The following is a 72,089-nucleotide window of genomic DNA, read 5'->3' on the forward strand; positions in this document are numbered from 1 at the left end:
AACTGAAAGGCAGGCTTGGTGGCATCCCTGCAAATAGACAGGGAGGCAGGCAAACGGGTAGCGGACAGGGAGGAAGGCATCCAGGCAGTTAGACATGCAGACGGGAAGGCAGACAGGTAGGCAGGCAAGCAAGAAGATAGACAGACAGGCAGGAAAGGGAGAGTGGAGGCAAGAAACAAGGGTATGAGGGAGGTGTGACCTTGAGGTGCTGTGATTCCTTTCTCCAATGCTTGTTCACTGCACACGTTGTTGGTGGTGCTAGTAGTTGTGATGCTTGTGGTAGTGGTATTTGTGGTAGCATTGGTGGTGACTTTGGTAGTGGTCATGGTGGTGATAGTGGTATTTGTAGTGCTAGCAATGGTATTTCTGGTGGTGGTGATGGTGGTGATAGTGGTGGTGGTGGTGGCGGTTGTGGTAGTGGTTGTGGTTGTGGTAGTGATGATGGTGGTAGTGGTGATGGTGGTGTTCCCCTCCCTCCTTCTCACTCACCCATTTCCACTCCAAATTCTTCTCCCCTCCACCCTTCCTCCCCACTTCCCTCTCCCTCTCCCCTTTTCTCCTCCACCCTTCCTCCTTACTTCCCTCTCCCTCTCCCCTGCTAACCTTCCTCCTTTTCCTTGATCCCCCTCCTCCCCTTCTTGCCCCCTCTTCCCTTCTTCCTTCCCTCAATCTTTCCTCTTCCCTCCCTCCTTCTCTCTCCCCTAACCCCCTCCACCCCTCTCCCTCCTTCCCTTCCCTTCTTCCCTCCCTCCCTCACTCTCCCCTATTCCCCATCTCCGTCCCTCCCTCCCTCCCTCTCCCCTATTCCCCATCTCCGTCCCTCCCTTACTCTCCCCTATTCCCCATCTCCGTCCCTCCCTCCTCCCATCCTTCCTCCCTGCCTCTCCCTCTCCTCATCTGTCATATCCCTGCCTTTACCTTCTGCCCTTTCGTATCCCTGGTGGTAGTGGTGGCGGTGAATGTAGTGGTGGTGTCGGTGGTAGTGGTAGTAGTGATGGTAGTAGTAGTGATGGTAGTGGTGGTAGTAGTGTTGGTTGTGGTGATAGTAGTGGTGATGGTAGTGGTGGTAGTGGTAGTGATGGTAGTGGTGGTAGTAATAGTGGTGGCAGTGGTAGTAGTAGTAGTGATGATGGTGGAAGTGGACGTGTCTGGAACAGGAATGACAGGTGAGTCAGTAGCGGTAATGACAGTGCTGGTTGAGGTGGATGGTACGGGAATGGTATGTAAGTCAGTGGTAGTAATGGTAGTGCTAGTGGATGTGTCTGGTAATAGAATGGTACCTGTACGTGTCGATGGTAGTAGTAAGAGTATTAGTGGACGGGAATGGTACGGGTCTCGGTGGTAGTGATGACGGGGACAGGATATAATGCTGTGTTGCCAATTCAGCGAGTTTTTGAGCTAGATTTAACCTACAATAGTGGTAGTTTTTAACCGCTTAAGTACAAGACAACAAGCAATATCTCGTGATTTCACTAAAGTTTTCGCCTTATTCCAGGAATGTTATCTATCTTTATTGCCATTTTTTGGCATTTCATGCGTTAAGCAATACTCTAGCCAAGTTAAGCGATATTAGCGAACTTGGCTGAGGCAAGAGAATGATCATGTTTACTGAGTCATTGTAGATGTGGCTGCCTTTGTGATTGCTGGTGAGATCTCCTTGGTCACGAACACATCACGTGAGTTGTTTTTTGCGCAGAGAATGAACAGTAGCATATGGTGGATCAGTTGTTGATAAACATAATATTTGTTTGTGCGTGTGTGTGTGTGTGTGTGTGTGTGTGTGTGTGAGAGAGAGAGAGAGAGAGAGAGAGAGGGAGGGCCGGGGATGACGGAGATGTGGATGAGCAAGATATATAAAACTTCTCAGTCCCTCTTGCTTTGCAGTTTTTGCATTTTTGCACTTTATCAGTTGACAGTAAAGAGATTATTGGAAGGTATGTGTGTGGTGTGAAAGAAAGGGTATGACTTAAGGGAAAGAAGACGGAAAAGGAGGAAGACGGGAAGGGCGTGGCCATACCGTATATACTAAGAGGCATGGGAGGTTTCGTAGCACCTCTTCCTTAGCGATTTAATCTGCATAATGCCCCCAAATATTCTCATATTCTAGTTATACCATTTTTAAAATGAAGGAATGATGGGGAGCGTAAGGGAGAGGATGGCGTGGAGGACGCTGACAGATGTTACCAAATACAACGCCTCAAACATCTTTAAACTTGCCCTCAAAAAGTGTAGAATGTCGTTAAACAAAAACATCTTCAAAAATCACCATATAAAAGTAAAAAAAAATCCAGATTTTCTCAAAATTGTTTACAGATCTCTTTAACAGAACAAGACTTCTTGACACTAAACATTAAAAAGCGATCGGAATTGGAGGTAAATATCTCGAAGTTGAAGAAAAAAGTTTCTTTGGCAATAACAGTGATTGTAATGAGCGAATCGTAAGCAATATAATATGCATACTTTTTTCGCATTATCAAATTTAGGGATAAAACATCGTGACGAGATTTATTGTTACACAAGAAAGCGAGCTTGTTTGTTTAGGGCAGGGGTGACTAACTTTTTGCATGATGTGATCTATTTCATCCACAGTTACCCTTACGTTCTACTCCACTCATTTGTATCCATAATACCCACATCCAATAATTTTATCCTGTATTTGTAAACATAGAAGCATATACTCATTTAGGTTTAGCTTATTACTGACAAGAACGTATTGAGCAATTTCCTGACCAGGAGCAAGCCAGCACCAACCCCGTGAGGACGGACGCGAATGTTTCCTGTCAGGTCGTGGGTGCACCACATATTCGTATAGGGAGGCGCCGCACAAAGTTTGTACATACGTATGGTTCTGATGTTTTTGCATTGACAGTGTATTCCTAGATTATCCCATTAAGATTATTAATAGTATTTTAAAATATTACCCCAATAATTATGCTTTAAAATATTGATCTGATTATGGCACCTTATGTATGATAAATCATTAAAGAAGTTTAACTTACCGAGGCTGCTGAGTCATGCGACAGACTTCAAAAGGGTTGCGATTGACTGGTTGGCCACCCCTGGCTTAGGGTATGTGTTGTGGCTATTGATCATACGTCTGGATACTCTGCCGTGATTAGTGCTGTATGATAGTTATGAGTAAGGAGAGAGAGAGAGAGCAAACTGAAAGGCAGGCTTGGTGGCATCCCTGCAAATAGACAGGGAGGCAGGCAAACGGGTAGCGGACAGGGAGGAAGGCATCCAGGCAGTTAGACATGCAGACGGGAAGGCAGACAGGTAGGCAGGCAAGCAAGAAGATAGAGAGACAGGCAGGAAAGGGAGAGTGGAGGCAAGAAACAAGGGTATGAGGGAGGTGTGACCTTGAGGTGCTGTGATTCCTTTCTCCAATGCTTGTTCACTGCACACGTTGTTGGTGGTGCTAGTAGTTGTGATGCTTGTGGTAGTGGTATTTGTGGTAGCATTGGTGGTGACTTTGGTAGTGGTCATGGTGGTGATAGTGGTATTTGTAGTGCTAGCAATGGTATTTCTGGTGGTGGTGATGGTGGTGATAGTGGTGGTGGTGGTGGCGGTTGTGGTAGTGGTTGTGGTTGTGGTAGTGATGATGGTGGTAGTGGTGATGGTGGTGTTCCCCTCCCTCCTTCTCACTCACCCATTTCCACTCCAAATTCTTCTCCCCTCCACCCTTCCTCCCCACTTCCCTCTCCCTCTCCCCTTTTCTCCTCCACCCTTCCTCCTTACTTCCCTCTCCCTCTCCCCTGCTAACCTTCCTCCTTTTCCTTGATCCCCCTCCTCCCCTTCTTGCCCCCTCTTCCCTTCTTCCTTCCCTCAATCTTTCCTCTTCCCTCCCTCCTTCTCTCTCCCCTAACCCCCTCCACCCCTCTCCCTCCTTCCCTTCCCTTCTTCCCTCCCTCCCTCACTCTCCCCTATTCCCCATCTCCGTCCCTCCCTCCCTCCCTCTCCCCTATTCCCCATCTCCGTCCCTCCCTTACTCTCCCCTATTCCCCATCTCCGTCCCTCCCTCCTCCCATCCTTCCTCCCTGCCTCTCCCTCTCCTCATCTGTCATATCCCTGCCTTTACCTTCTGCCCTTTCGTATCCCTGGTGGTAGTGGTGGCGGTGAATGTAGTGGTGGTGTCGGTGGTAGTGGTAGTAGTGATGGTAGTAGTAGTGATGGTAGTGGTGGTAGTAGTGTTGGTTGTGGTGATAGTAGTGGTGATGGTAGTGGTGGTAGTGGTAGTGATGGTAGTGGTGGTAGTAATAGTGGTGGCAGTGGTAGTAGTAGTAGTGATGATGGTGGAAGTGGACGTGTCTGGAACAGGAATGACAGGTGAGTCAGTAGCGGTAATGACAGTGCTGGTTGAGGTGGATGGTACGGGAATGGTATGTAAGTCAGTGGTAGTAATGGTAGTGCTAGTGGATGTGTCTGGTAATAGAATGGTACCTGTACGTGTCGATGGTAGTAGTAAGAGTATTAGTGGACGGGAATGGTACGGGTCTCGGTGGTAGTGATGACGGGGACAGGATATAATGCTGTGTTGCCAATTCAGCGAGTTTTGAGCTAGATTTAACCTACAATAGTGGTAGTTTTTAACCGCTTAAGTACAAGACAACAAGCAATATCTCGTGATTTCACTAAAGTTTTCGCCTTATTCCAGGAATGTTATCTATCTTTATTGCCATTTTTTGGCATTTCATGCGTTAAGCAATACTCTAGCCAAGTTAAGCGATATTAGCGAACTTGGCTGAGGCAAGAGAATGATCATGTTTACTGAGTCATTGTAGATGTGGCTGCCTTTGTGATTGCTGGTGAGATCTCCTTGGTCACGAACACATCACGTGAGTTGTTTTTTGCGCAGAGAATGAACAGTAGCATATGGTGGATCAGTTGTTGATAAACATAATATTTGTTTGTGCGTGTGTGTGTGTGTGTGTGTGTGTGTGTGTGTGTGAGAGAGAGAGAGAGAGAGAGAGAGAGAGAGAGAGAGAGGGAGGGCCGGGGATGACGGAGATGTGGATGAGCAAGATATATAAAACTTCTCAGTCCCTCTTGCTTTGCAGTTTTTGCATTTTTGCACTTTATCAGTTGACAGTAAAGAGATTATTGGAAGGTATGTGTGTGGTGTGAAAGAAAGGGTATGACTTAAGGGAAAGAAGACGGAAAAGGAGGAAGACGGGAAGGGCGTGGGCATGTTGTATATACTAGGAGGCATGGGAGGTTTTGTAACACCTCATCCTTAGCGATTTATTTTGCATATTGCTCCTAAATATTCTCATACATTCTGGTTATACCTATTTTTAAATGAGGGAACGATGGGGAGCGTAAGGGAGAGGATAACGTGGAGGACTCTGATGTTACCAATTGCAGCGCCTGAAACATCTTTAAACTTGCTCTCAAAAAGTCTAGAATGTCTATAAACAGAAAAGCCTATAAAATTCACTGTATAAGTACAAAAATTCCAGATATTCTCAAAATTGTTTACAGATCTCTTTAACAGAACCAGACTTCTTGACGCTAAATATTTAAAAACGCTCGTAAATGGAGGTAAATATCTCGATATTGAAGTAAAGCGCTTCACAAGGAATAACAGTGATTGTAATGAGCGAATCGTAAGCAGTATATGCATACTTTTTTCGCATTATCAAATTAAGGGATAAAACATCGTCATGAGATTTATTGTTTCACGGAGAAAGCGTGCTTGTTGTTTGTTTAGGGCAGCGGTGGGTGACTTTTAGCATGATGTAATCGACTTCCACAGTTACCCTTACGTTCTACTCCACTCATTTGTAACCATAATACGTATTCCGTATTCTTAAACATGTAAAAGCATATATTCATTTAGGTTTACCATATTACTGACGAGAACTTGTTGATAATTTCCTGACCAGGAGCTAGGCAGCACCAACCTCATAAGGATGGACGCGAATGCTTCCTGTCAGGTTCCGGTTCCGCCACATAATCGTATAGGGGAGGCGCTGCATAAAGTTTATATATACGTATGGTTCTGATGTTTTCATAATGATGGTATTCGTCGATTATCCCATTAAAATTATTAATAGTATTTTAAAATATTACCCGAATAATCATGACTGAAAATTTGATATGATTATGGCACCTTATGTATGGTAAATCATTAAAGAAGTTTAAATTACCGAGGCTGCTGAGTCATGCGATCGCTTTCAAAAGGGTTGCGATGGGCTGGTTGGCCACCGCTGGTTTAGGGTATGAGTTGTGGCTGTTGATCATACGTCTGGATACGCTGCAGTGAGGAACGCAGTCGATTTTTTTTTTTTTTTTCGGTGCTATATCTTGCGATTTTAATAACCACTAATGAAACAGTCCTAATACACACACACACACACACACACACATATATATATATATATATATATATATATATATATATATATATATATATATATATAAACCTGACTAGGGAGATGTTGCTTCGTTCACCCAGTTTGACGGATTATTACTACTTTCAGTAATAATTTAACGGATTTCTGTAATTTCCATTTGGCAACACTGCTGTACCCGTTATTTTATTACTTAAGTCTAAATGAAATAGATACTTTGACGATACTTATGGGTAAGGAGGAGAAGTGGAATTAGAGAGAGAGAGAGAGAGAGAGAGAGAGAGAGAGAGAGAGAGCGTAACTGAACAAACAGAAAGGCAGGAAGGTGGCATCCCTGCAGACAGACAGGGAGGCAGACAATGGGAGCAGATAGGGGAGAAGGCATCCAGACAGTTAGGCAGGCCTGCAGACGGGAAGGCAGACAGAAAGGCATGCAAGCAAGGAGAAAGACTGTTAGGCAGTCAGGAAAGGGAGAGTGGAGGGAGGGAACAAGGGAGTGAGGGAGGTGTGACCTTGAGCCGCTGTAATTCCTTTCTGTTGTGCTTGTTTACTGCACACGGTGGTGGGGATGCTAGTGCTGGTGGTGGTGGTGGTATTGGTGGTAGCGTGGGTAGTATTGGTTGTGACATTGGTAGTGGTCATGGTGGTGGTATTGGTATTGATAGTGCTATTTGTAGTAGAAATGATATTTTTGGTGGTGGTGATAGTGGTGGTGATAGTGGTGGTGGTGGTAGTGGTGTTGGTGGCGATGACACAGTAGGGTACTGATGAATGTTTCAAGAATGCAAGGAGGCATAAATATACAAGTGAGGTAATAGGCCTCAGAGGGTATGGGTCTGGGTGTATGGTATGGTAGTGGGGGTGTGGGTTTATGGTATGGTGGTGGAGGTGGGGGTGTATGGTATGGTGGTGGAGGTGGGGGTGTATGGTATGGTGGTGGGGATGGGGGTGTATGGTTTGGTGGTGGGGGTGTGGGTGTATGGTACGGTGGTGGGGATGGGGTGTATGGTATAGTGGTGGGGTTGTGGGTGTATGGTATGGTGGTGGGGGTGGGGGTGTATGGTATGGTGGTGGGGGTGGGGGTGTGGGTGTATCTTATGGTGGTGGGGGTGTGGGTGTATGGCATGGTGGTGGGGCGTGGGTGAGAAGTATGATGATGTAGGTGTGGGCTATGGTGGGGTGAGTGAATTTGTGGGTGTGAGGTTTGATGGGATGGGTGAGGGTGTGGGTATAGGGTTTGCTGGGATGGATGACTGTGGGTTATGGTGGTGCGGGTGTGAGTTATGGTGGGTGTGGATGTAAGCGTGAGATGGTGAGCTTGGTGTGGGGTATGGTGTTTTAAGTGTAGGGTATGGTGGTGTGGGTGTAGGTGAATGATATTGTTTTGGGAGTGTGGGTGTTGGTAGTGGTGTGGGAATACTTCAGAGGTATGATGGTGTGGGTGTGAGGTTTGACGGTGTGGGAGTGAGTGTGGGCGAGAGGTATGGTGGTATGGGTGAGGGGTACGGTGGTGTGGGTGTTAGTGGGGAGTATGATGCTGTAGATTTAGTGTGGGGTATGGTGGTGTGGATGTTAGTGGAGGTTATGGTAGTATGGATGTCAGTGTGGGGTATGGTGGGGTGGCTGAATGTGTGGGTGTGAGGTTTGGTGAGGCGGGTGAAGGTGAGGGTGTAGGGTTTGTTGGGATGGGTGACTGGTTTATGGTGGGTGTGGATGTGGGCATGATATATCGTGAGGTTGGTGTGGGATATGGTGGGATAGGTGGAGGGTATGGTGGTGTGAGTGTAGGTGAGTGATATTGTGATGGGAGTGTGGGTGTTGGGTATAGTGGTGTGCGATTACTTGAGACGTATGATGGTGTGGGTGTGAGGTTTGGTGGTGTGGGAGTAAGTATGGGTGAAGCGTATGATGGTGTAGGTGTGAGGTTTTGTGGTCTGGGAGTGAGTATGGGTTAGGGGTATCGTGATATGAGTGAGGGGTACGGTTGTGTGGGTGCTAGTGGGGGGTATTGTGGTGTGGATGTTAGTGGGGGGTATGGTGGTGTGGATGTTAGTGGGCGTTATGGTGGTATGGATGTTAGTGGGGGTATAGTGGTCTGGATGTAGGGCATGGTGGTGTGGGTGTACTTGTGGGGTATGATGGTGTGTGGGGGGGGTTTGGGTATGGGTGAGCAGTATGGTGGTGATTGTTTGACTTTAGGTGTCGGGTATGATGTGAGTTTGGGTATGTAATATGGTGGTTTTGGTGTAATGTATAGTGAACGGTGTGGGTGTGGGGTATGGTGGACTAGGTATGGGTATAGGGTATGATGATGTGGGTGTGGGGTTTAGGGAATGGCAATAGCGTAGATTCTCTCCAGTCCCTCAGGAAAACCCCTTGACACCAACTGTGGTTCAATATGTTCACGAGGGTATACTGTAGCTGAGGAGAAAGGTGGTGCCAGAACTCACTGGCCACCATGTCTGGGCCCACAGCCTGGCCAAAAGGCAGGGTGGCCAGTGCCCTGGTCAGCCCAAAGGCTTGGAATGGGCAACCCAGATCAGAGGCAAATGGTGTCGAGATATTCCACTCAATCTCCTCTCCATAGGTAAATGAAAAGGAGAAAGCAGGTGGGCGGCTAAACTGAGTTTGATAATGCACTCAGCCTTTGACAAGTCGTCCAGTAAGCTGATACTGTCGTGACGGAGCGGGAACGAGTACGTGGTAGGGCGGCCAGCCATCGTCTTCATATACCACCAAATCCGGGTAGTGGAACTGGAGAAGAGAGGCTTGCACAGAATGAGTTCCAGGCGTTTCTCTTCTCTGAAAAGATGGTCGGGGTGCATGCAGTGTCCAGGTGGCGATATTAGGATTATCCTTACCAGGATCCACAGGAAAGCTGATTAACAATAATAGGATACAGGCCGAAAGTGTTATGCCTAGTAAGAACAAGCATAATGAAATATACCATCTTGAAATTAAAAATAAACAATGTTGCCGCAATGATCTGAAAAACGAACTACACAACAAAACAAGATTACTCAACATTGATGGCTCGCAAAATGATGATGATGATGATGACGATGAAATTATTATTATTGTTACGCTACGAATTTATATACCTTAGACCTAAATACTCTCTGCATCTAAACACCCCCAGATGGATTTTTGTAACATACTTGCAGAAAGTTATCATACTGTACGTTCCAAAAGCGGTGATGTCAGGCAGAATTGAATCCCTCTCCTCCCTCTTCCATTATTCCCTACCTCCCTCCCTCTCTCCCTCTTCCTCCTCCCACGTTCCCCTCCCTCCTTCCCACTCACCCATCCCCATTCCAAATCCTTCTCTCTTCCACCATTCCTCCTTATTTCACTCTCCCTCACCCTTTTTCTCCTCCACCCTTCTTCCTTACTTCCCCCTCCCTCCCCCCTCCACCCTACTTACCTCTCCCTCTCCCCTACTGACTTTCCTCCTTTTCCTTGTACCCCCTCCTCCCTCTCTTTCCCCTCTTCTTCCTTCCCACAATCTTTCCTCTTCCCCTCTTCCCTCCCTCCCTCTCCCCAATCCCCCTCTCCTCCTTCTCCTTCCTCTTTGCTTCATCCCTCCCTCTCATTCCTCTTCCCTCCCTCCCTCCCTCTCCCTATCCCGCTCCTCCGTCTCTTCCTCCTCTTTTTCCCCATCTTCCCTGTCTGTCTGTCTGTCTGTCTGTCTCTCTCTCTCTCTCTCTCTCTCTCTCTCTCTCTCTCTCTCTCTCTCGTTATATCTCTGCTTTTCTCCCCCTTCATTCCCTCTCGCTTCTTCCCTTCCCTATCCCTGGTTGTAGTGGTGGCGGTGATCGTACAGGTAGTAGTGGTAGTAGTAGTGATGGTAGTCGTTTTAGTGGTGGTAGTGGTGCTAGTTGTGGTGATGGTAGTGGTTGTGGCGATAGTGGCAATGGTAGTAGCGCTGGTAGTGGTCGTAATGGTAGTGGAGGTGGTGGTAGTAGTAGTAGTAGTAGTAGTGATGGTAGTGTTGGTGGTAGTAGTAGTAGTAATAGTAGTAGTGCTGGTGGTAGAAGTAGTAGTAGTGATGGCAGTGGTGGTAGTAGTAGTTGTGGTAGTGGTGGTGATGATGGTAGTATTGATGGTAGTGATGATGGTGGTAGTGGACGTGTCTGGAACAGGAATGACAGGTGAGTCAGTAGCAGTAATGACAGTGCTGGTGGAGGTGGATGGTACGGGAATGGTATGTGAGACAGTGGTAGTAATGGTAGTGCTAGTGGACGTGGCTGGTATTAGAATGGTACCTGTAGGTGTCGATGGTAGTAGTAAGAGTATTAGTGGACGGGAATGGTTCGGGTCTCAGTGGTAGTGATGACGGGGACAGGATATAATGCTGTGTTGCCAATTCAGCGAGTTTTGTGCTAGATTTAACCTATAATAGCGGTAGTTTTTGACCGCTTAACTACAAGACATCAAACAATATTTCGTGATTTCACTAAAGTTTTCGCCTTATTCCAGGAATGTTATCTATTTTTATTGCCATTTTCTGGCATATCATGCGTTCAGCAATACTCTATCTGTGTCTTTGCATGTTAAGGGATATTAGCGAATTTGGCTGGGGCAAGAGAATGATCATGTGTTACGAGTGGAGTCAGTGACTCAGTGTTGAAGCGGCTGCCTTTGTGATAGTAGGTCTGATCTCCTTGGCCACGAATACCTATCACGTGAGTTGTTTGTTGCCGAAGAGAAGGAACAACAGGATATGGTGGATCAGTTGTTGATGAACAGAGTGTTAATATTTGAGAGAGAGAGAGAGAGGCGGGGGTGACGGAGGTGGATGAGTAAGATGTAATACAAAACTTGTCAGCCCTTCTTACTTTGCAGTTTATGCATTTTTACACCTTAACACTTGACAGTAGAGAGATTGTTATGTGTGTGGTGTTATGTGTGTGGTGTTAAAGATAGGTATAACTTGAGGGAAAGAAGATGGAAAGGGAGGAAGACGGGAAGGGCGTGGCCATACCGTATATACTAATAGGCATGGGAGGTTTCGTAGCACCTCTTCCTTAGCGATTTAATCTGCATAATGCTCCTAAGTTTTCTCATATATATTCTAGTTACATCATTTTTTAAAATGACAATGATATGGAGCGTAAGGGAGAGGATGGCGTGGAGGACGCTGACAGATGTTACCAAATACAACGCCTCAAACATCTTTAAACTTGCTCTCAAAAAGTGTAGAATGTCGATAAACAAAAAAAATCTTTAAAAATCACCATATAAAAGTAAAAAAAAATCCAGATATTCTCAAAATTGTTTACAGATGTCTTTAACAGAACAAGACTTCTTGACACTAAACATTAAAAAACGGTTGGAATTGGAGGTAAATATCTCGACGTTGAAGAAAAATGTTTCTCTGGCAATAACAGTGATGGTAATGAGCGAATCGTAAGCAATATAATATGCATACTTTTTTCGCATTATCAAATTTAGGGATAAAACATCGTGACGAGATTTATTGCTACACAAGAAAGCGAGCTTGTTTGTTTAGGGCAGGGGTGACTAACTTTTTGCATGATGTGATCTATTTCTTCCACAGTTACCCTTGTGATCTACACTCATTTGTAACCATAATACCCACATCCAATAATTTTATCCCGTATTTGTAAACATATAGAAGCATATACTCATTTAGGTTTAGCTTATTACTGACGAGAACGTATTCAGCAATTTCCTGACCAGGAGCAGGCCAGCTCCAACCCCGTGACGACGGACGCGAATGTTTCCTGTCAGGTTGCGGTTGCACCACATATTCGTATAGGGGAGGCGCCGCACAAAGTTTGTACATACGTATGGTCCTGATGTTTTTGCATTGACAGTGTATTCCTAGATTATCCATTATTATTAGTAATAGCTTATAATATTACCCCAATAATTATGCTTTAAAACATTTCTGTATGGCACCTTATGTATGATAAATTGTTAAGTTTAACTTACCGAGGCTGCTGAGTCATGCGATAGACTTCAAAAGGGTTGCGATCGACTCGTTGGTCACCCCTGGCTTAGGGTATGAGTTGTGGCTATTCATCATATGTCTGGATATTCTGCTGTGATTAGTGCTGTATGATAGTTATGAGTAAGAAAGTGGAGAGAGAGAGAGAAACAGAAAGGCAGGCTTGGTGGCATCCCTGCAAACAGACAGGGAGGCAGGCAAACAGGGAGCAGACAGAGAGGAAGGCATCCAGGCAGTTAGTTAGCATGCAGACGGGAAGGCAGACAGGAAGGCAGGCAAGCAAGAAGATAGACAGGCAGGCAGGAAAGGGAGAGTGGAGGCAAGGAACAAGGGAGTGAGGGAGGTGTGACCTTGAGGCGCTGTGATTCCTTTCTCCAATGCTTGTTCACTGCACGCGGTGTTGGTGGTGCTAGTGGTTGTGGTGATTGTGGTAGTGGTATTGGTGGTAGCATTGGTGGTATTGGTGGTGATTTTGGTAGTGGTCATGGTGGTGATAGTGGTATTGGTAGTGCTACCAATGGTATTTCTGGTGGTGTTGATGGTGGTGATAGTTGTGGTGGTGGTGGTAGTGGTGGCGGTGATGGTAGTGGTGGTGGTGGTGGTAGTGGTGCTAGTGGTAGTGGTGATGGTTGTGGTAGTGGTGGTGGCTGTGGTAGTGGTGGTGGCTGTGGAAGTGGTGATGATGGTGGTAGTGGTGTTGGTGATGACACAGTAGGGTACTGATGAATGTTTCAAGAATGCAAGGAGGCATAAATATACAAGTGAGGTAATTGGCCTCAGATGGAATGAGTGTGGGTGTATGGTGTGATGGTGGGGGTTGGGGTGTATGGTATGGTGGTGGGGGTGTGGGTGTATGGTATGGTGGTGGGGGTGTGGGTAAGAGGTATGATGCTGTGGGTGTGGGCTGTGGTGGTGTGGGTGTGGGGTATGGTGGGGTGGGTGAATATGTGGGTGTGAGGTTTGATGGGGTGAGTGAGGGTGTGGAATGGATGACTGTGGGTTATGGTGGGTGTGTATGTGGACGTGAGATATGGTGAGGTTGGTGTGGGTTATGGTGGGGTAGGTGTAGGGTATGGTGGTGTGGGTGTAGGTGAATGATACCGTGATAGGAGTGTTTGTGTTGTGTGTAGTGGTGTGGGTGTAATTGAGGGGTATGATGGTGTGGGTGTGAGGTTTGGTGGTGTGGGAGTGAGTGTGGGTGAGGGGTATTGTGGTATGGGTGAGGGGTACGGTGGTGTGGGTGTTAGTGGGGGGTATGGTGCTGTAGATTTAGTGTGGGGTATGGCGGTGTGGACGTTAGTAGGGGTTATGGTGGAATGATTGTTAGTGTGGGGTATGGTGGTATGGGTGTTGGATATCGTGAGGTGAATGAATGTGAGGTTTGGTGGGGCGGGTGAAGGTGTGGGTGTAGGTTGTTTTTGGATGAGTGACTATGGGTTATGGTGGGTGTGGAAGTGGGCGTGAGATATGGTGAGGTTGGTGTGGAGTATGGTGGGATAGGTGGAGGGTATGGTGCTGTGGGTGTACGTGAATGATATTGTGATTTTAGTGTGGGTGTTGGGTATAGTGGTGTGAGATTACTTGAGACATTATGGTGTGGGTGTGAGGTTTGGTGGTGTGGGAGTAAGTATGGGTGAAGCGTATGATGGTGTGGGTGTGAGGTTTTGTGGTCTGGGAGTGAGTATGGGTTAGGGGTATCGTGGTATGGGTGAGGGGTACGGTGGTGTGGGTGTCAGTGGGGGGTATGGTGGTGTGGATGTTAGTGGGGGGTATGGTGGTGTGGATGTTAATGGGCGTTATGGTGGTATGGATGTTAGTGGGGGGTGTAGTGGTGTGGATGTGGGGCATGGTGGTGTGGATGAGCAGTATGGTGGTGATTGTTTGGGTTTGGGTGTTGGGTATGATGTGAGTATGGGTATGCAGTATGGTGGTTTGGGTGTGGGGTATAGTGAGTTCGGTGTGGGTGTGGGGTATGGTGGAGTGGGTATGGGTATAGGGTATGATGATGTGGGTGTGGGGTTTTGGGAATGGCAATAGCGTAGATTCTTTCCAGTCCCTCAGGAAAACCCCTTGACACCAACTGTGGTTCAAGATGTTCACGAGGGTATACAGTAGCTGAGGAGGAAGGTAATGCAAGAACTCACTGGCCACCATGTTTTGGCCCATAGCCTGGCCAGAAGGCAGGGTGGCTAGTGCCCTGGTCAGCCCAAAGTCTTGGAATGGGCAACCCAGATCAGAGCCAAATGGTGTCGAGATACTCCACTCAATCTCTTCTCCATAGGTAAATGAAAATGAGAAAGCAGGTGGGCGGCTAAACTGAGTTTGATAATGCAAAAAACTCAGCCTTTGACAAGTCGTCCAATAAGCTGATACTGTCGTGACGGAGGGGGAAGGAGTATGTGGTAGGGTGGCCAGTCATCGTCTTCATATACCGCCAAATCCGGGTAGTGGAACTGGAGAAGAGAGACTTGCACAGAATGAGTTCCAGGCGTTCCTCTTCCCTGAAAAGATGGTCGGGGTGCATGCAGTGTCCAGGTGGCGATATTAGGATTATCCTTACCAGGATCCACAGGAAAGCTGATTAACAAAATAAAGGATACGGGCCTGAAGTGTTATGCCTAGTAAGAACAAGCGTAATGAAATATAACATCTTTAAATTAAGAATAGACAATGTTGCCACATTGATCTGAAAAACGAACTACACAACAAAACAAAATTACTTAACATTGATGGCAAGCAAAATGATGATGATTGCGATTAAATTATTATTATTCTTACGCTACGATTTTATATAGCTTAGACCTAAATACTCTCTGCATCTAAACACCCCCAGATGGATTTTTGTAACATACTTGCAGAAAGTTATCATACGTACCAAAAGCGGTGTTGTCGGGCAGAATTGAATCCCTCTCCTCCCTCTTCCATTATTCCTACCTCCCTCCCTCTCTCCCTCCTCCCACGTTCCCCTCCCTCCTTCCCACTCACCCATCCCCATTCCAAATCCTTCTCCCTTCCACCATTCCTCCCCATTTCACTCTCCCTCTCCCCTTTTCTCCTCCACCCTTCCTCCTTACTTCCCTCTCCCTCTCCCCTCCACCCTACTTCCCTCTCCCTCTCCCCTACTTACCTTCCTCCTTTTCCTTGTAGGCTACCCCCTCTTCCCTCTCTTTCCCCTCTTCTTCCTTCCCACAATCTTTCTTCTTTCCCTTTTCCCTCCCTCCCTCCCTCTCCCCAATCCCCCTCTTCTCCTTTCCTTCCTTCCTCTTCGCTTCTTCCCTCCCTCTCTCATTCTTCTTCCCCCCCCTCCCTCCCTCTCCCTATCCCTCTCCTCCGTCTCTCCTCTCTTTCCCCATCTTCCCTGTCTCTGTCTGTCTGTCTCTTGTCATATCCCTGCTTCTTCCCTTCCTCACTCCCTCTACCTTCTTCCCTTCCCTATCCCTGGTGGTAGTGGTGGCGGTGATCGTACAGGTAGTAGTGGTAGTAGTAGTGATGGTAGTCGTTTTAGTGGTAGTAGTGGTGCTAGTTGTAGTGATGGTAGTGGTGATACTGGCAATGGTAGTAGTGCTGGTAGTGGTTGTGGTGGTAGTAGTAGTAGTAGTAATAGTGATGGTAGTGGTGGTAGTAGTAGTAATGGTAGTGATGGTGGTAGTGGACGTGTCTGGAACAGGAATGACAGGTGAGTCAGTAGCAGTAATGACAGTGCTGGTTGAGGTGGATGGTACGGGAATGGTATGTGAGTCAGTGGTAGTAATGGTAGTGCTAGTGGACGTGTCTGGTATTAGAATGGTACCTGTACGTGTCGATGGTAGTAGTAAGAGTATTAGTGGACGGGAATGGTACGGGTCTCAGTGGTACTGATGACGGGGACAAGATATAATGCTGTGTTGCCAATTCAGCGAGTTTTGAGCTAGATTTAACCTACACTAGCGGTAATTTTTGACCGCTTAACTACAAGACATCAAGCAATATTTCGTGATTTCACTAAAGTTTTCGCCTTATTCCAGGAATGTTATCTATTGTTATTGCAATTTTCTGGCATTTCATGCGTTAAGCAATACTCTAGCCAAGTTAAGCGATATTAGCGAACTTGGCTGAGGCAAGAGAATGATCATGTTTACTGAGTCAGTGTAGGTGTGGCTGCCTTTGTGATTGCTGGTGAGATCTCCTTGGTCACGAACACATCACGTGAGTTGTTTCTTGCGCAGAGAATGAACAGTAGTATATGGTGGATCGGTTGTTGATAAACATAATATTTGTTTGTGAGAGAGAGAGAGAGAGAGAGAGAGAGAGAGAGAGAGAGAGAGAGGGCCGGGGATGACGGAGAGGTGGATGAGTTAGATGTAATACCAAACTTCTCAGCCCCTCTTGCTTTGCAGTTTATGCATTTTTACACCTTAACAGTTGACAGTAGATTGTTGGAAGTTATGTGTGTGGTGTGAAAGAAAGGGTATAACTTCAGGGAGAGAAAACTGAAAGGGAGGAAGACGGGAAGGATGTGGCCAAACTGTGTAAGAGGCATTGGAGGTTTCGTAGCACCTCTTCCTTAGCGACTTATTTTGCATATTGCCCCTAAATATTCTCATACATTCTGGTTATATCGTTTTTTAAACGAGGGAACGATGGGGAGCGTAAGGAAGAGGATGGCGTGGAGGACGCTGACAGATGTTACCAAATACAACGCCTCAAACATCTTTAAACTTGCCCTCAAAAAGCTTAGAATGTCGATAAACAGAGTAATCTATAAAATTCACCATATAAAAGTACAAAAATTCCAGATGTTCTCAAAATTGTTTACAGATCTCTTTAGCAGAACCAGACTTCTTGACGCTAAACATTTAAAAACGCTCGTAAATGGCTGTATCTCGAGGTTGAATAAAAGCGCCTCGGAGGCAATAACAGTGATTGTAATGAGCGAATCGTAAGCAATGCAATGTATATGCATACTTTTTTCGCATTATCAGATTTAGGGATGAAACTGTGACGAGATTTATTGTTACACAAGAAAGCGTTGTTGTTGTTTGTTTAGGGCAGGGCTGGCCAACTTTTTTGCATGATGTGATCTACTTCTTCCACAGTTACCCTTGCGATCTGCTCCACTCATTTGTACCCATGATACCCACATCCAATAATTTTATCCCGTTCTCTTAAACATATAAAAGCATATACTCATTTAGGTTTAGCTTACTAATGACGAGAACTTGAGTAATTTCCTGACAAGGAGCAGGCCAGCACCAACCCCGTGTGAACGAACGCGAATGTTTCCTGTCAGGTTCCGGTTCCGACACATAATCGTATAGTGGAGGCGCCAAGGCAGAGGCGCCGCACAAAGTTTATACATACGTATGGTTCTGATGTTTTCATAATGACATTCTGTTCCTAGATTATCCCATTATTAATAATTATTTATAATGATACCCCAATAACTATGCTTTAAAATTTAATATGATTTCTATATGGCACCTTTTGTATGATAAATCATTAAGTTTAACTTGCCAAGGCTACTGAATCATGCGATATACTTCAAGGGTTGCGATCGACTGGTTGGCCACCCATTGCTTAGGGAGTTGTGGCTATTGATCATACGTCTGGATACGCTGCAGTGAGGAGCGCTGTCTTGAATTTTTGTTTATCAAGCAATTTTAGTTAAAATTAATGATACAATTCTAAAATTACAGTATATATATATTTATACACACACACACACACACACACACACACACACACATATATATATATATATATATATATATATATATATATATATATATATGTATTTCCTGACTAGCGAGGTTTTCCTTAGTCCACCCAGTTTGGCAGATTTTACCACTTTCGGTGTCAATTTAGCGGATTTCTATAATTTCCATTTGGCAACACTGCTGTACCCGTTATTTTTATTGCTTAAATCTACATGAAATAGATAGATAGTTAAAGGTAAGGAGGTGGAATGGAATTAGAGAGAGAGAGAGAGAGAGAGAGGAAACGAACAAACAGAAAGGCAGGAGGGTGGCATCCCTGCAGGCAGACAGGGAGGCAGACAAACGGAGCAGACAGGGAGGAAGGCATCTAGGCAGTTAGGTAGGCATGCAGACGGGAAGACAGGCAAGGAGATAGACAGGCAGGCAGGAGAGTGGAGGGAGGGAACAAGGGAGTGAGGGAGGTGTTACCTTGAGGCTCTGATGCGTTTCTCCAGTGCTTATTCACTGCACACGGTGGTGGTGGTGGTGGTCGTGGTAGTGGTATTGATGGTAGCATTGGTGGTATTGGTGGTTACATTAGTGGTCATGGTGGTAATAGTATTGGTGGTGTAGTGGTATTGGTGGGGGTAGTGGTATTAGTGGTAGCATTGGTAGTTTTGGTTGTGGTGATGGTGGTGATAGTGGTGGTGATAGTTGTATTGGTGGTAGCAGTGGTATTTGTGGTGGTAGTGATGGTGGTGGTAGTGCTGGTGGTGGTGGTGAGTGGTGGTGGTGACAAATATACGAGTGAGGTGTATTTTTGGTGGTGATGATCGTGGTGATAGTGGTGGTGGTGGTGGTAGTGGTATTGGTGGTGGCAGTGGTATTTATGGTGGTGGTGGTGATAACAGTGATAATGGTAGTGGTGGTGGTGACAAATATACGAGTGAGGTGTGATTGTAAATGGCCTCAGAGTGTATGAGTGTGGGTGTTGGGTATAGTAGTGTGGGTGTGGTATCGTGATGAGGGTGAGAATGAGGGGTATGGTAGTGTGGGTGAGGGTGTACAGTAGTATCTTGGTGGGGGTAAGAGTTAGAGGTATGGTGGTGTGTGTGTGGGTGTGGTATTGTGATGAGAGTGAGAGGTATGGTGGTGTGGGTGTAGGTTATGGTGGGTGTGGGCATGAGATATGGTGAGGTTGGGGTGGGGTATTGTGGTGTGGGTGAGGGGTATGGTGGTGTGGGTGAGGGGTATGGTGGTGTGGGTGAGGGGTAGTAGTGGTGATGGTGTGAGTGAGAGATTTGGGATGGTGCGTGTGGGTAAATGATATCGCGATGGGGGTGTGGGTGTCGGGTATGGTGGTGTGGCAGTGGTTGAAGGGTATGGTGGTATGGGTATGGGTGTTTGGTATTGTGGTGGAGGTGCGGGTGTGTGTGTGTGTTTTTTTTATTTATGTAAGGAAGAAGGAACCAAAGGCAACAAGCCCGCAAAACTGTTCCTTCCAAGAGAAAAACAAAATACAAGGGAGAGCCAAATTCAAGATCCGATTTTTTCAAGATGCCTAGACACACTGCGTTTGAAAAACTGGAGATCATAGGAAGCAGGAAATACAGACAGAGGAGACAGTTCCAAAGTTGACCTGTTGCATAAATGAAGGACTGGGAGTAACGGTTAACTCTTGCATTAGAGAGTTGGACAGAAAAGGGATGAGAGTTTGCTGCTAGACGGGTGCTACGCGCCCGTCGTAGAGGTGGAGGAATGCTTGCAGACAGTTCAGAGGAGCAGTGACCATTGAAGTAGGGATAGAAGAGAAATAAAGATGCAACAATGCGGCAAAGAGACAGAGGTTGAAGGAAGTCAGTAAGAGGAGGAGAGTTAATGAGACGAAAAGCCTTTGACTCCACCCTATTGAGAAGAGCTGTTTGTGTGGAGCCTCCTCATACATGAGAGTTGTACTCCACGCAGGGGCAGATAAAACCTCTGTATAGAGTCAACAGTTGTGCAGGGGTAAAGAAGGAACGGAGTCGGCTTAGCACGCCCAATCTCTTGGAAGCAGATTTTACAAGAGATGTAATATGATCTTTCCAAGATAAGCCCCAAGTTTGGTGGTATGGAGGTGGGTGTGGGTCAGGGCTACGATGGTGTGGACATTAGTGGGGGGTATGGTGGTGTGGATGTTAGTAGGGGTATGGTGGTATGGATGTAGGTGTGGGTATGAGTGAAGGGTATGGTGGTGATTGGGTTCGGGTATTAGGTATGGTGTGGGGTGTGGATATGGAGTATGGTGGTGTTGGTTTGGGGTATAGTGGGGTGGGTGTAGGTGTGGGGTATGGTGGACTGGGTATGGATATTGTGTATGAAGATGTGGGTGTGGGGTATCCTGGTGTGGGTATCGGGTATGGTTGTATGGATGTAGGGTATGGGGGTGGTATGGATGTGGGTGTAGGGTATAGTGGGGTGGGTGTGGGGTATGGTGGTGTGGGTGTGGGAGGGTATGGTGGGATGTGTGTACAGTAGGTATGGGGTATGGTGGGGTGGGTGTGGGGTATGGGGTGGGTGTGGATTGTAGGGTATGGTGATGTGGGTGTGTGGTATGGTGGTATGAATGTGGGCGTGGTGTATTGTGGTGCTGGTTTGGGGTATTTGGAGTTGATGTGGGTGTGAGGTGTGGTGGTGTGGGTGAGGGATATGGTGGTATGGGTGTGGCATATGGTGGTTTTGACGTGGGTATGATGGTGTAGTAGGGTATGATGTGATGAGTGTGGGATAAGGTGGTGTGGATGTGGGTGTGGGGTATGGTGGTGTGGCTGTAGTATATTTTGGGGTGGGTGTGGGGAATGGTTGTTTGGTTGTGGGTGTGGGATATGGTGGGGTGGGTGTGGGGGATGGTGGGGTGTGTGTGGGTGAGAGGTATTGTGGTGTTTGTGTAGGTGAAGGGTAAGGTAATGTGGGTGTGTTTGTGGGGTATGGTGGTATGGTTATGGGTGTGGGGGATGGCGTTATGGGTGTGGGTGTTGGGTATGCTGGGGTGGGTGTGGGTTTGGGGTATGATGGGGTGGGTGTGGGTGTTGTGCATAGTGGGGTGGTTGTAGGTGTGGGGTGTGGTGGTTTGGGTGTGAGGTTTGATGAGATCAATGTTGATGTGGGGTATCATGATGATGGTGTGGGTGTGACATGATGGTATGGGTGAGGGTGTGGGGTATGGTGGTGTGGGTGTAGATGTGCAGTATTGTGGCGTGGCTGCGCGGCATGATGGTGTGGGGCTGGGTGTGAAGTAGGCTATGGTGGTTTGGGCAAGGGAAATGGTTGGGTGGATGTGAGTGTGGGGCATGGTGGGGTGGGTGTGGGTGAGTTATGATGGTGTTGCTGTGTGGTATGGTGGTGTTGGTCTGGGTGTGATGTATGGTGGTGTGGGTGTCGGTGTTATTTATGGGTTCTAGGTGTGGGGTATGGTGGTGTGGGTGTCGGTGTTATTTATGGGTTCTAGGTGTGGGGTATGGTGGTGTGGGTGTCGGTGTTTTTTATGGGTTCTAGGTGTGGGGTATGGTGGTGTGGGTGTGCGTGAGGAGTATACTGGTGTTGGTGTAAGGCATGGCGTTTTTTTTTTTTAATGCAAGATAGAAGGAACCGAAGGTTAGGGGCCCGCAAACTGTTCCTTCCAAGAAAAAATACAAAAACAATACAAAAGAGAGCCAAATTCAACATCCGTTCGTTTCAGGATGCCTGGACACACTGCGTTTGAAAGACTGGAGTTCATAGGAAGTAGGAAATACAGACAGAGGGAGACAGTTCCAGAGTTGACCTGTTGCATAAATGAAGGACTGGGAGTAACGGTTAACTCTTGCATTAGAGTCTAAGAGTTGGACAGAAAAGGGATGAGAGTTTGTTGCTAGACGGGTGCTACGTGCCCGTCGTAGAGGTGGAGGGATGCAAGCAGACAGTTCAGAGAAGCAGTGACCATTGAAGTAGCGATAGAAAAGAGATAAAGATGCAACAGTGTGGCAGAGACAGAGGTTGAAGGGAGCCGGTAAGAGAAGGAGAGTTGATGAGACGAAAGGACTTTGACTCTTCCCTGTTGAGAAGAGCTGCGTGTGGGGAGCCTCCTCACACATAAGAGTTGTACTCTACACAGGAGTGAATAGAACCCGTGTATAAAGTCAACAATTGTGCAGGGGCAAAGAAGGTATGGAGTCGGCTTAGCACACCTAATCTCCTGGAAACAGATTTTACAAGAGATGCAATATCTTTCCAAGATAAGTTCTCAGTGAATGAAACCCCAAGCATGCTCAAGGATGATGCAGGATTGAGCTGGATATTATTAAACATTAGTGGGTACACCTGTGGAAGATTGTGTTGGGTTGATAGGTGTAAAAACTGAGTTTGTGATGCATTAATAACAAGGTTATTTTTACCCCACCCAGAGATACGAGCCAAGTCAGACATTAGGTGTGCCATAGCCTCATCCTTTGTTTGTTGAAGTAACTGTTGAGATAGACGTTGCGGAAACCGAATAGAATGGTGAAGGGTGGAATCATTAGTGTACGAGTGGATGGGGTTAGATGTACAGCTTAGAAGGTCATTGATGAATAAAAGGAAAAAAGTCGGTGATAGGACAGAGCCCTGAGGAACACTACTGTTGATAGTTCTAGGAGAAGAACGATGGCCATCTACAACAGCGGCTATAGAACGACCAGAATGGAAGCTATAGATGAAGGTAGAGATAGAAGGATAGGAACTGTAAGAGGGCTGTTTGGAAGTTAAAGATTTATGCCAGACTCGATCAAAAGCCTTTGAGATGCCAAGTGCAATGGCAAAGCTTTCGCCAAAGTCCCGAAAGGAGGATGACCAGGAGTCTGAAAGGTAGGTGAGAAGATCGCTGGTGGAGCGTCCCTGACAGAACCCATACTGATGATCAGAAAGAAGGTTGTGACAGGAAAGATGCTTTAAAATTTTTTCTGTTAAGAATTGACTCAAGAACTTTTGAGACAGGATTTTAAAGCAGTTGGACGAGAGTTGGAGGGTTGGGAATGGTCACCCTTCTTTGGGACTGGCTGAATGAGAGGAAACTTCCAGCAAGAAGGAAAGGTACAAGTTCACAGACAGAGGCGAAAGAGTTTACCTAGGCAGAGTGTAAGCACAAAAGCACAGTTCTTGAGGACAACAGGAGGGACTCCATCAGGCCCATATGCCTTGTTAGTATTAAGGCCAGTGATAGCAGAAAATACATCAGCTGAAGACATTTTAATGTCAGCCATGAGGAAGTCAGAGGGGGGAAGAGAGGGAGGAACAGCACCGGAATCGTCTAAGGTGGAATTGGAGGAGAAAGTCTGAGCAAAGAGATCTGCTTTATCAGTAGAAGATATAGCTACAAAGCCATCAGAATAGAAAAGAGGAGGGAAGGATGATGAGGTAAAGTTGTTAGAAAGGTTTTTGGCAAGGTGTCAGAAGGAGCAGGAAGAATTCAAGTTGGAGAGTTGAGAGCATTTAGTACGGATGAAATTATTTTTAGCAGAGCGATGAATAGACTTAAAATGATTCCGGGCAGAAACACAGTCAAGATGTAATTCAGGGGTGGGTTGGTTCTGGTACCATTTATAGGCCCTCTCCTTGTTGCGGACAGCTTTAGAACAAGTGTGATTAAGTCAAGGCTTTCTTGCATTAGTCAAAGGATATGAGAAGGGACTGTATGCCTCCATGCCCGAGGGAATAACCTCCGTAAAGTGCAATGCACACTGAGATAGCTCCCGGCCATGGAAGCAATGATCATTCCAGGGAAAATCAAAGAAGTACTGCCTGAGGGCCTCGCAATCCGCAGCGCCAAATTGCCACAGTCGGCGGTTCTTTGGAGGGTCCACAGGCTGTACCAGAGCAATAGGACAGGTCAAGGTAATTAGGTTGTGATCGGAGGAGCCCAATGGAGAGGAAAGATTAACAGTGTAAGCTGAAGGATTTTTGTAAGAAAGAGGTCAAGTATGTTGGAGCTCTTTCCAAGGCAGTCAGGGATACAGGTAGGGTGCTGTAAAAGCTGCTCTAGGTCATTAAGGATAGAGAAGATGTAGGTTTGTTCACCAGGTGGATCAGTGAAAGGAGAAGAGAACCAAAGGTGGTGGTGAATATTGAAATCTCGTAGAATGGAGATTTAAGAGAAAGGAGAAACGGATAGAATGTTTTCCATTGCAGAAGTAAGATAGTCGAAGAATTTTCATGGTAGAATTAGGAGATAAGTAAACAGCACACATATATTTAGTCAGAGAATGACAGAAAAACCGAAGCCAGAGAGTAAAGAATTCAGTAGAATCATGCTCAGGAACATGAGAGCAAGATAAATCGTTTCGTACATATACACAACATGTACCTTTGGCTTTGAAATGAGTATAGAGAAAGTAGGAGGAAACAGAGAAGGGTTTGCTGTCAGTTGCCTCAGACAGCTGAGTCTCAGATACGAAGAGAAGGCGAGGTTTAGAGGAGGAGAGGTGATATTTGACAGAAAGTTAGAGGGAAGGCTGCGAATGTTGCAGAAATGAAGAAGTGAGTCAGACATTGGTTCCAGGCATCTCTCTGGAGTCGTCACCGGGAGACGAGCGGATGGTGGGTGTGGTTGTGAGGTATAGTGGTGTGGTGTGGGTGTGAGGTTTGGTGGTGTGCGGGTGTGAAGTATTATGGTGTGGGTGTGAAGTATGGTGTTTTGGTGTGGGTGTGAGGTAGGGTGGTGTGGTGTGGGTGTGAGGTATGGTATGGGTGTGGTTGTGATGTATGGTGGTGGTGGTGTTGTGTGGGTGTGGTTATGAGGTATGGTGGTGGTGGTGTTGTGTTGGTGTTTGGTATGGTGGTGTGGGTGTTTGTTTGGGGTATGGTGATGTGGGTGGATGTGGGTATGAAGTATGATGGTATGGGTCTGGTGTATGGAGGGTAGGGTGTGAGTATTGGGTATGGTGGTTTGGTGTGGGTGAGGGGTATGCCGGTGTGGGTGTGATGTATGTTGGTGTGGGTGTGGGATAAAGTGGTGTGGGATTGGGGTAAACTGGTGTGGGTGTGGGGTACCCTAATTATTGGCTTGGGGTAAACAGGTGTGGGTGTGGGTGATTGGTATGGTGTAAGCTATGGTGGTGTGGGTATGGGTGATTGGTATGGTGTAAGCTATGGTGGTGTGGGTATGGGTGATTGGTATGGTGTAAGCTATGGTGGTGTGGGTATGGGTGATTGGTATGGTGTAAGCTATGGTGGTGTGGGTATGGGTGATTGGTATGGTGTAAGCTATGGTGGTGTGGGTGTGAGATATGGTGGTGTTTGTATGGGTGTGTGGAATGGTGCTGTGGGTGTGGGAATAGGGTATGGTGGTGTGCGTTTGGATGTGGGGATCTTAGTGTGGGTGTGGGGTATGATAGTGTGGGTTGGGGTATGGTGGTGTGCGTGCGGGGATTGGGGAATTGTAGGATTGGTTTGGGTGTAGGGTATGGTGGAGTGGGTCTGGGATAGGTTGTGCGGGTTTGGGGTATGGTGGTGTGTGGTTGTGGGGTATGGTGGTTGTGGGGTATGGTGGTGAGTGTAGTTGTGAAGTATGATGGTGCAGGTATGGGTGTGGGGTATGTTGGGTCAGGTGTGGGTGTGGGATATGTTGGGTTAGGTTTGGGTGTGGGGTATGTTGGATGAGGTTAGGGTGTGGGGTATGTTCGGGTAGGTTTGGGTGAGGGGTATAGAAGGTTAGGTGTAAGTGTCGTGTATGGTTGGTTAGGTGTCGGTGTGGGGTATGTTGGGATGGGTATGAGTGTGGGGTATGGTGCTGTGGGTGTACGGCATGGTGTTGTGGTGTGGGGTGTGGTGGTGTGGAACATAGTATCGTGGGTGTGGGTGACAGGTATGGTGTGGTGAGTGGGTTTGGGGTATGGTGGGGTGAGGTTTTTGTGGGTTATAGCGGGGTGTATGTGAGTGTGGGGTATGGTGGTATGAGATATTATGGGGTGAGTGTTGGCATCGGTGTGGGGTATGGTGGGGTGGGTGTGGAAGGGGTATGGTGGTGCTGGTGAGGGAAATGATGGTGTGGGTATGATGATGTGGGTGTGGGGTATTAATGTGGGGTATAGTGGTTTTCGTGTGGGGTAGGGCGGTGTGGGGCATGGTGGTGTGTGTGTGTGTGTGTGTGTGGCTATGGTAGGGTGGGTGCGGGGTATGGTGGTGTGTGTGTGTGTGAGGGGTATGGTGGAGTGTGTGTGTGGGGGGGTATGGTGGGGTATGTGTGGGGGGGATATCGTAGGTTGGGTGTGGGTGCGTGGTGTGGTGAGGTGGGTTTGGGTGTGGGTTATGGTTGACTGGGTGTGAGTGTGTGGTATTTTGAAGTGGGTGTGGGTGTTAGGTATGGTGTTAGTGGGTGTGGGGTATGGTGTGTATTTTTTGGTGGGTGTGGGTATGGTATGGTAGGTGTTAGGTATATTGGGGTGGTTGTGGGTGTGAGGTATGAGTTGGGTGTGGATGTAGAAAATAATTGGGTAAGTGTGACTGTAGGGTATGGTGGGTTGGGTGTGGATGTAGGATAAAGTGGATTGGGTGTGGGTGTAGGGTATGGTGGGGTGGGTGTGGGTGTGACGTATGGTATGGTGGGTGTGGGAGTAACGTATAGTATGGTGGGTGTGGGTGGGGTACCGGTATCGTGTGGTGGGTTTGGATGAATGGTATGGTGGGATGGGTGTGGGTTTAACATATGGTGTGGTGGGTGTGGGTGGGGTTTGCTGTTAGTGGTTGTGGGGTATGGTGGGGTGGGTGTGGGTTTAACATGGCGTGGTGGGCGCTGGTAAGGTATGGTGTTAGTGCGGGTGTGGGGTGTGGAGGAATGGGTGTGGGATATGGTTGGTTGGGTGTGGGTGTGTATGGTTGGGTTGGTGTAGGTGTGGGGCACGGTCGATTGGATGTGGGTGTGGTGTATCGTGGGGTGGGTGTGGGGTATGGTGAAGTGAGTGTGGGTGTTGGGAATGGTGAGGTGGGGGTGGGTGTGAGGTACAGTGGAGTGGATGCGGGATTATGGTGTTAGTGGGTGTGCGTTTGGGTTTATGATTTGGTGAGGTGGGTGCGTAAGGCTTGTTTGTTTGTGGGAGCATTTAGTATAAAGTATAATTAAAATAAGTTCACAATCCTTCTGCTTCTGGTACTGTATTGAAGGAGTTTGTGCTATTATATTTGAATACCATGGTGTCTTGTACAGTGGTGTGTAGGTAATAGTGCAAACTTGTCAGCCACAGTGTGTATTCTTGTGGTCTGTGTTATAGGCTAAAGCAGTGTAGTGTATGGTACTGTTGAACATTGTTACCCTGATAAACAAGCGATCTGTAATGAAACAACATAATATGTCGCACCAAAACCCATCATAATACACCCCACAGTACCAAAGAATACCAAAACACATCACAGCATGTATACCACACAGAACCGCAGACAGCACATCACAACACATAACACACCATAGCACATGACCACATGACAAAGAAAAACACACACACACACACACACACACACACACACACACACACACACACACACACACACACACACACACACACACACACACACACACACACCCACACACATCACCCCACATTACACCACAACACAAAACAACGAGAACATAACACAACACACTACACGACTACAAACCTCGCACTATAACAGAAAACAATAGCCTACAGCACAATATAAGATAACATAACCCACCACAACATAACAGACCTCCGTAAACATGTACACATTTCCAGATAACATTGGGGCTGCTAAATAACACATTCACGTGTGATAATGTGTATGTTTAAACACACACACACACACACACACACACACACACACACACACACACACACACACACACACACACACACACAAGAAATATTGACAGGTGTTTGTTTACGTTACCCCTTCACGACAGTGCTATCTATTTCTGTGTACAGTTTATATGATGCTGTACAGTGGAGATAATTTTTTGTTGCAGGAGCTGTTAGAGTTAACCCTCATTAACTCCAGTGTACAGTAGGGCTGTCCTATAACCAAGAAAATCATGTGACTGGAACCATGACATACTATAAAATGACGTCGTGGTATTGAAGCCCTTAATACAGAGTTCTTTAACCAATAAAACCATGTCACTGCAACCACAGTCTAAATGGTAGTCATGCTGTGTCTGTGCGTTTGTTTGCTTCTTTCACAAGAACGATAATAGATATCGACGTAATTGTTTTTGCATTAGGTCGGGGAAAGTCCAGGGAGTGCAAAAAAAAAAAAAAAAAAAAAAAAAATCTGGTGATCGCGCGCAACGGAACAGAGCGAAATTATTGGAAATCGCGGCGGGCGAAGATATGTGACTATCATTTTTTCAACTTTCTGGTCAGAATTGTTCGTTGTAGGCTCAGCAACAGTATGGTAAAAAGATAGTTATATTTGCAGACTTTTTTGATGGAAAGGCTATTTGTTAGTCCTGCAAATTTTTGTTCACAAACACTAGTATACAGTATAATGACATCATGGTAGTGAAGTCCATAATACTGGAATGGATCTTATACTGTAATGGGTAACTTAAACCTATGGAAGAATTTACTTTTCTTATATTTTACCAGGTCACCAGTCACGGTAGAATCAACAGTGCCGCCACTACAAATATGGTGAGTTCACTGTTAAACTGCTCACAGTACACGGTCTGTGCTTTTATTACTTAAGGCAATGAGAAACACACACACACACACACACACACACATTCATTCATTCTGCTGTACTTTACAAAGGTTGTTACGTTCGGGAGTAGTGTACAGAGTTTTTTATTTCATATGTTGTTGGACATGCAGTTTGTAGATAAAAAGATCAGTATTCACTACGGTACTGTCTCTCACTATTAATATTAGTGTTACTGTACATCTTACAGATACAGGCCATATTCTTTTATGGCATTTTCACATTACTGTCATTAGCCCACCACTTGTACAGTATGGTAAAGCTCATGTTATTGCCTTCTCTCTTGTCATTAGTGAGTTATGAATTTTAAAACTCCCATTTAGTTTGTAAGGTCAGCAGTGTGTTACTTGTAAGGAATTAATGTTATTGTTATTGCACAGAACAATCCTGAGGAGTGCAGTGTGTGCTGCATCCCTTATGATGTGAGTGAGCGCCGACCACGCACTCTGCCATGTGGCCACTCCTTCTGTTCGCCATGCATCTTAGAGTTGACCATAGACAACCAGCTGACCTGCCCCAGATGCCGTGTCAACCACCCTGCCCCCTCCCTGCATGATTTTCCTGTAAGCTACGGAATGGAGGCATTTATCAAAAGGCTTAAGAATGTACAGCTTGTACAGGAAGCAGGTGCAGCTGGTGAAATGCCAAGTGTAAATCTTGCATCAGAAAAAGAGATGTCAGTGAAAACAGGAAGTGACACAATAAAGAAGAGACCCAAGGGGATGAGCAAGAAGCTTTGGTCCATGGTGGAGGAACAGAAGAGCAGTACTGGGAACGTGGTTACTGGATGCCAAGAGACCCAGTCCCAGATGGACCAGTACCGGACCCGGCTGGCCAACTGGAAAGAACAGCACCTTCAGCATCTGAAAAAGCTGGAGGAATTAAAACACGACAGTGCCACAGTTGTGACACTGATAGAGGAGGAGGATGCCAGAGTGGTGGCCATGAAGCAAGAAGGACAGGAAGGAGAGAAGCAACTGGAGGCTAGATTGGAGTGTCTGCAGAACGCCAACACACCACAGGAGGTCATCACAGCCATTCACCACAGTGACCTATGCAATATGGAGGTTGAAGACTGGAGGCAGAAGTGCCAAGAATTGTTCCCGGATGTCAACACTGTCACCACCAGCATGAAGGTAGGCAGTTGCTACCTTCTACTTGTACCACCAGGCTTCTGTAGCAACATGAACATACTTATACTGACATAATATTATTAACTTTTGATGTGTGACCTGTACATTAGCTCATAGTTAGCAGGGCCTCCAGCATTAATGTTTCTCTTGGTTTGGACAGATGCGTGAGGTCATCAGGACGGCCCTGGACACATTGCCAGCAGAGACTGATGCCACTCCTCCTCCCACCTTCCTACCACTCCCAGACCCGACCTCCACCATCATGGAGAAAATCAACACCATCACAGAGATGACAAAACGGCCACAGCAAGTAACAGTTAAGTTACCCCTTACTCTCCCGACTCAATATACCCCCACCAGTGTTGTCCCCATGTAATAATAATAATGTATTGGTATCGTCCATATGTACCGTATAATATATTGACACTGTTGACATGTAATAATGAATTGAAAGTATCCACACGTACTACTATACGGACACTTTCCACATTTGCTAATGTACTGTTACTGTCCACAGGTTGAGAACCTCCTGGAGATGAGTCAGCGCATCAAGACGATGGTGAAGGATGGCCTAGTATTTGCCGTCCAAGAAGATCAAGATCGCATTCGCCCCATCAGGACAACCCTAGAAAATGACCAGACGTGCTTGTACTGCCTTTGGGTTGATCCCCCACTACCTTCACGCCCACACACTGCAGGTAACTCCACCATTCTAACATATACCATCAATTCTTTCACCTGTCTGAACCTGTCAGGGTGACCCGATGGCACTTTCACAGGGCAGACTGGGACGGATTTAGAAATTATCTTGCTGATATTCCATGGCAGTCTTTCTTCTCTAGTGATCCCAATTCTACCCAGTCCCACATTTGCGACTTAATACTAGCTGGTATGGATTTATTCATACCAAGTCAACAATTCACTAAAAGATCCAACTCTCCAAAACGGTTTGATGGCAGTTGTGCCAGAGCAACAGCCCAAAAGTCATTAGCATATAACTCTTACTTAAAATCAAAAACATCTGAATCACTCTCCCAATTTAAAATTGCTAGAAATCATGCAAAATCTGTATTAAACCTATCTAAATCAAACTTTCTTCAAAAGCAAGCATCAAAACTACTTAACAACCCTAATGACAATAGAATATTCTGGTCAACTCTTAATTCTTTCAATAATAACTTTAACAAGTCATCATCCATTCCCCCACTAAAATCTTCAGATGGCAATATTACAAATGACCCACGTGGGAAAGCAGATATCTTTGCTAGTACCTTTGCCAGAAACTCTACCATAGATGATACCAGCCAGAATGTCTCAGTACTGGAACTTGATTCTCCCGAAATTGCCCCACTTAAAATACAGACAAGATACGTAAAATCCATCCTAGACAATTTACCTACCAACAAAGCTCCAGGCCCAGATGGAATTCCGCCAATTGTTTTGAAAAAGTGTTCCCCTGAACTTGCCTCTGTCCTAGCTAAATTATTCAGACTATGCATACGTACTTCTTTATTCCCAAATTCATGGAAAGAAGCCAATATCCACCCAGTTCCGAAGAAAGGAAGTTCGTCTGACCCCTCCAATTACAGACCAATAGCTGTCACATCTTCTCTTGGTAAGGTATGTGAAACTTTAATTAATAAGCATATTGTTAAACATCTTGAATCCAACAACTTAATTAGTGATAGACAATACGGTTTTCGCCACGAAAGATCCACCATTGACATACTCAATCTCTTAACTCTTACCATCCATCAATCAATTGATCTTTTTGGAGAAACTCATGCAGTAGCTCTTGATATCTCTAAAGCTTTCGACAGAGTATGGCACCGTTCCCTGCTGTCCAAACTCCCTTGCTATGGACTAACGTCTTTTGTTCCTTTGATTTCTTCTTATCTTAGTGACAGGAAAATAAGAGTAAAAGTAGATGACGTATATTCGAATTTCCACTCAGTTAACGCTGGCGTGCCGCAGGGATCAGTTCTGGCGCCAACCCTATTTCTGGTTCATATTAATGATCTCTTATCTGTCACTCATATGCAGATGACTCAACACTACATAGTTCATTCACACTCAGACATCCATTTACAAAGTCTAATATCTCTACCTCTCAACTCAGTACAGCCATCTCCATAAATCAAGATTTATCTACAATCAGTGAATGGGGACAAAACAACCTTGTCTCTTTTAATGCTAGTAAAACTAAATATATACAGTTTACTAATAGACAGATATTGCCAGATTCGTACATTACCTTCAGTGCTACTAATATTCCCATCTCCAAAAGTATTGAAATTCTTGGTGTCTCACTTAACAGTGCCCTAAGCTGGACCTCTCATGTCAGATCACTTGCTAAAACAGCCTCAAAGAAACTTGGATTATTGTACAGAGTCCGTAACTTCTGCGCTGATGAGCAGTTAGCTATAATTTATAAGAGTCATGTGTGCTCTCAGCTTGAATATTGCTCACCCTTGTGGAATGGTTGTTGAGAGGTTGCATTAAGACAACTAGACAAAATTCAGAATAAAGCTGTTAGAATCATTAACAACCCTGCCATTACATATAAACTACCTCCCCTGCAAGTAAGAAGGAATGTTGCCTCCCTTGCATTATTTTACAGATATTTTTTTGGCAAATGCTCAGACGAAGTTGCGTCCATGGTGCCACCTCTCTATGCCTTCCCTCGTGCTACACGGGCATCTGGTAGCGCTCATGACTGGAATGTCACTCAACCATATTGCAGAACTTCTGCCTATCAGAATTCTTTCATTCCCCGAACTGCATCTCTCTGGAACTCGCTTCCCCAGAGTTGTTTTCCTCCAAATTTCAACCCACAACTGTTCAAGTCTAATTGTAACAGATATTTTATGAACAGAGGACACCAGTAATCTGGTGTATGGATTATTTTTTTTTTACCCATTTGTTTTTCCTTCCTCCGTTCTGTTATTTATTAAAAAAAAAAAAAAAATGTAGTGGTATTAGAGGTAAATTGTGAAATAATGTTGATTTTGTGTATACAGCGTGTCGGGGACAGCATGCAGAGATTGCCAAGTGTGAAAGGACTAAACACACTGGAGACTTTTCGATTGTGTGGAAGAATTTAGTTGACATGTTACACGCTGTAGGTGGGGGCTGGAGCTAGTTCTCTGGCAAGGGTAAGGAGTGGTTCGAGGAAGTTCAGGGAGCTGTTGCCTTGCCTGACATTAAGAGGATTCTCCTTCCATGCTGAGGGGCCTTTGCGTACACCATATTTTTGAGCATAATGCTGTAAGATAATGAGACCTGGGAAGTAAAGGGAGAGAATATTCGTAGGCTCATACATACAGCAACGATAGTGATCAGATGGATGTGTAGTGCGTCCTTTGTAGGTTAAGAGTTGAGAGGAAGAGTGGGACTTGAATAAAATTACATTAGCGTTGTGATGAGAAAGGGTAGATTGATATGGTTTGGGGATGTGGAAGAGGATGGAGAATGACAGCTGGGTGCTGAGGGTGAAAGGCGTGAATACTGGGAGCAGAGTTGCGAAAGGGAGACCGAAAAGACCTGGGAAGAGGTCATAGATTGCGACAGTGTGACCTCAGGGATAACGGACTAACTAAGAGGTTGCTAGAGATCAAGCACCGTAGACAGCCGCCATGAAGTGACCAAGAACTACGCATGCAAGCATGTTGGAACCTTTATGCAGGAAAGAATAAACGAATTATCAGTATAATATGACTACTTACAGTAATGACTAAATCTGAAGTTAGTTTTGTAGCTCATTTCCTTTTGTCTATTTTTTTTTATATTTAATTTTGCTCTTGTTTCCAGTTCTGTCTCTCCCTCTTTCTTAACCAGATTTCCTTGTCTCCCAGTTTCATTATATCCCCCCCCTCCTGCCCTCTCTCCCTTATTTCTCTCAGCTTGCTCTTCACTTCATCTTACACTTTCTCGTTCTTCCCCTCCTTCTTCACTTGGCAGACCTCATACTTTGTACCCCTTCTTGTTGTTCTTATTTTCTTCCTTTTCCTCTTCTGTGCATGGCGTTTCCCGCGTTGTCTTTGCAGTTCACTACTTCCTACCAGTGTCCGTCCTTTTCTCACTTCTCTGAGTCCTCTATAGGAGTACTAGTATATTTCATTCCCATTTCTCCACATCTTCTTTTCTTTCTTTCCCCTCTCGGTCCGTCTCTTTCCTTTTATATCCTGCCTTATATTTCTGTATTTATCTTATCTTTCAAGCAGTCACTTTATCTGTCTATATATCTGTCTGTCAACCTGTATAACTATCTGCCTACCTATCTATCTATCTATGTCTGTCTATATACATATACATATTTCGAATCACTTGTTTCCCAAACCACCACATCCATGTCTGTATATCTATCTCTTAATATACATATACATATTTCAAGTCTGGCGGCTTTCCCAAACCACCGTATCTATCTGTCTCTGTCTATCTGTTTATCCATCTATCTATCGATCCGTATGTACAAATACACATTTCTAGTCACCTGTTTCCCATACCACCATATCTGTGAATCAGTAGGTCAGTCTGTCTATCCATCTATCTATCAATAGCTATCCATCTGTCTATCTGTCTGTCTATCTATCTATCTATCTATCTATCGATATAAGGAACAGGAACACTACCGTAGGTCAGACCCACATCATGTTTATTTCTGACAAACGTTTCGAAATATAAACGTTTCATCATCAGAGCCTGTACACAGGAAATAGCACCATTAAAATGAAAGACGAGAAACATTATGAATCATATATACCTAAACATTAAAGTTACACACACACACACACACACACACACACACACACACACACACACACACACACACACACACACACACACACACACACACACACACACACACACACACACACACACACACACACACACACACACACACACACACACACACACACACACACACACAGAATTTCAAGGTAATTTCAAGGTGAATGTAGGGAAGAGCAAAGTTATAGTCTTCGAGAGAAATGAAGCCACTGAATATACAGTGAGGTTGAAGGATGAAGAAATTGAAAATGTGAGTGCATTGAAATACTTGGGTAGTGTGATGAGTAAGGATGGAAGTTTGGAGGATGAAGTGCTTGAAAGAGCACAACAGGAAAGAAAGGTTGCTAGTTCTTTGAATGCAGTGATAAGAAATAGGGGAACGAGCGTGGAAGTACAAAAGTTGCTGCATGATAGTATTGTGACACCCACTCTAACGTATGGAAATGAAGCTTGGACGTTGTTGGAAGGACACAAGTCAAGAATGAGAGCAGTGGAAAGAGAGTTATTAGAGAGGAGCATGTGGAGTTACATGGAGAGACAGTCAAATGAGGAAATGAAGGAGCGTTGTGGTGTGAAGGTGGCTGTGATCGAAAGCCATAGGAGAAATACACTGAGGTGGTTTGGCCATGTGGAGAGGATGGAGAGTAAGAGACTAACGAGAAGAGGGGTATATGAGTGAGGTGGAGGGGGAGGCCAAGGATGAGATGGAGGGTTGTAGTGGGGAGGTATATGACAGAGGGGGGTGTGGGCTGGGAGGAGGGCAATGAAATGGCTGGGGACAGGGCGACATGGAGGCGATTTGTTTGTGGCCACTCCTTACGAGATTAAGGCGTCTGGCAATAGATAGATAGATAGACAAACATAGATACATGTGCTGATATCTGCAAGGAAAAGGAAACACAAAATATCCCGAGGGCTCTTCCCTCAAGATGTGAATACACGAAAGCGCTCGGGATATTTCGTGTTTCCTTTTCCTTGTGGATATCAGGATATCTATGAATCACTTGTTATTTAATGATTTAATTGCTCATACATACATATACTTACATACACACTCCTATTCCTTGTCGCTCATCATACTCCCCTTCTCTCTAGTCTGTTTTTTCTTTCCCGTGTTACAAAATCTCTACTGCTCTTTTTCGTCTCCCACACATTTATTCTTTTTCTTTCTTCCATCCTTCTCTCCTGCCTTTTGCTTCCCATCCCCTTATTCCACTGTTCTTCATCTATTTTCTTTCTTCGCCTTCCTCCATTATTATTTCTCTCCGACCATTCTGGTTGCCTTGCCTCTTTCCTACCTACCCGTCACTCACACCCTCTCAGAGTTTACTTCTTTCTTAAATCCTTCCCTTATCTGAGTACGCACCACATGATATTGGTAATATACAGTACACTACAGTACACCATGTGATCGCCTGCTAATCCACTGAGGTATGCGGTGCAACTACTCAGTCCTCCCTAAGCTGGAATAACTTCGGCTAACCGGCTGACAAGTGGGTGAAACTCGCTCACCTTCGGCTGTGAAGTGACTGCTAGATCCCAGGAGGGATCTTTACCCCTGCACAATTGTTGACTCTATACAGAGGTTTTATCCGCCCCTGTGTGGAGTACAACTCTCATGTGTGGGGAGGCTCCCCACATACAGCTCTTCTCAATAGGGTGGAGTCAAAGGCTTTTCGTCTCATTAACTCTCCTCCTCTTACTGACTCCCTTCAACCTCTGTCTCTTCGCCGCACTGTTGCATCTTTATCTCTTTTCTATCGCTACTTTAATGGTCACTGCTCCTCTGAACTGTCTGCTTGCATTCCTCCACCTCTACGACGGGCGCGTAGCACCCGTCTGGCAGCAAACTCTCATCCCTTTTCTGTCCAACTCTCTAATGCAAGAGTTAACCGTTACTCCCAGTCTTTCATTTATGCAACAGGTCAACTCTGGAACTGTCTCCCTCTGTCTGTATTTCCTGCTGCCTATGATCTCCAGTCTTTCAAACGCAGTGTGTCCAGGCATCTCAAAATGATCGGATCTTGAATTTGGCTCTCTATTGTATTTTGTTTTTCTCTTGGAGGGAACTGTTACTGCGGGCCGTGGCCTTTGGTTCCTTCTTCCTCGCATAAAAAAAAAAAAAAAAAAAAAAAAAAAGTTAAGTCCATTACCAGTCTTCAGGTGACTGCCAACTTCCAGAAGGGATTAGCCATAATAAAAGCACAGACTCGCACACACATTCAGCTCACTACACTCTCAGTCACTAAGTCACACGATGTGGTACTGCCCTCTCCCACAATATACTCTTGTAACATAAAATATGTTGTAGTGCATCAATAATATACGACGTAGACCCTATGACACAGTGTTTGATATAGTCATTGGACAATTCCAGGCATCCCGGACCCCAGCCGCCCCAGTTCCAGCCGACCCGGTCCCAGCAGCCCAGGCCCAAGCAGCCCCGGTCCCAGCAGCCCAGGCCCAAGCAGCCCCGGTCCCAGCAGCCCAGGCCCAAGCAGTCCCGGTCCCAGCAGCCCAGGCCCAAGCAGCCCCGGTCCCAGCAGCCCAGGCCCAAGCAGCCCCAGCCCTAGCTTAGAAGCTCCAGCCTGGCCCAGCAGCCATTGTCCTGGTCCAGCAGTCCCAGCTTTGGCCCTCCAGGACTACCAGGTCCCCCTTGTTTGAGAGGGACCCCCGGTGCCCCTCGCCGCCCCACCGGGCCTTGGCCCGGCAGCTAATCCCTGGCCCAACAGCCCCAGTCCTGGCCGAGCAGCCCCAGCCTTGGCCCAGCAGCCCCAGCCCTCGCCCAGTGCCTTGCCCCCAGCAGGTCCGGTACCAGTAGGCTACCCTGGCCCCATACCACCCTTCCCCCTCCCTGGCCCCTCTGCGGCCGGTTTTGTTCAGCCTCCCCATTAGATCACTCCCTTCCCAATTTAAAATGTTCAGTACTGTATGAAATATGCTGATATGCTAGGTGTAACCGTGTTTTATGCTCCCCTGTTAGTTAACTACTGTTGTACAGTACAGTAAACATTTATTTTCCTTTATTTCATTACTGTACATCACTTATGCCATATCCATATTCCTAGCCTACCACTCATGTTACACATTTACTCCCCACTTCCATGTACAGCTGGCGGCATAAATTCGCGTTAGGCCAGCAGGTATGATATGGGCCCGAGTGCCTGGCAATACTGTATGAAGAAGAGTTGGGATATGCATTTTAATGGCCAGTGTCTATGCTTAACATTCGGATATATGCTCGGAACAATATTATGTATGTACTGTAGGTAATGATCACCTGCAATGCAGAATGCAATAAACTCATGAAATGTGGTATGAAAATATACTATACTCTCGGTGTTAATTCCTTTCTGGTCACTCTCCTCTGCACCTCCCTGTGTCCCTCCCCTCCAATCTGTCTTCCCCCTTACCTCATTCCCACCCCCAAATTGTTATCCCTTCCCCTCCTTCTTTTCCTCTCATTTTCTATCTCTTTCCCCATACCATCTCCCCTGCAACCTCTGTTGAAAAAAACTCATTTTTTAAAACATCACCATGCTTGTTGCACCGTATTCCTTTATTATTCGCGACACATTTAATATTCTATATCAATACGATATTTGGTGTCATTATCATCGCTGCTGCAACCATGCTTCATCATTATTATTCCCCTTTCATTGCCATGCTGTTGTCTCCTTTCTCATCCCCTTTTCTAGTCCCCCCTCCGTTATTCCTGATACTCCCGAGATACAGGTAGCCTTGGAGTCTGGCATTAGAGTTGCATTCTAATGCTAATCTCTGTCAGCATCTCATTCAACCCGTCTTCCCAATTCTTCTTCCTGGCACACTCTCACCGCTCCCTCTACCTCTCCTTGGCATGGGTGTAATGTCATGTTCTGGGTTATATTGTGTAAGCAGTCACTCATCCTTGCATATGTATCGGAGTCTAGATATTGTCAGATGAGTCCGTTCCTAAAGGCTCAGCAATACCTGTTTTCGTGGTGCACTAGCAAAGTGAGTTCTCATGCCCCACGTAATATACATATATGCCACCAGTGGTAGCTTGATTGTTGCATGCTCATGACTTTCGTGCAGTATGAAGGAATAGCAGCAGGGGTGCTTTTTATGGCAGGACAGTTGCGCTGGATTCGAACTTGCATCAGAATTACCATTTCAGTACCATGACCAACCAGCCACAAGTCCCCCTGCAGCATATACTACAAAATCTTGCGCGAGGCGTATAGTTGAAGTAAACATATTCATTCATTTCCCACTGTTTACTTCAGGTATGTTCCATGTGTATGACGCAATATTTGCAGCTTCTATGTGAAGTGTCACAGTAGCTGAATATCCTTACCGAGGTGTCAGTCAGTTTCGTAAGTAATCATGGTTTTAATACCAATAACCGAGGTATCGGTATGAAGATATCTGTCAGTACTGTATTTTTCTTCTTGAATTGTTTGCTTGTGTAGTCTGTTGTCATCCTCTGAAAACCTGGTTTTAACATGGGTCATCACTACTAAAGGAATGATTTGTAAAGAGGATAATGGCACCGTAGAGTGATAAACGGGGCTAGCGAAACCAAGGGAGAGGAGGGATTATAACGGTAGAAAAAAAAAGAAAAGAAGGGAGAGACGGTAGGGATAGAGGGAGTGGGGAGGGCTGCGGTAGGGAAGGAAGAAGACCGTGGATGGGAGGGGTAGGGAAGATAAACCAGAAGGGAAGTAGCACCGAGAAAATAATTATGATTTCATATGGCATTTCAGAGCATATTAGTAAGTTTACTGCATTTTGCATTTCAGATTATTACATACAATACATAAAGTAAATTGTGTTCCGAGCATAACTCCGAATGTCAAACTTAAACAAGCAATTAAAATGCTTACCTGTCAAATCATCTCAATACAGTATTGCCAGACACTCGAATATCATGCCTGCTGCTTAACGCGAATTCATGCCGCCAAGTACCGGCTGCACATCGTATTCTATGTATCCGTAATAGAATTTTTGTAACTGTATTACAGGGGTGTGCTTGATTATTATTATTATTTTTTTTATGTTAGTTTCCTCAGATTTTTTTTATTCTATTTGTGTGTGTGTGTGTGTGTGTGTGTGAGAGAGAGAGAGGGGGAGTAATGTTACGTACCAAATAATACTGCTAACATACGCCACATGGTCGCCTGCTAATCTGCTAAAGTATGCGGCGTGACTGCCCACGCCTCCCTAAGGTGGATAAACTATGGCTAGCCGGCTGACAAGTGGGTGAAACTCTCACAGGTAGCTAAGTCCACCACCAGTTGTCAAGTGACTGCTACTGTAACTCTCAGATGGGATTAGCCATAATAAAAGCACAGACTTGCACACACATTCGGCTTCCTGCACTCATTAAGTCACAGGGCGTGGTACTCCCCTCTCCCACAACATACCCATTTAACTTACAATATGTTGTAGCGCATCAATAATATATGACCTGGACCCTATGGCAGAGTGTTTGATATTGTCCTCTTTGGTAGTATGACACTCGTTCTACTACATCTGTGTATCGTCTTCCTCACTCTCACATTTTCTCTTTTTTTTTTTTTTTCCATTATCATGTACTTTTCTCCATCCCGTCACCTCTGTTCTCTTTTGTTCCTTTTTATTTCTCTCCTTCTTTGTCATTTCACATTTGTCTAAATCTGTTTCTTTTCTGTTTTCCTATTTTTCTATTTTATTTACATTTTTCTCGTTTTCTCCACACTCGTTTTCCATATCCCTTTTCAAATGTTTACATTTACATGAAAGACGGACACGGAAATTGTTTGGGTTGAAATTAGTAACATCTGGGAGAAATTACTCTTAGGAGCTATTTACAGTTCTCCGAAATTAAGTACAGTAGATAGTAAATACCTTTGAGAGGAGGTGAGGAAAGCGTCACAATCCAGCTTAACAATAATTGTGGGGGATCTTAACCTGCCAAGGATAAATTGCTGAAATCTGACTGGGGATGCAGAATCAAGGGAATTTCTAGAGGTGGTACAACATAATTTCCTTTATCAGTATATCAGGGAGCCCACCAGAGGTAATAATATACTAGATTTGGTGTTATCTACCAAAGAAAACGTCATTTGTGATACAGAAGTTGGTGGACGACTTGGTAATAGCGATCATGAAGCAATTAAGTTCAATTTTATTTGGGATGTCATAGCTACTGAAAATCCCTTGACCGTTCCTAATTTTTGTCTATGAGATTTTGATGGATTAAAAGCTCATTTTAGAACTGTCGCATGGAGAAACTAGATACCTTACGGAGAGTAAGGTCACGGGGGAACCCCGGGTCATATGAGAGGGGCAGTAACTGGGTGGGAGTATGTGCCAGGTCACTGGGGAAGCTCAGGTCATAGGTGAGGTACAGGATATAGGTGGGAGGGTGCATCAGGTCATAGATGAGGGACAGGATATATACTGTAGGTGGAAGTGTAGTTCAGCTGATAGACATAAACTCAGGTCCGGTACCAAGCAGCCGTTCGGCCAGTGAGAAAATTTCTCGCTGGCCGAACGGCTGCTTGAATATGAGTTAGTAAATGTAACACACAGAGGCCAAGATAAATATATCCCTTACCGTTTAGAACGAATAATTTAGAACCAAGATGGTTAAGCAACAGATTGAAATCTCTCATAGGCCATAGGAAAGGAATATATAGCTAAATAAAAAGTGGGAAGGAACACTTACGTAACTGGTACGCGATTATGAAGAGAAGTAAAGAGGGAGATACAGAAAGCAAAGCGAGGCTATGAAATTAAGGTTGCTAGTGAATCAAAAGAAAACCTGAAGAGTTTTTACCAAATGTAGGCCACCGTACGAAAAATAAAGATAGGATAGGACCTCTCAGAACAAAACCAGGTAACATTACCAAAGAAAATTTAGACCTGGTCCCTCAAGCAGCAAATATTTACGGTGATATAATACGGAAAATATTCTTAGTAAAATAATCATTAGTAAAGAGGACGTATTGAAAGGAATTAATAAGTTAAAAAAAAAAACCAAATCGCCAGGTCTGCACGACATATATGCAAAAATTATAAAGGAAACCAAAGATGACATATCAGCCACTTTTACGTATTTTAATGATTCTTTAAATTCAGGAGAAGTTCCAGAGGCGTGGAAGACCATAAACGTAGTGTCCACTTCTTAAATTCGTGACATAGCAGTTGCGTCGAATTATTGTCTGATAAGTCTAACGTCAATGGCAGTGTTAAGTCCCCGTCCCACAGTGCCACGAGCTCCAACAGCAGTAGTTCAGTAAAGGAAGGACGTTGCCCAGTGAGTTGTTCTTAAAGGCAGCCTTTTGGTGTGCATCAACGAGGTCAGCTAAGGTGTAGCAAATGAACAATGGCTTCTTAAGTTCAGTGTCTTTATTTTCTTAATAATTACACTTAATGCTTGCTAACTTCACTGGGGTGGCTCAGTCGGTAGAGAGGTGGCCTGCAGTTCTAACGGACCCAGGTTCAAATCCCCGCTGGGGCAGGGAACATTTTAAGGATTTGAATTTCATAATAGCAGGCTTTACTGATCTACCAGGAGACCCGCCGACATGTCATAAAAATACCCCCGCTAATACCAATACACCAGTCCTGTATGAGACAGCCCTAGCATGTATTCAATATGGACGGTGGGTGTTAGCGCCGAAGTGGTGACATGTAGATGTGTATGGTATGTAGGAGGACTACTGGGCCTTGGGAACAGGCTGTGAAGCCTATGCCCAGAGTAGGTCACAAAAAAAAAAAAAAAACTGCAATTACACTTAATACTTGCCAACAACACTTCACTGTTTTCACAAGTACTGGAGCTATACAATATGTGGTTACACTGCATTGATACTGAACTAAACTCAAACTGAACTGAAGCTGCTTAAGTTTCTTCCCCATCCGTATATAAGCTTCCTATATTCTAGAAAAATCTACTATATTCTCGAGGAAGCAACCGTTATCAAACCGGAGGCATCCAAAATATCCAGAGTTTTCTGACACAATATAACACTCTGAATTATTTAGCATACAAACTGAGATAAAATTACATAACTTTACAAAGAATCACATAAAACATTATAGAGAAAAAGAGCACAAAAATTAATGTACAATGTTACAAAATACCTTCTCTCACAAATAGCAGCCTAACTGGCAACTCTAATATGTAGCGGAAAACTTTGAGAATCATTAGGAATACTCCAGCACTACCTAACTGGCAAATCCTGCTTCTCAACACTACCCCCTCCCTAGTCCTTTTGTTGACCCGACAAAACTACATAGTGTATGCAAACATAATCCTTAATCCAAACTTAACATCTAATTATACACAAAATAATCCTTCAACTTATCAGGGTGTCTCCTATGCCGCGTCTGATGATGTTCCTGCGCCTCCACACAGTCCACTCCTCCTGGAATGTCTTTGTACTCATCTTGATGCACTTCTCCCGCGAAACTGTCACAAACCTCTTGTACTGCAGCTCCTTGGTCCTCAACATCCTCGGCTGCGGGAGAGCACGATTCCTCGGAGACATCCTAGCTGTACTATAATATCACTATCATGAAGCGACTTTTTTTACATTTACTTTTTTACACTCATGCTCACTTTCTTATTTCTTATCACTGCTTTCAAAGAACCAGCGACTTTTCTTCCTTGTTGTCCCCTTTCAAGCACTTCATCCTCCAAACTTCCATCCTTACTCATCACATAACTCAAGAACTTAAATGCAATCACAGTTTTCATTTCATCATCATCCAACCTCACTGTACATTCAGTGACTTCATTACTCCTGAAGACCATAACTTTACTCTTCCCTACATTCACCTTTAGTTTCCGTTTCTTACACACTCTCCCAAACTCATTCACCAAGCCTTCCAGTTCCCCTTCGTCTTCTCAGTACAGTATCATCCGCAAACAAAAGTGAAGGAAGTTTCGAAACGCTGTACTTTCTCATTAGGGACACTCCAACATCCATTGCCCTCCCTCGTATTTTATAACCCCATTCATATACAGATTGAACAACCATGGAAACATGACACATCCCTGTTTCAATGCAACCTTCAGATAAAAAAAAAAAAAAAATTCACTCAGCTCACTGTCCACACGCACTGCAGCCTTAGCATCCTCCTACATACTCTTCACAGAATTCAACAACTTCCATTGACTCCATAATCATCCTTAATATTTTCCACATTTCTTGTCTATCCACCCTATCATAAGCTTTATCCAAATCCATGAAAGCCGCATACAACTTCTTTCCCTCCTCTAGAAACTTTTCCACTAAAGACCTAAGAATGAATAATCTGATCTACACAACCTCTTCCCTTCCTAAAATCTCCCTGTTCTCCTCTAACTAATTCCTCTGTTATTTCCCTGACTCTGTCAACAAGTATCTTACTTAAACTTTTCCTATTTCAGTTAGAACACAAATGCCTCTATGATTATTACACACTTCTATTTCCCCTTTTCCTTTGTCTGTCTATCTATCTATTGCCAGATGCCTTAATCCCTTATACGGGGTGGCCACAAACAAATCGCCTCCACGTCACCATGTTTCCCGCCAATTTACTGCCATGCTCCCAATTCACACCCCCCTCTCTCATATACCTCTCCATTACATCCCTCCATCTCATCCTTGGCCTGCCTCTCCCTCTTTCCCCCTCCACCTCACTCATATACACTTTCCTTGACAGTCTCTCACTCTCCATCCTCTCCACATGGCCAAACCACCTCAGTGTGTTTCTCCTAATGCTTCCTATCATATCCACATCCACATCACAACGCTCCTTCACATCCTTATTTGTCAGTCTGTCTCTCCATGTGACTCCACAGGCTTCTCTCAAATAAATCATTTCCACTATTCTCACTCTTGACTTGTGTCCCTCCAACAACATCCAAGCTTCATTTCCATATGTCAGAGTTGGTATCACAATACTGTCATGTAATAACATTTTCACTTCCATGCTCACTTCCCTGTTTCTTATCACTGCCGTCAAGGAACCAGCAACCTTTCTTCCTTGTTGTACCCTTTCAAGCACTGCACCCTCCAAACTTCCATCCTTACTCATCACACTAACCAAGTACTGTACTTAAACCCACTCACATTTTCCATTTCCTCATCATCCAACCTCACTGTACATTCACTAACTTCATCTCTCTCGAAGACCATAACTTTACTCTTCCCTACATTCACCTTTAAATTCCGTTTCTTACACACTCTCCCAAACTCATCCACCAAGTATTGCAGCTCCCCTTCGTCTTCACTTGACAACACAGTATCATCTGCAAACAACAGTACAGGGAGCTTCCAAACACTTCCCTCTCTCATTAGGGCCACTCCAACATCCACCACCCTACCTTGTATCTCTTTTATGACCCCATCCATATACAGATTGAACAACCATGGAGACATGACACATCCCTGTTTCAACCCAACCTTCAAATAGAAAAACTCACTCAGTTCACTATTCACACGCACTGCAGCCTTAGCACCCTCATACATACTCTTCACAGCATTCAACAACTTCCCATCTACTCCATATATTCTTAGTACAATTCTTGTCTGTCCACCCTGTCATATGCTTTCCACAAATCCATGAAGGCTGCATACAACTTCTTTCCGTTCTCTAGACACTTTTCCACTAAAGATCTAAGAAGGAATATCTGATCTACACAACCTCTTCCCTTCCTAAAGCCTCCCTGCTCTTTTCCAACTAATTCATCGTTATTTCCCTAACTCTGTCAATAAGTATCCTACCGTATACTTTTCCTATTACACGAAGAAGACAAATGCCTCTATGATTACCACACACTTCTTTTTCCCCTTTCCCTTTGTATAAGGGAATAATTATACCTGACTTCCAATCATCCGGGACTTTACCTTCCTCCCAGGCCAATCTGCACATCTACATACATTCTACTACTATCTCTCCCCCATACTTCAGCATTTCACCACACACTCCATCAATTCCTGGGGCTTTCCCCATTTTGACTTTCTTCAATGCTTCCACAACTTCTATCCTACTGATATCTTGCTGTCTTCTCACCTCCCTCCTTCTCTCAGCCATTCCCCAGCCACTTATACGTGCATTACTTTCATTCTCTATGTTCAGCAATTTCTTAAAGTGTTCTCTCCATCTGGTCACTTTTTCTCCCTTCTCAACTAGTAATCTACCATTTTTTCTTTCACTCTCCTACTAACTTCATTACCACCCTGTCTGACTCTCTTTACCTCTTTCCAGAACATTTTCTTACAGTCCCTCCACTTGACACTGAAATTCCTCCCAAATTCCTCATCCACTCTCTTCTTACTCTCTCTCTTACTAATCTTTTCACTCCTCTCTTCCTTTCTACATATAACTCTGTCTTCCATCTCTCAGCTTCTTCCACGCCCCTGTTTCTCATCCATTCGTTATTTGCTTTCTTCTTTTGTGTTTTGTGCCATAGCCTGTCTCACCTCTTCATTCCACCATGCTGTTCCTTGCACCCCCTTTCGTCTTCTCTTCACCTCAGAGATCACCTCACATGCTGCACATATTTCCTTTGTGAACATCTTGCACACACCTTCCACGTCCCTGATCTGCTCCAGTTCATATTTACCCAATCGTTCCTCCACCTCTCTCTTATATTCTGCCTTTTTCTCATCCTCTTCTTACCTTTCAACTCTCTTTACATCTACTTCTTCCTCCTGTCCTTCTCTTCTTCTATTTCTCCATTTTACTTGGACCTTGATTCTGACCACCACAAAGTGGTGGTCAGAAACTCCAGTCCCCCAGCCTCTATATGCTCTTGCATCCATTACACATCGTATCTTTTCATCCACACACAGATAATCAATTGTTGCCTTCCCTTCATTCAGTTCACCATCCACCCTTCTCATCACTCGCCATGTATACCTGTGGATCATTTTGTACCTGAAGAGGGTATTAGCTCTCACCAACCCCCTCCCGGCACGAATGTCCACTAAAGCACTGGCATTCTCATCTATCTCAGCAGGCACACCCCACTCACCAACTGCTCCATCCACCTTCACATTCCGTACTTTACCATTCGTACCACCAATCAAAAACACCGTCTCATTCCTTTCAAACTTTTCCGTGCACACTTCCACATTTGTCCAGAACTCTTCTCTCAATCTGCTTGCACGATCTTGCATTGGCACATACACGCACACAATCGCCCACGTTTGTAGTCCAACTTTCAGTCTTACCCACACAATCCTTGAGCCAACTGATCCATACTCTCTTAAATTCGCCTTCCATCTGTTACTTAAAACAATACACACTCCTTTTGCCCTCTCATTCTCACCTACTCCTGCCCATATACCTCATCCATACTCCCATTCTCTCGCACACTCACCTCTCCATTTAGTTTCAGTTAATCCACATACATCCACTTTCGCACCCTCAAGCACCTGGACAATTTCTCTCTCTTTCACCTCATGATTTGCACCCCTTACGTTCCAGGTCGCTATCCGTATAATGTAATTTGTACCTTCCTCCCAGGTCAATCTGCACATCTTCCACATCCATTCTACTACGTCTATCTCTCCCCCATGCTTCAGCATTTCACCACACACTCCATCAATTCATGGGACTTTCCCCTTTATGACTTTCTTCATTGCTTCCACTACTTCCATCCTATTGATCTCTTCCTCCCTTCTCATTTCCTCCTTCTCCCAGCCATTTCCCGGCCACTTATACTAGCATTATTTTTATTTTCTATGTTTAACAGTTCCTTAAATAGCTTTCTCCATCTGATTACTTTTCTCCCTTCTCCACTATTAATCTGACATTTTTATCTTTCACTACCCTGCTAACTTTTTTATAACCCTGTTTAAATCTTTTTACTTCCCTCCAGAACATTTTCTTACATTCCCTGCAATTTACACTAAATTTCCTTCCAAACTCCTCGTCCACTTTCTTCTTACTCTCTTATTAATCTTTTCCTCTCTACATGTAACCATTTCTTTTGCCTCTCAATTTCTTCCATGCCTCTACTTCCCATCCACCCTCTGTATGCTTTCTCCTTTTATGACACAGCTTGTCTAACCTCTCCATTCCACCTTGCTCTCCTTGCACCCCCTTTTGTCATCTCTCCACCCCACACACCACTTCACATGCCACACTGCTCTCTTATGTGAATATCTTGCACACACCTTCCACCTCCCTCATCTGCTCTGTAAGATACACTGCTGAATTTAACAATGTTCTCTGTAGGTTTTCTGTCAGTTAGAAATCCTACACCACAAACTCTTTCATTTTGTCTTCCTCTGTAGTAAAATAGGCGGTTTCTGTCTTGGAGCTGAATAAATTTTTCTTCTTTTCTGTGAATCTCTCTCAAACCTACGATATCTCAAATAATGTTTTCTAATTCAGTCATGAAGTTGTCAAGTTTGTAACCTTCTGTGAGGCTTCTTATATTGTACATATTGATCTTCAAGGATTTCTGTTTAATGTCCCGGTCTCTGATTTTCCTAAACATTGCCCACCCACGTTCAGTGGCACACTGCCTGTAAGCTCTGGAGGCAGTGCGATTGGATCTTTAGTAGACGATGATCCAACAGTAACGCCCGTGTAATCATTAACAGTACACTTCATGTTTTGTTGGGTGGTCTCTGGCAAATAACCTCACCTCCCTGCCAGATAGTTTCTGGTGAGATGTAATTTTTTTTGCCATCTTATTCAGTATATTCGATGGAGCCCTATATATCTACAAGGAGTTCCGTGGCCTGCGCTGTCTAAGACGGTACCTCGTGTATCTACAAGGCCTTCCTCTACCTGCCATCTGGGAATACGCCAGGTAGCAGTGGGATCCTGCCCCTTGATTTAATATATATATATATATATATATATATATATATATATATATATATATATATATATATATATATATATATATATATATATTTTATGTTTACTTTGTTCTTTTTTTTGGGAGGGGGGAGAGAGCAATGCTGGTCGTCTTGCTTTGACAACTCTCATACCGTTTTCCTCAGCATCAACTGGATTGTCTACCCCATTAGCGGTAAAAACACAAGGTCATTCTAAAATTGATGTAAAACATGATCTTTGGAGAACTGTCTTTTTCAGTCAGCCAAAAACACAGTCTACAGTATAGTGATAAAGAAATGATGTGAAGTTTTACGGTACATTAAACTGCTTGCTCCTTTCTCCTTGTTTCTTTTCTTCAATCTTCTTATCTTTGTCTCAACTTTCTTTCCTCTCCCCTCATCCACGTTCTCTCATTTCTCCCTTCCCTTCCAAACTCTTTCCTTTCATTCAAGCTTCCGTGAGAACAGAATTTTCTGTTGTTGCCCTTTTTCTGTAACAGTCCATATATACTTTTTTTTTTTTCTCACCCTTACCCCCTTTTTTCACAAATTCTTTTTCCTTATTCGGCAGGAAGAATATGGTTATTTACGAAAATTAATAGAAAAAATATAGTAACGGATAACGACGTATTATAGGGTGTTCCTATTGTTTTCTGTTGGCTCTCGCTAGTACTGTTTTCTAATCATGTTTGTGATCGAATTTGATGTCTCATCGAAAAAAAGAAATGACTTACAGTGGGGTGGCCCACATATAAAGCATGCTTGTTTAAGTGCCAAAACAAGAAAAAAAGAAAGGTTAAAAACCACTGCACTAGACCATGAGGAGTCCATTTGGTTATATGATTACAACCCTTCGTTGTAAATTGATTCCTGAGTTACAGGAGACCATTGTCTTGTCATTTAGTGCAGAGGCATGTGAAGGTTACGCAACACTGAGCGTGTTTTCTGTTCTCCTACTTACCACAAAGATTAATTTGGAGGAATACTAATATAGTTTATGCGTTGGGAAAAACAGCATACAGTTAATCTAGTGCAGATAGTACTCTCCTTGTTATTTTACATACCAGTGAAATAATTCAGAAAATGGCATTTTATTTTGTTAATATTTTCTAGGCTATTTCCCACTATCCGATAGGAGGAAAGATGGGTTGGGATGATCATGATATTGATTCCGTGCTATGAGAGGATTTAGGAAATTCTTTATAGATGCAGGCGGCTTTTATATGTTTAGTTTGCTTCTGTGAACAGTATCAGTCTGAAGCAGGATTAGCCAGGCAACAAGTCAAGCTGTAAATGGAACCACGGAAGCGGAACAAATCGGGCTTCATCCGTATATTCCAAACAAAGGAAAGCGTTAAGACCGCCCGCTAACTGAACTGTTTTTTTTTTTTTTTTTTTTTTTGTAACGAAGATGAACATAGAAAATAAAAATAAATTAAATACAGAAAACATCCATACACCATACCACGGGTGTCTTCCTTTAATAATAATAATAAAAAAAATCAGTAACAGTCTTTAACTGCTGTGCAGGGGCGCACCCAGGAATATTTTTCGGGGGGGGGGGGCATAAAAATGAAAATTGTGGCTAGAAAAAAAAAATCTTATAATCATGATTTTTTAAAGCGACTATTAGTGTATTTCGTTTCTTACAAGGAAGGAAATTTCGGGGGGGAGGGGCATGGCCCCCTTGGCCCCCCCCTGGGTGCGCCCCTGCTGCTGTTGACTGAAGTCTGAGAGAGAGAGAGAGAGAGAGAGAGAGAGAGAGAGAGAGAGAGAGAGAGAGAGAACTATTAGGCTGTGGTGTTTGTGATGGTGCTGCAGGGTGGTGGTAAGGTGAGGCACTAAGGATAACTTTTAACGTAAATGTTAGTACCTCCGCCAAAAAGTTGGAGGAGGTTATGTATTGACGTAGGTTTGTTTGTTCGTTTGTCCACACGATGTCTCCAAAAGTTCTCAATGAATTTCAGTGAAATTTTTGTGGAAGGGTAAGCCATGGGCCAAGAAAGAATTGATCAAATTTTGGACAGATCCGTATCTGGATCTGGATCCGGATCCTATGTATCCAGCTTCCAAAAGTTCTCAATGAATTTCAGTGAAATTTTGTGGAAGGGTGCGCCATTGGCCCAGAAAGTACTGATTAATTTTGGGGACCGATCAGGATCCTAATCCGGATCCTATGCATCCAGCACAATGACTCCAAAAGTTTACAATGAATTTCGATACAATTTTCTGGAAGAGTGGGCCATGGCTCAAGGAACAATTGGTTAAATTTGGGGGCGGATCCGGATCCCATGTATTCCTCACAATATGTCCACGGATCCGTATCCGGATCGTTTTTTATGGCAATGGCATTGGAGGAGGTATGTGCTCTCTAAGTGCTTTCTAGTTGCTCTTTAGCCCAGCACTGAATCATTATCTCTCTCATTCTTTTCTTGTGTCCTGCCGTTGTCATTGTTTCCCTCTCTTCCCCATCATGTTCTTCATATTTGTTAAGCAACAGATGTCACTAGGGACAGTTTTTTGCGATAAGAAATTTAGTACACCGGAAATAAAGGAAAAAACGTGAGAAAGTTACGCATAAAACTGCAGGTCAACTCTCGAACTGTCAGCCTGTATTTCCCCATTTTCTATGACTTTTTTTTTTTCTTTTTTGAACAGCGTCTCCAGGCATCTCGATGTCAGCAGACGTCGAATTTGGCTATCCATAGGTCAGTCATTCATGGAAAGAAAAATCATCCTTTTCAACCCGTGACTGTCCTTTTCTTAATAAATGAAGGCTTCCTATTCTTTTTCTCTTACATGAAATGAAAGCCCACTTCCATCAACTGGTTCTTTCTTTCTCGCCTAAAAGTATGCTGCCTTCCAACTTTTAGTTCTTGTTTCTTCCTTGCATTAACGTCGCAGAACAAACAAGCAGACCACTCAGAAAGCGCATACCTCCGTGAACGCCAATACCAGCCAACTCAGATCACCACCAAAATTTAAAAAATTCTTCCTTGTCCCATGACCTTCATACCCACAAAATTTTAATCAAAATCCATCAATAACTTTTTTAGATATCTTATGGATAAGCAGACAATTAAGGGTGAATACATAACTTCCTCCTTTTGGTTGCGGAGGTAATAACGAATTCCAGATACAGTATGTCACATTATATACGTGTCAACATGCGGTATAAAATGCTCGTACATGTTATATTTGCGAGTAATGTTTAACATTTTCTTTTCTTTATCTCATGTTATGGAATAGCGAAAGCTGACATCCGTTTTCATTCAATCTTGTAAGTTTCCATTTGACTGGTTTTCATTATGGTTGGCGTAAAAAATTACTGGTAGTTACCACAGAATTTATTATTCTCATCTGCTTATTTTAATAAAATCTGTTGTCCGATTACGAGGCAATATTTGAGGCATCACATCAGCACAATACGGTGGGTGTGTCATGTCAGATTAGAATAAGGCGTGATACGTAAAAGGAGCATAAAATGGGAGTCATAGGAAGAAAACTTAAGAGGCAGGGAAAGACGGGGGGGAGGGGGGGAAAGAGAACGACAATGTGAAACAAACAGGAAAAGAGAATCAAAGGGAGATAGGGAAAGGCAAAAAGAGGTAGAGAGGTGCAAAGTGTGTACAGATCAGGGCAAGTATTTGGCCGGGATGTATCTGTGGCCACATTCTAAAGTTAACCAGCTGGGTCATCTTAACAGGGAAGGGAGATAAGGAGAGGCAAGGAGAGGAATGGAGGAACAAATGAATGCTGGAAGAAACCCGGAAAGTAAGGAGAAACATTGGCAACGCTTCGCTGATGCAACCCTCCACGTGACCAAGCACATACCCACACCTCCCTGCATACCTAACCAAGCGTATGACGGCCCTCGCCCCTTCCCCTCTGTATAACACAAATACATTAAAACTTAAAAAAAAATTCAGTAGTTTATCCATAGTAATAAACAGCCATTTGTATGATTACCATTAAGATTCCATGCGCAGATCTGAGATACTTTTTTTTTTTTTCATTATTTCGAAAAACTACTTAAGACAGAATTCTGCCTCTCAAAAGGCACCAGTTTACTAGAAGACACATAACTATGTGAAATTTCATGACTCTACTATGAATACTTTCTGAGTTCAGGCCCTATTTTTTGTGTCATCGACAAATTTGCTAATAATGCTAGTGATTTTTAAGTCTAGATCATTCATATATATAATATATAATAAGGGACCGAGTACTGATCCCTGTGGTACACCGCTAGTTACTAATCCCTGGTTGGACTTAGTTCCATTTATTAAATCTATGCTTTCATCTCTTCAGCCAGCATCCTATTCTTTTTAAACAGCCATTTTTATGATTACCATTAATATTCCTTGCCCAGATCTAAGATATTTTTCTTCTTTTCATTATTTAAAAAAAAAAAAAAACTACTTAAGACATCATTCTACCTATCAAAAGGCACCAGTTTACAGTAAGACACAAAACTAGGTGAAATTTCATGACTCTGTTGTGAATACTTTATGGGTTCTGGTCCGGAAACGAAAATCACTGCGCCACCTATGTTGTTCATCCCAGCGATAACAATACCCTCCACTGACTTGTTCAGGTGGAGGGTAAAAATGGAAGATGGGAAAGATGAGAGAGTTACAAGTCAGAGTGTTTGCAGGAAGGTCAGGGACAGCCAGATAGATACAGGTACAATGAAGGGGCAACAGAGAGAAACAGAGGTGGGTAGTGAGAAACAGTGGAAGGGGCCGAGAAAAGGAGAGGACTAGAAAAAACAACTTGAGCCAGGGGAAGAAACCGTAACGTATGTAAAGAAGTGAGTCATGCAGTGAGCCATGGAGAGACAGAGCCGGATAGTTTCAACCTGACCTTCCCATAAAGTAAATAAAACACTGCAAGCTTGGACAGAGGAAACGGTTGAGGAGAGGAAAACAGAGAGAGATGAGATGAAAGAAGAACGGCTAGGGCAAAGAGAGAGAGAGAGAGAGAGAGAGAGAGAGAGAGAGAGAGAGAGAGAGAGAGAGAGAGAGAGAGAGATTTGATATGGAAGTAGAAAGAGGTGGAAAAAGAGAGAAGGATGGAAGAAAACAGAGGAAGACATTGAAAGAAATGGAATAGAAAGAAAAAATGTAAGAAAAAATTAGGGAGAGAAAGGCAGACAGTACTAGGATGGGAAAGAAAGGGAACTAGAGGAAAATAAAGAGAGAGTATAGGCAGAGAGATAAAGAATAAAAGGGAAACGGAGGGAAAGCAAGGCAGAGTTGGGTAAGGGAAGACAAAAAGCGGACCACAAGCAGAGGAGTCAGAGGGAGGAAGGAAGAGAAAGTGAGACAGAGGAATGTACAGGCGAGGAAAGATAAAACATAATACAGTGACAGACGGAGAGAAAAGTTGAGAGGCAGAGGAGTATAGCATTGAAAGAGACATAAATCAGAATCAGAAGGAGTAACAGGGGAGAGGCACTGATGCAGGTAAGAAAGGAAACTAATAGAGGTAGGGAGGTAAGGAGACAAATACATCTAATAATGTGGCCCTCAATGTATGTACTTCCTTTGCTTTTCATATATCACAATTTTTTATGGAGCAAGATGAGAGAGGGAGGGAGGGAAACAAAGATGGGAAGAGTGGTTGGGAAAAGGAAAGAGAAGGAGAGTAAGTGAAGAAAAAAGGGACGAGCTGGGAGAGACATAATAAGGCAGGGTGTTAGGGAGATATGGTGGAAAGTCGAGAGAGGGATGGGAAGGTGTATGGTGAGATGAACGGAGGAAGGGAAACAGGGACGAGGAGATACGGGAAAAGGGAAGGAGAACAAGGAAAAAAAAGAAAATAAAAGACAAAGGGAAGATTTACTTGTAAGAAGAAGGGGAGGTAGGAAATATTTACGAAAGAGAAAGAGAGACAGAGAGAATAAGACAGAAGTAGTTCGAGGAAGAAAAGGAAATGGAGAATACAAAGACGTAAGACAAAATGATAATTGCAGAAGGCCCGTTGACCCACACTGAAAAACTCCTTTATTAGAGGCTGGCTGAGCTGTGTAAGACTAGAACAGTGAAGAGTAAGACTCTCCCTCTCCTAGCATGTCCTGACGCACTAAGTGGCAAAACTAAGGTGAGAAGCACACCATGAAAAATATAAAATACTGACCTTGAATGTTTAAAGAAGACTCAAAGGGGCAAATATTACTGCACTGTAACTTGAAAGTATAGTGGCTCGGTGATGTACTGTTCGCCTTACGATGGTCAGAGTTCGATATCAGGCTTTGGCAGCACTGACAGTGGGTACAAGTAAAATATCTTATTACTAACTAAATGGCTGCACACTGCCCGTTCATACCAGTGATGTGCAGACCATGACAAACTTATCAGCGAAAAAAAATCAATTACATCATCAATATATATTTTTTCTTTAATACCCCGTCCAAGGAGATGTTGTGATGGTGCAGTCAGCATCTTATTAAGTGAATGAGATACAGAGAATAACAAGAGGGATATAGGATACACGGAAAACAGGACGGTGGAGAAGTGAATGGAAAAAGGACAAACACAAAAAAATGTATTTTGTAGAGAGAGAGAGAGAGAGAGAGAGATTAAAACACACACACACACACACACACACACACACACACACACATAAATATACATATATATATATATATATATATATATATATATATATATATATATATATATATTGTTACATAGCCTATGATTTCATCATCCTTTGTGTAATTTTAACGCGCAGTGTGCTGCATGTTTGATCACGAGCGTGTTCTACCTCAGTCCCCCCCTTCTACCGTTATAGTAGAGTAAGTCGTCCTTTCTGTTATTCAGTGCGGGATTGTCAACTCTTTGTCCCCATGGCTTCATTTGCGCGTCCTTCTTACAAATTGTATCAAGCTCTGCTGGCCCCTATATAATGAGCTCAGTCTCTGCATCATTGCAACTTAGATCTACCCCTCATTTTGTACACATCTCTGTCCTCCCCTGTACAGTTATTATTGTGAGTTCTCAGGAAGTCTCCAACCATCTAGCAGCTGTGTAATTTGAGTATAACTGTTATTGCATTTTGTTCTTGTACTGTATAGCACAAGGTTAATTCTTAGGCCTGGAAAGTTTTTGTAAATTGTGTAGAATTCATTTTGTCGCCAGTGGTAATAATAGTTTGTATCTGTAATTATTTATCTTGCATTAACTGAGCATTACCCAGTGTTTTTCATTTCATCAGGGCTGACTTACATAAATTTACTCATGCTAATTTCGTGTTAATAGAGGCTATTGCAGTTAACCATATATTTAACCTGTTTTTGCCATTACATTATCCTTATGAGTCCTGAATGCTTTGTTGTTAGTTTGAGCATTAAACTTTAACTTGTAATTTTACCTAACTCTTTTGTTTTGAACCTGGAACTTTACGGGACAGTAGTGATTTTTTAGTATTCTCACTTAAAGTGTATATTATCTTTCTCTGTTCCGTAACATAAATTTGGCGACCTCATATCAGGATATTCAGGATATTATCATAAGGATATTGCTTGATATTTTGTGACTGTGATTTATTCATGATGTCTACTATTTCTACACTTGATGAAGCCAAAGATTTTTTGTCAAATGTGCAAACAGTGTGTGATATAGAAAACAGAACAAAGAATGAACTTAAGCTCGTTGCTCAACAATTGGGAATTGCTGTTCGCTCTCATCATTCTAAAGATCAAATTGTTGACATGATTAATGAAAGCTTGTTTAATGTAACTCCTCCAAATGAGCAAACGCAGATTGAATTAGCTAAGTTACAGCTAGCCCTGCAGGAGGCTCGTGTGAAGGAAGCTGAATTTCAAGCACGTGCTAAGGAGGCTGATGTTAAGGAGGCAAATGCTCGTATTCAAGAGGCACAGGTACAGGCTCAGACACAAATTGAACTTGCTAGAATTCAGGCAGACCATGAGTATCGCATGAAACAAGGTGGAACTGGATCATCTAGCTCTGATGATTTTGATGTGGCTAAAAATGTTAAACTTGTCCCTCCTTTTAATGAATCTGATTTAACTAAGTATTTTCAGTTGTTTGAGAGGGTAGTTACAGGTTTTAATTGGCCCAAGGAGTATTGGCCAGTACTCCTTCAAACTGTTCTCACCGGTAAAGCTCAAGTAACTTATGCATCTTTGCCTCAGGATCAATCTGATAATTATGATGTAGTTAAGAGCTTGATTCTTAAGGCCTATGAGCTTGTTCCTGAAGCCTATAGAGTAAAATTTAGGACAACCTACAAGCAAGATAAGCAATCCCATGTTGAGTATGCAAAAATCAAAGAAGATCTGTTAGAGCAGTGGTTAAATTCTAAGAATGTGGATTCTGATTTTGGTAAATTTAAGCAGATGATTTTGCTGGAGGACTTCAAGAGGTGTATTTATAAAGATGTAAGCCTATATCTTGATGAGAAAAGAATAGATAATTTGTCTGATGCTGCAGTTTTAGCTGATGAATATGTTCTCACTCACAAGAGATATTCTAAAGAAAAAGGGAAAGCTGAGAGTAAGTACGTTGCCTCTACTCAGAGTACAGGTAACAGGAAAGAGAATAAAGGAGATGTTTCTCAGGAAGTAAATACCAGCTTCACCTTTAGATTTCAGAAAAGTAAATGTACTTATTGTAGTAAGCTTGGTCATACTACGGAGAAATGTTTCAGGAGACAGCGTGATGTGAACAAAAAGGAGTCTTTAAATATTCAGTCAATTGGTCTAGTGTCCACCCTTGAGAGTTCCCAGAATTCTTTAACTGAATTAACTGAACCTGCTTTGAGGGGTAACTTAAATTCTCATGATGGAGCTCCTCTTTTGAGCAGTAACGTGGGTGACACTCTCAAGAGTTCATGTGCTAATTTCCTGTCTGATGGTTTTGTCAGTCCTCTGGACAGTAATGACAGGAAATCAGTTAAAATATATCGTGACACAGGTGCTTGCCAATCCCTTATGCTGACCAGTGTTCTAGGCTCTAATGTTAATTCCTCTGATGAAACTGTAATCTTACAAGGTGTAGGGAATAATTACTTCTCTGTCCCTCTGTGCAGAGTGAATTTAGAGTCTGGTTTTGTTAATGGTTCCGTTATGGTTGGGTTGGTTGAGACACTCCCAATGTCAGGTGTAACTTTCTTACTTGGAAATGATATTGGTGGAAGTCAAGTGTGTCCAGCTCCTCAGTTGTCTAGTGAGCCAGTGGCTGCGTCCCAGGATTGTGATGTCCCTGATGTGTTCCCTGCATGTGCTGTCACTAGGGCTAAGTCTAAAGTTACTGGTGATTTAGAGGATAATGATGATGATGATGTTATCCTAGCTGACACTTTTCTTGCTAATTTGGACCACTCACCAGATGAGGCAGTACCCCGTAGTGTTGATAATTTGTCTCGTCAAGAGTTGGTTGAGTTGCAGGTTGCTGACCCTGAGTTGAAAGGTCTAGCTAACTCTGCTTACAGTGAAGAAGAGTCAGCCGGTGCTTCTACTTGTTATTATGTAAAGTCAGGAGTACTTATGAGGAAGTGGAGACCCCCAACAGCATCAGCCGACTGTGAATGGGAGGTTGTACATCAAGTTGTCATCCCTCGTGTTTGTAGGCAGGATATCATTAGAGTGGCTCATGATTCCAGTTTGGCAGGACACCTTGGAGTGAGGAAGACTGTGGCACGCATTTTGAAACACTTCTACTGGCCAGGTATCTTCAGGGATGTTTCCTGGTATTGTAAGTCTTGTCACACCTGTCAGGTTGTGGGGAAGTGTAATCAGACCGAAAAGGTTGCACCTCTAGTTCCCATTCCTCCTTTTGAGGCGCCTTTCACCCGTGTGTTGGTGGATATTGTGGGCCCTCTTCCTAAGACTTCTTCAGGATTTTCTTATGGGTTGACCCTGATTGATATGGCTACTCGTTATCCTGAAGCCATTCCACTTAGAAATATCTCAGCAAAGAACGTGGTTAAGGAAATGCTAGGGTTCTTCACAAAGTTTGGTCTGCCCAAGGAGGTACAGTCAGACCGGGGAAGTAATTTCATGTCAAATGTTTTCAAGCAGTCTCTGAAAGAGTTGGGCATCACCCAGATCACGTCTTCAGCTTACCATCCCCAGACCCAAGGAGCGTTGGAGAGATATCATCAAACACTCAAATCGATGCTCAAGAAATACTGTTTGGAACATCAGAAAGACTGGGATAAAGGTCTTCCATTCGTTGTGTTTGCTGCAAGAGAATCTCCAAATGAATCACTGGGCTTCTCACCATTTGAACTACTGTTTGGCCATGAAGTAAGAGGACCCCTTAAGCTACTCAAGGAATGCTGGCTGTCGGAGGAAGATGACGTCAACCTGCTGGAGTATGTGATGAAGTTCAAAGAACGGCTGTCCACTGCTTTACAGCTGGCGAGAGAGAATTTAGGAGCTGCTCAGGAGAAGATGAAGACTTGGTATGATAAGAAGTCCAGGTTACGCCACTTTCAGCCAGGAGATCAGGTTTTGATTCTGCTACCAGTACATGGGCAACCTCTTCAAGCCAAGTTTAGTGGTCCTTATTTCGTGGAGAAGAAACTCAGTGATGTCAACTATGTCATCGCCACACCAGATCGTAGAAAGAACAAGCAACTATGTCACAACAACATGCTAAAGTTATATCACAGGCGGGACGAAAATAACCCAGTCTGCACTGTAGCTGTTCCACCCGAGTCTGCAAGTGAAGCTCTCCCATGCAGTATGAGCCTGAGTGATAGTTTGGGGAAGAATCCTGATATCATGAATGATCTCCAGACTAAGCTTTCTCATCTACCTCCCGAGGAAAGGCAGGAGTTTTCGGCATTACTGCTGGAGTACCCGCAAGTGTTCCATGCCACTCCAGGAAGAACCACTGTGTTGATGCATGATGTCGATGTTGGAGACGCAAAGCCAATTAAACTGCCTCCTTACCGTGTGAACCCAGTGAAAGTTCCTCTCATCGAGAAGGAGCTTGGCTACCTGTTGGACCACATGATGATTGAGCCCTGTCAGAGCGAGTGGAGTTCTCCTGTCACTCTAGTCCCTAAGCCAGGTGGGTCACAGCGGCTTTGCATTGACTACAGACGTGTTAATCAGATAACCAAAACAGACACTTACCCTCTCCCTCGCGTGGAAGATTGCATAGACAAGATCGGAAAGGCTAGGTACATAAGTAAGTTTAATTTGATAAAAATCAGAGATACTGACAAGTACCTATGACTGAACTTCTTCAGGAGTATTCATTAGACATACAACATGTCAAGGGGAAAGAAAATGTTATTGCAGATTGTTTATCTAGACTTTAGACAGATTGTTTTAGAGTAATAAGAAATTTCCTTTGTAAATTTCTTTTTCTTTGTGGGGAGGTGTTACATAGCCTATGATTTCATCATCCTTTGTGTAATTTTAACGCGCAGTGTGCTGCCTGTTTGATCACGAGCGTGTTCTGCCTCAGTCCCCCCCTTCTACCGTTATAGTAGAGTAAGTCGTCCTTTCTGTTATTCAGTGCGGGATTGTCAACTCTTTGTCCCCATGGCTTCATTTGCGCGTCCTTCTTACAAGTTGTATCAAGCTCTGCTGGCCCCTATATAATCTCAGTCTCTGCATCATTGCCACTTAGATCTACTCCTCATTTTGTACACATCTCTGTCCTCCCCTGTACAGTTATTATTGTGAGTTCTCAGGAAGTCTCCAACCATCTAGCAGCTGTGTAATTTGAGTATAACTGTTATTGCATTTTGTTCTTGTACTGTATAGCATAAGGTTAATTCTTAGGCCTGGAAAGTTTTTGTAAATTGTGTAGAATTCATTTTGTCGCCAGTGGTAATAATAGTTTGTATCTGTAATTATTTATCTTGCATTAACTGAGCATTACCCAGTGTTTTTCATTTCATCAGGGCTGACTTAGATAAATTTACTTATGCTAATTTCGTGTTAATAGAGGCTATTGCAGTTAACCATATATTTAACCTGCTTTTGCCATTACATTATCCTTATGAGTCCTGAATGCTTTGTTGTTAGTTTGAGCATTAAACTTTAACTTGTAATTTTACCTAACTCTTTTGTTTTGAACCTGGAACTTTACGGGACAGTAGTGATTTTTTAGTATTCTCACTTAAAGTGTATATTATCTTTCTCTGTTCCGTAACATAAATTTGGCGACCTCATATCAGGATATTCAGGATATTATCATAAGGATATTGCTTGATATTTTGTGACTGTGATTTATTCATGATGTCTACTATTTCTACACTTGATGAAGCCAAAGATTTTTTGTCAAATGTGCAAACAGTGTGTGATATAGAAAACAGAACAAAGAATGAACTTAAGCTCGTTGCTCAACAATTGGGAATTGCTGTTCGCTCTCATCATTCTAAAGATCAAATTGTTGACATGATTAATGAAAGCTTGTTTAATGTAACTCCTCCAAATGAGCAAACGCAGATTGAATTAGCTAAGTTACAGCTAGCCCTGCAGGAGGCTCGTGTGAAGGAAGCTGAATTTCAAGCACGTGCTAAGGAGGCTGATGTTAAGGAGGCAAATGCTCGTATTCAAGAGGCACAGGTACAGGCTCAGACACAAATTGAACTTGCTAGGATTCAGGCAGACCATGAGTATCGCATGAAACAAGGTGGAACTGGATCATCTAGCTCTGATGATTTTGATGTGGCTAAAAATGTTAAACTTGTCCCTCCTTTTAATGAATCTGATTTAACTAAGTATTTTCAGTTGTTTGAGAGGGTAGTTACAGGTTTTAATTGGCCCAAGGAGTATTGGCCAGTACTCCTTCAAACTGTTCTCACCGGTAAAGCTTAAGTAACTTATGCATCTTTGCCTCAGGATCAATCTGATAATTATGATGTAGTTAAGAGCTTGATTCTTAAGGCCTATGAGCTTGTTCCTGAAGCCTATAGAGTAAAATTTAGGACAACCTACAAGCAAGATAAGCAATCCCATGTTGAGTATGCAAAAATCAAAGAAGATCTGTTAGAGCAGTGGTTAAATTCTAAGAATGTGGATTCTGATTTTGGTAAATTTAAGCAGATGATTTTGCTGGAGGACTTCAAGAGGTGTATTTATAAAGATGTAAGCCTATATCTTGATGAGAAAAGAATAGATAATTTGTCTGATGCTGCAGTTTTAGCTGATGAATATGTTCTCACTCACAAGAGATATTCTAAAGAAAAAGGGAAAGCTGAGAGTAAGTACGTTGCCTCTACTCAGAGTACAGGTAACAGGAAAGAGAATAAAGGAGATGTTTCTCAGGAAGTAAATACCAGCTTCACCTTTAGATTTCAGAAAAGTAAATGTACTTATTGTAGTAAGCTTGGTCATACTACGGAGAAATGTTTCAGGAGACAGCGTGATGTGAACAAAAAGGAGTCTTTAAATATTCAGTCAATTGGTCTAGTGTCCACCCTTGAGAGTTCCCAGAATTCTTTAACTGAATTAACTGAACCTGCTTTGAGGGGTAACTTAAATTCTCATGATGGAGCTCCTCTTTTGAGCAGTAACGTGGGTGACACTCTCAAGAGTTCATGTGCTAATTTCCTGTCTGATGGTTTTGTCAGTCCTCTGGACAGTAATGACAGGAAATCAGTTAAAATATATCGTGACACAGGTGCTTGCCAATCCCTTATGCTGACCAGTGTTCTAGGCTCTAATGTTAATTCCTCTGATGAAACTGTAATCTTACAAGGTGTAGGGAATAATTACTTCTCTGTCCCTCTGTGCAGAGTGAATTTAGAGTCTGGTTTTGTTAATGGTTCCGTTATGGTTGGGTTGGTTGAGACACTCCCAATGTCAGGTGTAACTTTCTTACTTGGAAATGATATTGGTGGAAGTCAAGTGTGTCCAGCTCCTCAGTTGTCTAGTGAGCCAGTGGCTGCGTCCCAGGATTGTGATGTCCCTGATGTGTTCCCTGCATGTGCTGTCACTAGGGCTAAGTCTAAAGTTACTGGTGATTTAGAGGATAATGATGATGATGATGTTATCCTAGCTGACACTTTTCTTGCTAATTTGGACCACTCACCAGATGAGGCAGTACCCCGTAGTGTTGATAATTTGTCTCGTCAAGAGTTGGTTGAGTTGCAGGTTGCTGACCCTGAGTTGAAAGGTCTAGCTAACTCTGCTTACAGTGAAGAAGAGTCAGCTGGTGCTTCTACTTGTTATTATGTAAAGTCAGGAGTACTTATGAGGAAGTGGAGACCCCCAACAGCATCAGCCGACTGTGAATGGGAGGTTGTACATCAAGTTGTCATCCCTCGTGTTTGTAGGCAGGATATCATTAGAGTGGCTCATGATTCCAGTTTGGCAGGACACCTTGGAGTGAGGAAGACTGTGGCACGCATTTTGAAACACTTCTACTGGCCAGGTATCTTCAGGGATGTTTCCTGGTATTGTAAGTCTTGTCACACCTGTCAGGTTGTGGGGAAGTGTAATCAGACCGAAAAGGTTGCACCTCTAGTTCCCATTCCTCCTTTTGAGGCGCCTTTCACCCGTGTGTTGGTGGATATTGTGGGCCCTCTTCCTAAGACTTCTTCAGGATTTTCTTATGGGTTGACCCTGATTGATATGGCTACTCGTTATCCTGAAGCCATTCCACTTAGAAATATCTCAGCAAAGAACGTGGTTAAGGAAATGCTAGGGTTCTTCACAAAGTTTGGTCTGCCCAAGGAGGTACAGTCAGACCGGGAAGTAATTTCATGTCAAATGTTTTCAAGCAGTCTCTGAAAGAGTTGGGCATCACCCAGATCACGTCTTCAGCTTACCATCCCCAGACCCAAGGAGCGTTGGAGAGATATCATCAAACACTCAAATCGATGCTTAAGAAATACTGTTTGGAACATCAGAAAGACTGGGATAAAGGTCTTCCATTCGTTGTGTTTGCTGCAAGAGAATCTCCAAATGAATCACTGGGCTTCTCACCATTTGAACTACTGTTTGGCCATGAAGTAAGAGGACCCCTTAAGCTACTCAAGGAATGCTGGCTGTCGGAGGAAGATGACGTCAACCTGCTGGAGTATGTGATGAAGTTCAAAGAACGGCTGTCCACTGCTTTACAGCTGGCGAGAGAGAATTTAGGAGCTGCTCAGGAGAAGATGAAGACTTGGTATGATAAGAAGTCCAGGTTACGCCACTTTCAGCCAGGAGATCAGGTTTTGATTCTGCTACCAGTACATGGGCAACCTCTTCAAGCCAAGTTTAGTGGTCCTTATTTCGTGGAGAAGAAACTCAGTGATGTCAACTATGTCATCGCCACACCAGATCGTAGAAAGAACAAGCAACTATGTCACAACAACATGCTAAAGTTATATCACAGGCGGGACGAAAATAACCCAGTCTGCACTGTAGCTGTTCCACCCGAGTCTGCAAGTGAAGCTCTCCCATGCAGTATGAGCCTGAGTGATAGTTTGGGGAAGAATCCTGATATCATGAATGATCTCCAGACTAAGCTTTCTCATCTACCTCCCGAGGAAAGGCAGGAGTTTTCGGCATTACTGCTGGAGTACCCGCAAGTGTTCCGTGCCACTCCAGGAAGAACCACTGTGTTGATGCATGATGTCGATGTTGGAGACGCAAAGCCAATTAAACTGCCTCCTTACCGTGTGAACCCAGTGAAAGTTCCTCTCATCGAGAAGGAGCTTGGCTACCTGTTGGACCACATGATGATTGAGCCCTGTCAGAGCGAGTGGAGTTCTCCTGTCACTCTAGTCCCTAAGCCAGGTGGGTCACAGCGGCTTTGCATTGACTACAGACGTGTTAATCAGATAACCAAAACAGACACTTACCCTCTCCCTCGCGTGGAAGATTGCATAGACAAGATCGGAAAGGCTAGGTACATAAGTAAGTTTAATTTGATAAAAATCAGAGATTGACAAGATGGAGTCTACTTCTTCAGGAGTATTCATTAGACATACAACATGTCAAGGGGAAAGAAAATGTTATTGCAGATTGTTTATCTAGACTTTAGACAGATTGTTTTAGAGTAATAAGAAATTTCCTTTGTAAATTTCTTTTTCTTTGTGGGGAGGTGTTACATAGCCTATGATTTCATCATCCTTTGTGTAATTTTAACGCGCAGTGTGCTGCCTGTTTGATCACGAGCGTGTTCTGCCTCAGTCCCCCCCTTCTACCGTTATAGTAGAGTAAGTCGTCCTTTCTGTTATTCAGTGCGGGATTGTCAACTCTTTGTCCCCATGGCTTCATTTGCGCGTCCTTCTTACAAGTTGTATCAAGCTCTGCTGGCCCCTATATAATCTCAGTCTCTGCATCATTGCCACTTAGATCTACTCCTCATTTTGTACACATCTCTGTCCTCCCCTGTACAGTTATTATTGTGAGTTCTCAGGAAGTCTCCAACCATCTAGCAGCTGTGTAATTTGAGTATAACTGTTATTGCATTTTGTTCTTGTACTGTATAGCATAAGGTTAATTCTTAGGCCTGGAAAGTTTTTGTAAATTGTGTAGAATTCATTTTGTCGCCAGTGGTAATAATAGTTTGTATCTGTAATTATTTATCTTGCATTAACTGAGCATTACCCAGTGTTTTTCATTTCATCAGGGCTGACTTAGATAAATTTACTCATGCTAATTTCGTGTTAATAGAGGCTATTGCAGTTAACCATATATTTAACCTGCTTTTGCCATTACATTATCCTTATGAGTCCTGAATGCTTTGTTGTTAGTTTGAGCATTAAACTTTAACTTGTAATTTTACCTAACTCTTTTGTTTTGAACCTGGAACTTTACGGGACAGTAGTGATTTTTTAGTATTCTCACTTAAAGTGTATATTATCTTTCTCTGTTCCGTAACATAAATTTGGCGACCTCATATCAGGATATTCAGGATATTATCATAAGGATATTGCTTGATATTTTGTGACTGTGATTTATTCATGATGTCTACTATTTCTACACTTGATGAAGCCAAAGATTTTTTGTCAAATGTGCAAACAGTGTGTGATATAGAAAACAGAACAAAGAATGAACTTAAGCTCGTTGCTCAACAATTGGGAATTGCTGTTCGCTCTCATCATTCTAAAGATCAAATTGTTGACATGATTAATGAAAGCTTGTTTAATGTAACTCCTCCAAATGAGCAAACGCAGATTGAATTAGCTAAGTTACAGCTAGCCCTGCAGGAGGCTCGTGTGAAGGAAGCTGAATTTCAAGCACGTGCTAAGGAGGCTGATGTTAAGGAGGCAAATGCTCGTATTCAAGAGGCACAGGTACAGGCTCAGACACAAATTGAACTTGCTAGGATTCAGGCAGACCATGAGTATCGCATGAAACAAGGTGGAACTGGATCATCTAGCTCTGATGATTTTGATGTGGCTAAAAATGTTAAACTTGTCCCTCCTTTTAATGAATCTGATTTAACTAAGTATTTTCAGTTGTTTGAGAGGGTAGTTACAGGTTTTAATTGGCCCAAGGAGTATTGGCCAGTACTCCTTCAAACTGTTCTCACCGGTAAAGCTTAAGTAACTTATGCATCTTTGCCTCAGGATCAATCTGATAATTATGATGTAGTTAAGAGCTTGATTCTTAAGGCCTATGAGCTTGTTCCTGAAGCCTATAGAGTAAAATTTAGGACAACTTACAAGCAAGATAAGCAATCCCATGTTGAGTATGCAAAAATCAAAGAAGATCTGTTAGAGCAGTGGTTAAATTCTAAGAATGTGGATTCTGATTTTGGTAAATTTAAGCAGATGATTTTGCTGGAGGACTTCAAGAGGTGTATTTATAAAGATGTAAGCCTATATCTTGATGAGAAAAGAATAGATAATTTGTCTGATGCTGCAGTTTTAGCTGATGAATATGTTCTCACTCACAAGAGATATTCTAAATAAAAAGGGAAAGCTGAGAGTAAGTACGTTGCCTCTACTCAGAGTACAGGTAACAGGAAAGAGAATAAAGGAGATGTTTCTCAGGAAGTAAATACCAGCTTCACCTTTAGATTTCAGAAAAGTAAATGTACTTATTGTAGTAAGCTTGGTCATACTACGGAGAAATGTTTCAGGAGACAGCGTGATGTGAACAAAAAGGAGTCTTTAAATATTCAGTCAATTGGTCTAGTGTCCACCCTTGAGAGTTCCCAGAATTCTTTAACTGAATTAACTGAACCTGCTTTGAGGGGTAACTTAAATTCTCATGATGGAGCTCCTCTTTTGAGCAGTAACGTGGGTGACACTCTCAAGAGTTCATGTGCTAATTTCCTGTCTGATGGTTTTGTCAGTCCTCTGGACAGTAATGACAGGAAATCAGTTAAAATATATCGTGACACAGGTGCTTGCCAATCCCTTATGCTGACCAGTGTTCTAGGCTCTAATGTTAATTCCTCTGATGAAACTGTAATCTTACAAGGTGTAGGGAATAATTACTTCTCTGTCCCTCTGTGCAGAGTGAATTTAGAGTCTGGTTTTGTTAATGGTTCCGTTATGGTTGGGTTGGTTGAGACACTCCCAATGTCAGGTGTAACTTTCTTACTTGGAAATGATATTGGTGGAAGTCAAGTGTGTCCAGCTCCTCAGTTGTCTAGTGAGCCAGTGGCTGCGTCCCAGGATTGTGATGTCCCTGATGTGTTCCCTGCATGTGCTGTCACTAGGGCTAAGTCTAAAGTTACTGGTGATTTAGAGGATAATGATGATGATGATGTTATCCTAGCTGACACTTTTCTTGCTAATTTGGACCACTCACCAGATGAGGCAGTACCCCGTAGTGTTGATAATTTGTCTCGTCAAGAGTTGGTTGAGTTGCAGGTTGCTGACCCTGAGTTGAAAGGTCTAGCTAACTCTGCTTACAGTGAAGAAGAGTCAGCTGGTGCTTCTACTTGTTATTATGTAAAGTCAGGAGTACTTATGAGGAAGTGGAGACCCCCAACAGCATCAGCCGACTGTGAATGGGAGGTTGTACATCAAGTTGTCATCCCTCGTGTTTGTAGGCAGGATATCATTAGAGTGGCTCATGATTCCAGTTTGGCAGGACACCTTGGAGTGAGGAAGACTGTGGCACGCATTTTGAAACACTTCTACTGGCCAGGTATCTTCAGGGATGTTTCCTGGTATTGTAAGTCTTGTCACACCTGTCAGGTTGTGGGGAAGTGTAATCAGACCGAAAAGGTTGCACCTCTAGTTCCCATTCCTCCTTTTGAGACGCCTTTCACCCGTGTGTTGGTGGATATTGTGGGCCCTCTTCCTAAGACTTCTTCAGGATTTTCTTATGGGTTGACCCTGATTGATATGGCTACTCGTTATCCTGAAGCCATTCCACTTAGAAATATCTCAGCAAAGAACGTGGTTAAGGAAATGCTAGGGTTCTTCACAAAGTTTGGTCTGCCCAAGGAGGTACAGTCAGACCGGGGAAGTAATTTCATGTCAAATGTTTTCAAGCAGTCTCTGAAAGAGTTGGGCATCACCCAGATCACGTCTTCAGCTTACCATCCCCAGACCCAAGGAGCGTTGGAGAGATATCATCAAACACTCAAATCGATGCTTAAGAAATACTGTTTGGAACATCAGAAAGACTGGGATAAAGGTCTTCCATTCGTTGTGTTTGCCGCAAGAGAATCTCCAAATGAATCACTGGGCTTCTCACCATTTGAACTACTGTTTGGCCATGAAGTAAGAGGACCCCTTAAGCTACTCAAGGAATGCTGGCTGTCGGAGGAAGATGACGTCAACCTGCTGGAGTATGTGATGAAGTTCAAAGAACGGCTGTCCACTGCTTTACAGCTGGCGAGAGAGAATTTAGGAGCTGCTCAGGAGAAGATGAAGACTTGGTATGATAAGAAGTCCAGGTTACGCCACTTTCAGCCAGGAGATCAGGTTTTGATTCTGCTACCAGTACATGGGCAACCTCTTCAAGCCAAGTTTAGTGGTCCTTATTTCGTGGAGAAGAAACTCAGTGATGTCAACTATGTCATCGCCACACCAGATCGTAGAAAGAACAAGCAACTATGTCACAACAACATGCTAAAGTTATATCACAGGCGGGACGAAAATAATCCAGTCTGCACTGTAGCTGTTCCACCCGAGTCTGCAAGTGAAGCTCTCCCATGCAGTATGAGCCTGAGTGATAGTTTGGGGAAGAATCCTGATATCATGAATGATCTCCAGACTAAGCTTTCTCATCTACCTCCCGAGGAAAGGCAGGAGTTTTCGGCATTACTGCTGGAGTACCCACAAGTGTTCCGTGCCACTCCAGGAAGAATTACTGTGTTGATGCATGATGTCGATGTTGGAGACGCAAAGCCAATTAAACTGCCTCCTTACCGTGTGAACCCAGTGAAAGTTCCTCTCATCGAGAAGGAGCTTGGCTACCTGTTGGACCACATGATGATTGAGCCCTGTCAGAGCGAGTGGAGTTCTCCTGTCACTCTAGTCCCTAAGCCAGGTGGGTCACAGCGGCTTTGCATTGACTACAGACGTGTTAATCAGATAACCAAAACAGACACTTACCCTCTCCCTCGCGTGGAAGATTGCATAGACAAGATCGGAAAGGCTAGGTACATAAGTAAGTTTAATTTGATAAAAATCAGAGATACTGACAAGTACCTATGACTGAACTTCTTCAGGAGTATTCCTTAGACATGCAGCATGTCGAGGGGGAGGAGAATGTTAATGCAGATTGCTTATCTAGACTTTAGACAGATTGTTTTAGAGTAATAAGAAACTTCCTTTGTAAATTTCTTTTTCTTTGTGGGGAGGTGTTACATGGCCTATGATTTCATCATCCTTTGTGTAATTTTAACGCGCAGTGTGCTGCCTGTTTGATCACGAGCGTGTTCTGCCTCAGTCCCCCCTTCTACCGTTATAGTAGAGTAAGTCGTCCTTTCTGTTGTTCAGTGAAAGGATTGTCAGCTCTTCGTCCCCATGGCTTCATTTGCGCGTTGTATCAAGCTCTGCTGGCCCCTATATAATGAGCTCAGTCTCTGCATCATTGCCACTTAGATCTACTCCTCATTTTGTACACATCTCTGTCCTCCCCTGTACAGTTATTATTGTGAGTTCTCAGGAAGTCTCCAACCATCTAGCAGCTGTGTAATTTGAGTATAACTGTTATTGCATTTTGTTCTTGTACTGTATAGCATAAGGTTAATTCTTAGGCCTGGAAAGTTTTTGTAAATTGTGTAGAATTCATTTTGTCGCCAGTGGTAATAATAGTTTGTATCTGTAATTATTTATCTTGCATTAACTGAGCATTACCCAGTGTTTTTCATTTCATCAGGGCTGACTTAGATAAATTTACTCATGCTAATTTCGTGTTAATAGAGGCTATTGCAGTTAACCATATATTTAACCTGCTTTTGCCATTACATTATCCTTATGAGTCCTGAATGCTTTGTTGTTAGTTTGAGCATTAAACTTTAACTTGTAATTTTACCTAACTCTTTTGTTTTGAACCTGGAACTTTACGGGACAGTAGTGATTTTTTAGTATTCTCACTTAAAGTGTATATTATCTTTCTCTGTTCCGTAACATAAATTTGGCGACCTCATATCAGGATATTCAGGATATTATCATAAGGATATTGCTTGATATTTTGTGACTGTGATTTATTCATGATGTCTACTATTTCTACACTTGATGAAGCCAAAGATTTTTTGTCAAATGTGCAAACAGTGTGTGATATAGAAAACAGAACAAAGAATGAACTTAAGCTCGTTGCTCAACAATTGGGAATTGCTGTTCGCTCTCATCATTCTAAAGATCAAATTGTTGACATGATTAATGAAAGCTTGTTTAATGTAACTCCTCCAAATGAGCAAACGCAGATTGAATTAGCTAAGTTACAGCTAGCCCTGCAGGAGGCTCGTGTGAAGGAAGCTGAATTTCAAGCACGTGCTAAGGAGGCTGATGTTAAGGAGGCAAATGCTCGTATTCAAGAGGCACAGGTACAGGCTCAGACACAAATTGAACTTGCTAGGATTCAGGCAGACCATGAGTATCGCATGAAACAAGGTGGAACTGGATCATCTAGCTCTGATGATTTTGATGTGGCTAAAAATGTTAAACTTGTCCCTCCTTTTAATGAATCTGATTTAACTAAGTATTTTCAGTTGTTTGAGAGGGTAGCTACAGGTTTTAATTGGCCCAAGGAGTATTGGCCAGTACTCCTTCAAACTGTTCTCACCGGTAAAGCTCAAGTAACTTATGCATCTTTGCCTCAGGATCAATCTGATAATTATGATGTAGTTAAGAGCTTGATTCTTAAGGCCTATGAGCTTGTTCCTGAAGCCTATAGAGTAAAATTTAGGACAACTTACAAGCAAGATAAGCAATCCCATGTTGAGTATGCAAAAATCAAAGAAGATCTGTTAGAGCAGTGGTTAAATTCTAAGAATGTGGATTCTGATTTTGGTAAATTTAAGCAGATGATTTTGCTGGAGGACTTCAAGAGGTGTATTTATAAAGATGTAAGCCTATATCTTGATGAGAAAAGAATAGATAATTTGTCTGATGCTGCAGTTTTAGCTGATGAATATGTTCTCACTCACAAGAGATATTCTAAAGAAAAAGGGAAAGCTGAGAGTAAGTACGTTGCCTCTACTCAGAGTACAGGTAACAGGAAAGAGAATAAAGGAGATGTTTCTCAGGAAGTAAATACCAGCTTCACCTTTAGATTTCAGAAAAGTAAATGTACTTATTGTAGTAAGCTTGGTCATACTACGGAGAAATGTTTCAGGAGACAGCGTGATGTGAACAAAAAGGAGTCTTTAAATATTCAGTCAATTGGTCTAGTGTCCACCCTTGAGAGTTCCCAGAATTCTTTAACTGAGTTAACTGAACCTGCTTTGAGGGGTAACTTAAATTCTCATGATGGAGCTCCTCTTTTGAGCAGTAACGTGGGTGACACTCTCAAGAGTTCATGTGCTAATTTCCTGTCTGATGGTTTTGTCAGTCCTCTGGACAGTAATGACAGGAAATCAGTTAAAATATATCGTGACACAGGTGCTTGCCAATCCCTTATGCTGACCAGTGTTCTAGGCTCTAATGTTAATTCCTCTGATGAAACTGTAATCTTACAAGGTGTAGGGAATAATTACTTCTCTGTCCCTCTGTGCAGAGTGAATTTAGAGTCTGGTTTTGTTAATGGTTCCGTTATGGTTGGGTTGGTTGAGACACTCCCAATGTCAGGTGTAACTTTCTTACTTGGAAATGATATTGGTGGAAGTCAAGTGTGTCCAGCTCCTCAGTTGTCTAGTGAGCCAGTGGCTGCGTCCCAGGATTGTGATGTCCCTGATGTGTTCCCTGCATGTGCTGTCACTAGGGCTAAGTCTAAAGTTACTGGTGATTTAGAGGATAATGATGATGATGATGTTATCCTAGCTGACACTTTTCTTGCTAATTTGGACCACTCACCAGATGAGGCAGTACCCCGTAGTGTTGATAATTTGTCTCGTCAAGAGTTGGTTGAGTTGCAGGTTGCTGACCCTGAGTTGAAAGGTCTAGCTAACTCTGCTTACAGTGAAGAAGAGTCAGCTGGTGCTTCTACTTGTTATTATATAAAGTCAGGAGTACTTATGAGGAAGTGGAGACCCCCAACAGCATCAGCCGACTGTGAATGGGAGGTTGTACATCAAGTTGTCATCCCTCGTGTTTGTAGGCAGGATATCATTAGAGTGGCTCATGATTCCAGT

The 72,089-nt window shown here is 43.5% G+C and overlaps 1 protein-coding gene across 1 annotated transcript; it reads left to right on the forward strand.

Moving 5' to 3' along the window:
- Positions 1-7,945: 7,945 nt before the first annotated feature.
- LOC145393656 (uncharacterized) lies at positions 7,946-37,849 on the forward strand. The gene is made up of 7 exons (XM_080267713.1): positions 7,946-8,141; positions 12,031-12,152; positions 28,595-28,639; positions 29,087-29,842; positions 30,000-30,149; positions 30,357-30,537; positions 37,008-37,849. Exons 1-7 carry the CDS (start codon positions 7,946-7,948, stop codon positions 37,292-37,294), a joined length of 1,737 nt encoding a protein of 578 aa, XP_080123839.1. The 3' UTR covers positions 37,295-37,849.
- Positions 37,850-72,089: the final 34,240 nt, after the last annotated feature.

Source organism: Coenobita brevimanus, chromosome 3 (assembly GCF_032717465.1).
Source record: "Coenobita brevimanus isolate Jiangsu-jjx chromosome 3, ASM3271746v2, whole genome shotgun sequence".
NCBI lineage: Eukaryota > Metazoa > Arthropoda > Malacostraca > Decapoda > Coenobitidae > Coenobita > Coenobita brevimanus.

Bases quoted from the DNA above. Each gene is read 5' to 3' on its own strand.
- LOC145393656 (XM_080267713.1), top strand. From the start codon at position 7,946: ATGGATGTCAGTGTGGGGTATGGTGGGGTGGCTGAATGTGTGGGTGTG. The intron at 28,640-29,086 runs GTGAGTTCACTG...GTTATTGCACAG, and splicing joins GTGCCGCCACTACAAATATG to AACAATCCTGAGGAGTGCAG. The intron at 30,538-37,007 runs GTAACTCCACCA...GGACAATTCCAG, and splicing joins TTCACGCCCACACACTGCAG to GCATCCCGGACCCCAGCCGC.